Consider the following 67,533-nt stretch of genomic DNA (forward strand, 5'->3'; position numbering starts at 1 on the left):
ATAATCCAAGAAATCCTGTAAGAAAAACCTTTGTACTCAAGTTGAAGATTTCTTGTCCTCTCCAGTTCAAATTTGCGCTTCCATTCAGCAGCCTCGGCCTGTGCAGCAGCCTTACCCTCAGCTGCTTTTCTTAATGCTTTTGCAACAGCTGGAGACCAAAGAACATATATAATCAGCATAACTTAACTAACAAATATTCAATAGCAAAGCAAACACGTCTGTAAAACTACATAAATGTAAGGAAAAATATTGGGAACACCACACGATTCAGTCAATATAGATGAAATAGAACTGTGATAATTACTTCTCAGGGCCTCCGAAAACTCAACAAGGTGATCATCAGTCTCCATCAGTGGAGACCGTTGAAGAAGTTCCTGGACAGCCTTCTCAGAATTTAACAGAGAAGTTGAATTTAGAAAACCATTCTCTGCCATGGGGCTAGAAAAGTTTCCTTCTCCCTATATCAACAGCAGTTTAGTTGGCCATAAAACTAAATTAAATGAGAATCAGAATTTCAAGATTTAATATAAAACTTTGTTTCTTTTCAGGCAAAATTGTAAAGCAACATTCTAAAACAATATAAGTAAAGGAAAAGTACCCCCACTTTTCCAAAAAGACTTGGGAATCTCAGAAAGTAAAAAGAAAAAGAAAAACTAAACAGTCCTCTGTCAAAAGAAAAAAAAAAACTTTATCCTACAACAAAAAGCATCTTGTCCCACTTAATCCATCCATCAGTATCGTCATCAAATTCAACATCAGTCAGACCAAATCCCAATTCCTCCAAATCAGCAACGAGAACCCACCCAATTATTCCACATTTATCCAGAAACAACACGAAGATCGAAACTAAAATACAATATATATATATATATATCCCTTGCAACAAACAAACAGAGCATAAAAAAAACCCAGAAAACCCAATTAACAGGTCCAAAATCCCAAGAAAGATATGGGTTTGATTCACAAATCAAGATCACGACAAAGAAAACAGTAAATACAGAGAGAGAGAGAGAGAGAGAGAGAGAGGATTACAGAGGAATTAAACTTGCTGGGAGCCATGGGTGTTAAACAGAGAGGGAAAAGAAGCAGGAAGAAAAGAGAAAATCCCAACCCCTATCCCCTCGTTAAGCTCTCCTTCAACCCCAAACCGCGTGAAAATGGCCGCAGAAGCAGCAGCAGGAGGAGGAGCATTCGATTGAAATGTGAAATTTCAGTTGAATTTAGAGAACACCCACCTGATCCAGAAGAAAATTAAGGGAGATGGAAAGTAGTTTATAGAAGGTAGAGAGAGAGAGCAAGGTGGGTGGGGCCATGAAAGAACGCGTGGCAATTGAGGGACAGCATGAAGAAGAAGAAGAAGAAGAAAGGCGCTGTGTGAAACTGAAGTTTGTCCAACCAACCAACTTAAAAAGATGAAATTACTAAAATGTCTCTATGAATTAAGAAAATGACCTTTGACGACAACTAATATATATCAATATCTTTTTTTCTTTTGTTGATAACGAGGACAAACAAAGTCGAGAAATTTTGATATCTTTTCTTTTTTTAATTTTTTTGGAGCATTTGTGTGGGTAGGTGGATTTTGGAATGAAAGTTGGAATTCTTTTTCGGGAGCTTTTGAAGAACTTGACTTTCTTTTCCTTGTTATTACTCATATTTGTCCTTTCATTTATTTTTTTTTTTTCTCAAAGTTGCGATCTAACGTTGTAGATACACTTTCAAATTGATCAAGAAAATATATCAATTTTACAAGAATGAAAGTGTGACCTATAAATTACATCTTAAAATATTATTGTTGTATAATTAATTATTTTGAATATAATTATTATATTTACAATTATCCTCTTTTAAAAACAATTCTATATGAATTAGAGTCTTCCTCAATTCATTGTTTATTCAAAAGAAAAAAGTATTATACATTTTTCTAATAAAATTAATATATTTCGTGTGCAAAGTTTTAACTAAAATTTGTAATGGTTTTTTAAATTAAAATTTAAATAATACAATAACATCATCTACCCTTCAACTTAAATATTCCACCATAGCAAAGAAGTCTTAAAATATTAAAGCATTTTTATCTTAAAACATATTGTATTAAAATATCGAAAATTGTGAATAGAAATCATACACATATAGAGGAGAAAATTATATAAATAATATTGTTTATAAAGTTATTTACTAAAATAGGATCATTTATAAAGTATTTATCAAAATAAAGTTAATTTAATATTTTTTTCTCTCACATATATATTCACCATTCATTCTTTATTTTATTTTATTTTTACTTTTTTTAATTAAGTTATTTAATTTACTATTATTTTTTTACTTTCTTTAACTAAGTTATTTAATTTAAATCAATAAATATCTTCTTTTATTCTTTTACTTTTAATTTATCTTAATTAAATTTAGTCTTTTTAATTTAATTTTTTAATTAAATTAAAATGTGATATAGTTTTCTTAAATTTAGTTTAATTTTTTAATTTAATTAGGATGTAATTTAATTTTCTTCTTTGTAGTTTAATTTTTTAATTAAATTTTGTAATTTAAATCTATAAATATTTATTTTATTTTTTAATTTTTTTAATTTTTGATTTATCTTAATTAAATTATAGTGTTTTAGATTTATTTTAATTTAGTCTTTTTAGTTTAATTTGTTTAATTAACTTAAAATGTGATATAGTTTTCTTAAATCTAGTTTAATTTTTTAATTTAATTAGAATATGATTTAATTTTCTTTTTGTAGTTTAATTTTTAATTAAATTTTGTAATTTAAATCTATAAATATTTCTTTTATTTTTTTAATTTGTTAACTTTTTATTTATCTTAATTAAATTTGATTCATCTCACAATAATATTGATCATTCTTTTTTCTGGATCTTTTTACTTTCTTAATTAAATTCTTTTCTTTCGTCTAATTTTTTTTTTAATATAATCTTTCTAGTTTAGCTTTTTTTACTTAAATTAAAATATGATATAGTTTTCTTAAATTTAGTTTAATTTTTTAATTTAATTAGAATGTGATTTAATTTTCTTCTTTGTAGTTTAGCTTTTTTAATTTATTTAAATTGTGACTTAGTTAAAATGTGAGGAAGGAGTTTTAATTAAAGGTATGTTGTTTGTATTTTTAAATTGATGAGATTTCGTTCAATTTTTTTTTATTTTTCAATTTATGTTTATGTTATTAATTTTCTAATTTATGGATATTTATCGTTGTAGTCCATTAGTTTTGTATTAATTGAAGGCCATAAATTTGTAGTAAGTGCTTTTGATTGAAAAATAATTAAATATGAAACAAAATGTCTAATACAATAATTTAACAATTTTCATTCAAAGAAAAAAAAATCAATGTGTTCCACAACCTGGACGTCGACGATTTCTAGTTGGTTGTCGACTCTGAACTCTTTGTTGCTGTATTTCCTCCTGATTCTCTTGTTGTTGTTGCTCATCTGATTGCTCGAGTATCGCTGCAGGCACTTCGTAGTACAAATATTCATTATGTTCTCCACGACCACGCCCGTGACAATGCATGTATGAAGACGATGAATCGCTCCCTAAATCACAGTATTGTTGTCTAAAGTTTGATGATGACGAACCTGCCTTTGAATTATAATATCCTGTTCCAAAGTCTGACGATTGACCGACTCCTGAATCATAATATGTTGTTTCAAATGCTCGCATCATCATTACTGGACTAACGTAACCATGCTCGCTTTGTGTCTGTGTCACGGGAGGCACTTCTTCCACGTGTTGGTCAACTTCTTCCAATTGATCGGACTCTTGCACTAGAGAACGTCTCCTCTGAATTGGAGCATGTACAATAGGGACATCGTACATATAGTGAATGTTCTCTATGTATTGCTCGTTATCGTTGCATATATTTAGGACCTGTTGTGGATCATCTGCAACATTCTTAAGTCTATTATTATTTGATCTATGTAAAATATTAAAATGAATTAAAAAGCATTGAAAACAAATTTGCACTAAAAACAACTATACAATATTTAAATGTATATCAGATAACTCACAATAGCTCCTGGTTGGATAATATAGAGCCTGGTAATGTTTTTGTACCAATTGATGTATTCTTGAGTTACATCCATATCAAATTGCTCAACTGGAGGTCTTATAGCAGTAAACCTTCTGCGATTTAGCCATCGCATCATTAAATGAGCAACTCTATCTGACCAATCAACAGTCCTCAGGTCAATGTCGTGCAATAGTGGTTTAGTATTACAGCCATGTGGAACAGCTTGTTGAATACCAAACTGTCTAAGTACTCTATCAGGATGATGCCACTCACCAAACTTCTTAGAATAAAAATTAAAAGACATTTTTTTGGATGTTTTTCAAAGCAAGCTCCAAGTTCATAGAATTGTTCTTGACATAGTTGTTGCATATTGTTACACATCACCATGAACTTGTGTTAGGGACTAACTAATTAATAAGTAGCTCCAGTTTGCATCTCCAAACTAATTAACAAGTATCTCCCATAAATAAAAATTTAACATTTTGTAAATTTTCAATGACCTAAATGAAACAAAAGTCAAAATATAAAAAAATGAAAAATGAAAAATATCGACATAATATTTAAATCTCTATAAGGTGACTATGATATGAAAAATAACAAGCATAATATATTATAATACAAGCATAATATATCAATCATACTTAATGCTAATAAAATGCTAATAATATAAATTAAACCTAAACATAATATACATATCATAATATAATTGCTTAAGTTAATTAAAAAAACTTACAAATTTGAAGGACGGTTCTGCTATTTTCTTCCAATCGATTTTTTGTTGTTGACAATCCAAGACAACGGTACTTCACAAAAACATCATAATAATATGAGAATATGATATATTATTTCTTATATATATTATATCTATATTAAATGAATTTATTTATAAGAAAATATACCTTTAGTTATTTTTTTCCAACAACAACAAACTCTTTTTCAACAACCACAAAATCTGAGAATATAATACAATAATATAGTCAAAATTTATATAAATAAATTATAAAAAAATAAATTTTAAAAAAATAAATTTAGTTAACAAATAAATTTCACCCTCGATTTGTTGGGAGGAGAAGAATGAAATCCCAAAAATATAAATAATGATGAAAATAGTGGAGAATGAGAAGTAATTTGATGGATGAAAAATTTTGTGAGAGGCGGAAAAGAGCACCGAGAGAATGAATTGGAGAAGAAGATCTAGCCGAGGATAATAATTGAGAGAAGAAGAATGGATTGAAGATTGGTGAAGAAGAATGGAGAGGTATTTAAAATGGAGAAGAATTGGTCTTCTCCCCTCTTCATGCATGGGTCAATGACCCTTTGCATGTAGCTGCCTACTGCCATCATGCATGCCCTTTAAAATGCAACCCACTGCCCCATCATCTCTCTACTGCCCTAGGCCCCCATCAGGTCTCTACAATTTTCTCATGCACTGCTGAAGGGCGAGTCTTTCCCTTTATTGTTTTTTTTTAATTAGAGAGGATTTTGTTTTATATATAAAATTAGAGGACTCGCCCTCTTTGTTTATTTTTTATTATAAAATTAGAGGGCTAGTCTTCAAGACTTGCCCCCTTTGTTTTCGTTTTTTTTAATGAAGGTCGAGCGTTGAATACTCTACCTCCTCTCTCTCCTAAATTCCGCATTAAACACGTAATAAGTTTCCAACTAACCTTATTTTGGTAATAAGTTTCATAAATAGCATTATTTTTCTCAATTACCCCATATAGAGAGGTGCAAAGGTAAAAAAGCAAATTATCCCAGCTCCTTCTCCACTCTTCATTCCCCATCTAGTTAAGGACTCCTACTTTCTTCATAATAAGTCTCCATGGGTCTCGACTCTAGAGAAAAGAGACATGCTTTGTTCTTATCTAATGTAATTGGTGGACTTTGTTTCAGTGACATATGTGTACTCATAACACTAGTCTTGTGAAGCTCATGAGTCATGATGGTTAACAAATATCTTTAACTCTAATAGAAGTAGAGCTCAAGCATGACACCTTCTAGGATTAAGTCATGGGCAAGTCAACATCCATCCGCATGTAAGATGTGTAAGAATCTTGCCATTCTAAACTCTAATAAGGTTTAGAATTGTTGCTATAAACAATGGTGATACTTATGACGTTATTATTATTTAACTTAAGGGAGCTTTTGGTGTACAGGTTCGAAATTAAATGTAACGCTCCGAAAAATTTAATTTCTTTTTATTATTAATGTTAAGTGTGGTTATGGAAAATGCAAATTTTGAGGAACCTTGTCTCTTGATTTGTGATTAATTAAAGTTTGGAGTTTTTATTTTGGTTGGTTTTTAATTGTTTTAATTGGAAATAAATTGGTGAATTCTTGGTTGTTAATTAAATGATTGGTTGGTTAAGGGAGAGATGTGAGGACCTAATTGAGGAAAAGAAGGAAAGAAATTTTCAAAAGAAAAAGGAGGAAAAAAGGGAATTTTGGTGAGATTTAGGGAAAGAGAGAGAAGATAGAGCAAATGGGTTTAAAAATATGTTGGGAACCGTGTACCAAAAAGGGGAGAAAGTTATTTTTGGAAAAAAAAGAGAGAGAGCAACTAAAGTTTTTCTTGAAACCCTAGCCGCCGACCTTAGCCTCGCCGCGCCGCCGCCTTCGCAGCCAGTTTCAAGCCAAAGCGTTCGAAAGCCAGTCGAAACACCATCCGCAGCCATCGCTCGAAGCCGAACCACCAGCGTCACCCTTCGCGACCCACAGCCGAATCGTTCGCAGCCGCCAGCCGTCGTGTGAAGCTTCGTCCCGCTGTGTCGCCGAGCAGCAGCAGTCGACGGTTGTCAGCCGCACGCCTCCAGTCGTCGAAGCCGAACCAACGTTTCGACCGTCGCCCGAACCCGAAGCCGACCCGCGCCCGCTCGCTCGCTCGCACACCGCTCTGTGCCCGCGCACGCCCACCTCGAGTCGCAAACCGAGCCCGCGCGCGTCCATCCCACGCCGTGAAACGCGTCTGTCTGCACCGCGAGCCGAGCCGATCCCCAGCCTTCAAGTCGAGCCGGTTCCTGCTCCTCCAGCCGAGCCGCCAAGCCTAGTTTGGCTCTTTTTCACCTAATTTTGGTAAGTTGATTATTTGTTTTGGCTTACCCAGCAAAGACTCAATTTTTGCACCTAAATAATTTAATTTAGACTAAACTAAATTACTATCGCTTAAGGAACGTCTTGGACCGAGTGACCTAGGAGTGTTGGAAGTTTTCAGTAGGGGCTCAAGCATTTCAACCTCGACCGTGGGTAAGTCGCCTCCAGTAAGTCTTGGACCAAATATACCCTCTAGGGAAAATTACTAAATTGTGAACTTTTGACCCTTTAGGACTTGCGTCGCTTGGGGAAGCGTGGCGTTACTGTTAGGACAAGTCGAGCAACCCTCGAGGTAAGAGATTTCTACTACTAGCTCTATGTTTAGAACTATGAGATCACATACACCTTCAGTTGTGCATGTTAAGGACTAGACTGTATGACACGTGTAATTAATGAGAGCATGATGCGATTGATGATATGGTTACATGATGGCATGATATTGTGATGACGTGAGTTGTTATGACTGTACGTTGGTTGTTGAGGTGAAAAGTGAGATGATGATTAGTCTGTTATGATTACATGATGATGCTACGTGCATGTATGTTATGGTTAGGGTACTCGTTAGCTTAGCCTATTAGAGTCGTACCTGCATGGGTGTCCTTTGGGATCACCACCTGTCTAGGACTGTGTGGTCCGACGGTGCGCCAGTCTAGCATGGATATAGATATGACTCGAGTGACTCGACGGGGTCCTCGCATCCCGATTGTCTTAAGTGTTACCCCCGGGTTCATTACAGACCAGCATGTCCTAGGTGCTCCCCCGGGACACCGAAGACCAGATTTTCGTTCCTACGGGAGCGCATGTTGCACGTGTTCGGGAACGTGCCAGAGATAGGGTACCATTTACAGGACTCTAATAGGAAGCTAACAGGCACCTAGTGGACTAGTAGTGGGTCCCTTACTGAGTATTTTATACTCACTCTCTTCATGTCATGTTTTTCAGGTAGGGGCAAAGGCAAGCTGGCGAGCGACCAGAAGTGACCGTGGCGAGCCATAAGGATTTCTGCTTTCGCTTACACCTGTTTTTGACGTTCAATGCCTGAGTTTTATTTTTTCTTCACTATTTACTATTTCATTTCTTTAAAAGTAGATAGGGCCCGAGTAGGACTTTAGTATTTCATTTTATTTTTGCATATTACTTTGATTTGATTTTCATAAATAAATTTCTGAAATTTTATTCGTTTTTACTAAACTTTATGACTTAAACCATGTGTTTTACATTTAGTAATGCCTTCGACTCAGTATAAGGAGTTGGGTCGTTACAGTTGGTATCAGAGCCTAGTGTTTTAGGTTCTGTAGATTGACTTACGATTTAAGTCTTTGTTTTGTTTTGACCTTATTTTAACCCTATGGCTATACGGTCCTTCGTCACTCGCCAGGTATGTCTAAAGCCTTGCTAATGTTAAGATTATAATTTTGCCTGAATAGACTAGACCTAGAAATAGAAGTGTTAAGTTCTTGTGGTTAAAAGTTTTGTTGTTGAATTTTAGGGAGAATGCCGCCACGTAAAGGTGCACGCCGAGGGAGTGGTAGGGGAGGCAGAGGAGCCGGTCGTGGCCAGCCGGAGGAGCAACCTGCTGTGCCGGCGGTCGACCCTAACGCACCGGTCACCCAGACGGATCTCGCCACGATGGAGCAGCGTTATTAGGACATGCTGCAAGCTGCTCTGGCGCCTTTCCTCGCTGTCTAGTAGAACCAGGACGCCCCTGTTCAAGCCCAGACCGTCATTCCTCCAGCCCCTGTGGAAGCTCAACCCGTGCCAGTTCAACTGTCGGCTGAGGCTAAGCACTTGAGAGACTTTAGGAAGTATAATCCTAAGACCTTTGACGGATCCATGGACAACCCCACAAAGGCCCAAATGTGGTTGACGTCCATAGAGACTATCTTTCGGTACATGAAGTGCCCAGAAGACCAGAAGGTGCAGTGTGCAGTTTTCTTCCTGGAGGATAGGGGCACCGCCTGGTGGGAGACTGCTGAGAGGATGCTGGGGGGCGACGTCAGCAAGATAACCTGGGAGCAGTTCAAGGAGAACTTCTACGCTAAGTTCTTCTCTGCCAACGTGAAGCACGCCAAGCTTCAAGAATTCCTAAACTTGGAGCAAGGCGACATGACCGTGGAGCAGTACGACGTCGAGTTCGTCATACTATCCCGTTTTTCTCCTGATGTGGTAAGGGATGAGGCTGCCAAGACTGAGAAATTCGTTAGAGGTCTGAGACTAGACCTTCAGGGCATCGTTCGAGCCCTCCGACCAGCCACTCATGCTGATGCACTACGCATAGCACTGGATTTGAGCTTGCATGAGAGAGCTGATTCGTCTAAGGCTGCCGGCAGAGGGCCAGCCTTGGGACAGAAGAGAAAGGTGGAGACGCAGCCTGACGTAATTCCGCAGCGAACTCTGAGGTCAGGAGGTGTCTTTCAGAGACACCGACGGGAGCTTGCAGCAGCCGGGAGGAATCTTAGAGAGCTACCTTCTTGTACTACCTGTGGGAGAGTCCATGGAGGTCGCTGCTTGGCTGGGAGTGGAGTTTGCTTCAGGTGCAGACAGCCGGGGCACACTGCTGATGCGTGTCCTCAGAAATCCGTTGAGACGACACCGCACCAGCCTTCTGCTTCCCAGCAGGGGAGAGTTTTTGCCACTACCCGGCTTGAGGCCGAGCGAGCTGGTACAGTGGTGACAGGTACGCTCCCAATCTTGGGGCATTATGCTTTTGTACTGTTTGACTCTGGGTCGTCCCACTAGTTTATATCCTCTGTATTCGTTCAGCATGTAGGCTTAGAGGTAGAACCGTTGGGTAGCGTTTTGTCTGTTTCTACTCCATCTGGAGAGGTTCTGTTATCTAAAGAAAAAATAAAGGCATGTCGGGTAGAGATAGCGAATCATGTGTTAGATGTGACCCTACTAGTGTCAGACATGCAGGACTTTGATATGATTTTAGGCATGGATTGGCTGTCAGCTAACCATGCAAGCATAGACTGTTTTGGTAAGGAAGTCGTCTTTAACCCTCCCTCTGGGCCTAGTTTCAAATTTAGGGGGGCAGGCATTGTATATTTACCCAAGGTCATCTCAGCCATGAAGGCTAGTAAACTACTCAGCCAGGGTACTTGGGGCGTCTTGGCAAGCGTAGTAGACACCAGAGAGTCAGAAGTTTCCTTGTCCTCCGAACCAGTAGTAAGGGAGTACCCTGACGTTTTCCCCGACGAGCTCCCAGGACTTCTGCCTGCTAGGGGGATAGACTTCGCCATTGAGTTGGAGCTAGGCACTGCTCCTATCTTGAGGGCCCCTTACAGAATGGCTCCAGCCGAGTTAAAGGAGCTGAAGGTACAACTACAGGAGTTGCTGGACAAGGGTTTCATTTGACCCAGTGTGTCACCTTGGGGAGCCCCAGTGTTGTTTGTGAAGAAGAAGGATGGGTCGATGCACCTTTGCATTGACTACCGAGAGCTGAACAAGGTGACAGTTAAGAACCGCTACCCCTTGCCCAGGATTGATGACTTGTTCGACCAGTTGCAGGGAGCCACTGTCTTTTCCAAGATCGACCTGCGATCAGGCTACCACCAGTTGAAGATCAGGGACAATGACATTCCTAAGACGACCTTTCGTTCGAGATACGGACATTACGAGTTCATTGTGATGTCTTTTGGGTTGACTAATGCCCCTGCGGTGTTCATGGACTTGATGAACAGGGTGTTTAAGGACTTCCTAGACTCGTTCGTCATAGTTTTCATTGATGACATCTTGGTTTACTCCAAGACTGAGGCTGAACATGAGGAGCATTACGCCAAGTTTTGGAGACTCTTCGAGCCAATAGACTGTATGCCAAGTTCTCCAAGTGCGAGTTCTGGCTGAAGAAGGTATCTTTCCTTGGACATGTGGTGTCCAGCGAGGGATTTTCTGTGGATCCAACAAAGATCGAAGCGGTGACCAATTGGCCTCGACCGTCCACAGTTAGTGAGATTCGAAGTTTTCTGGGCTTGGCAGGTTACTACAGGATGTTCGTGGAAGACTTCTCACGTATAGCCAGCCCGTTGACCCAGTTGACCAAGAAGGGAACCCCTTTTGTCTGGAGCCCAGCATGCGAGAGTAGCTTCCAGGAGCTTAAGCAGAAGCTGGTGACTGCACCAGTCCTGACAGTGCCCGATGGGTCGGGAAGCTTTGTGATCTATAGTGATGCCTCCAAGAAGGGACTGGGTTGTGTTCTGATGCAGCAAGGTAAGGTAGTTGCTTATGCCTTCCGTCAGTTAAAGAGTCATGAGCAGAACTACCCTACCCACGACTTAGAGTTGGCAGCTGTAGTCTTTGCGCTGAAGATATGGAGGCACTATCTGTACGGTGAGAAGATACAGATTTACACTGACCATAAGAGCCTAAAGTACTTCTTCACCCAGAAGGAGTTGAACATGAGGTAGAGGAGGTGGTTCGAGTTGGTGAAAGACTATAACTGCGAGATTCTGTACCACCCAGGTAAAGCAAATGTAGTGGCTGACGCGTTGAGTAGGAAGGTTGCACATTCAGCAGAGCTGATCACCAAGTAAGCCCCCTTACTCAGAGATTTTGAGAGAGCCGAGATTGCAGTCTCAGTAGGAGAGGTTACCTCACAGTTGGCTCAGTTGTCAGTACAGCCAACCTTGAGGCAAAGGATTATCGTTGCTCAGCTGAATGATCCTTACTTGGTCAAGAAGCGTCGTTTGGTAGAGACAGGGCAAGGTGAGGACTTCTCCATATCCTCTGACGATGGCCTTATGTTTGAGGGACGCCTGTGTGTGCCGGAAGACAGCGCAGTCAAGATAGAGCTTTTGACTGAGGCTCACAGTTCTCCATTTACCATGCACCCTGGAAGTACGAAGATGTACCAGGACTTAAGGAGTGTCTATTGGTGGAGGAACATGAAGAGGGAAGTGGCAGTTTTTGTCAGTAGGTATTTGGTGTGCCAGCAGGTGAAGGCACCTAGACAGCGACCAGCCGGTTTGTTACAACCCTTGAGTGTACCAGGATGGAAATGGGAAAGCGTATCGATGGACTTCATTACGGGACTGCCCAAGACCCTAAAAGGCTATACAGTGATTTGGGTTGTTGTCGACAGACTCACGAAGTCGGCCCACTTCGTGCCAGGGAAGTCCACTTACACTGCTAGTATGTGGGGGCAGTTATATATGACAGAGATTGTGAGACTACATGGAGTACCCGTATCCATCATTTCAGACAGAGATACTCGTTTCACATCGAAGTTCTGGAAAGGACTTCAACTTGCATTAGGTACGAGGTTAGACTTCAGCACGGCATTCCACCCTCAGACTGATGGTCAGACAGAGAGATTGAACCAGATTTTGGAAGACATGCTGCGGGCCTGCGTGCTAGAGTTTTCAGAAAGTTGGGACTCCCATCTGCATCTGATGGAGTTCGCCTATAATAACAGCTACCAGGCTACTATCGGTATGGCACCGTTTAAGGCTCTGTATGGTAAGTGTTGTAGATCTCCCGTCTGCTGGGGCGAGGTTAGTGAGCAGAGGATGCTAGGCCCCGAGTTAGTTCAGACTACCAATGCAGCCATACAGAAGATCCGAGCACGTATGCTGACAGCACAGAGCAGACAGAAGAGTTATGCTGATGTACGGCGTAAGGATCTCGAGTTTGAGGTAGGGGACATGGTCTCTCTGAAGGTAGCACCCATGAAGGGTGTTCTAAGGTTCGAGAAGAAGGGGAAGCTGAGCCCATGCTTCGTAGGGCCGTTTGAGATACTGGAGCGGATTGGCCTTGTGGCTTATCGCTTGGCGCTGCCCCCATCTTTTTCTGCAGTGCATGATGTATTCCATGTCTCCATGCTGAGGAGGTATGTCGCAGACCCGACGCATGTAGTGAACTTCGAGCCACTGCAAATCAGTGAGAACTTGAGCTACGAGGAGCAGTCTGTCGAGATCTTGGCAAGGGAGGTCAAGAAGCTCACATGGGAGAGAGAAGAGGACATGAAGTTGAAGAGGCCACGTGGGAGAGAGAAGAGGACATGCGAACCCAGTACCCCGAGCTGTTCGAGGATTAGAACTTTCGAGGACGAAAGTTTTCCAAGGGGGAAGATTGTAACGCCCCGACAAATTTAATTTCTCTCTTATTATTAATGTTAAGTGTGGTTATGGAAAATGCAAATTTTGAGGAACCTTGTCTCTTGATTTGTGATTAATTAAAGTTTGGAGTTTTTATTTTGGTTGGTTTTTAATTGTTTTAATTGGAAATAAATTGGTGAAGTCTTGGTTGTTAATTAAATGATTGGTTAGTTAAGGGAGAGATGTGAGGACCTAATTGAGGAAAAGAAGGAAAGAAATTTTCAAAAAAAAAAAAAGAGGAAAAAAGGGAATTTTTGTGAGATTTAGGGAAAGAGAGAGAAGATAGAGCAAATGGGTTTAAAAATATGTTGGGAACCGTGTACCAAAAAGGGGAGAAAGTTATTTTTGGAAAAAAAAGAGAGAGAGCAACTAAAGTTTTTCTTGAAACCCTAGCGCCGAAACCCTAGCCGCCGACCTCAGCCTCGCCGCGTCGCCGTTTTCAAGCCAAAACCCCATATGCAGCCAGCCGTAGTTCAAGCCGAAACCCCATCCGCAGCCGTCACCCGAAGCCGAACCACCCGCATCACCCTTCGCGACCCGCAGCTGAATCCTTTGCAGGCGCCAGCCGTCGCGTGAAGCTTCGTCCTGCTGTGTCGCCGAGCAGCAACAGTCGATGGTCGTCAGCCGCATGCCTCCAGCCGTCGAAGCCGAACCCACGTTTCAGCCGTCGCCCGAACCCGAAGCCGACCCGCGCTTGCTTGCTCGCCCGTACACCGCTCCGCGCCTGCGCACGCTCGCCCCGAGTCGCAAGCCGAGCCTGCGCGCGCCTATCCCACGCCACGAGCCGCGCCTGTCTGCGCCACGAGCCGCGCCTTTCTGCGCCGCGAGCCGAGCCGATCCCCAGCCTTCAAGCCGAGTCGGTTCCTGCTCCTCCAGCCGAGCCGCTAAGCCTAGTTTGGCTCTTTTTCACCTAATTTTGGTAAATTGATTATTTGTTTTGGCTTACCCAGCAAAGACTCAATTTTTGCACCTAAATAATTTAATTTAGACTAAACTAAATTACTATCGCTTAAGGAACGTCTTGGACCGAGTGACCTAGGAGTGTTGGAAGTTTTCAGTAGGGGCTCAAGCATTTCAACCTCGACCGTGGGTAAGTCGCCTCCAGTAAGTCTTGGACCAAATATACCCTCTAGGGAAAATTACTAAATTGTGAACTTTTGACCCTTTAGGACTTGCACCGCTTGGGGAAGCGTGTCATTACTGTTAGGACTCGTCGAGCAACCCTCCAGGTAAGAGATTTCTACTACTAGCTCTATGTTTAGAACTATGAGATCACATACACCTTCAGTTGTGCATGTTAAGGACTAGACTGTATGACACGTGTAATTAATGAGAGCATGATGCGATTGATGATATGGTTACATGATGGCATGATATTGTGATGACGTGAGTTGTTATGACTGTACGTTGGTTGTTGAGGTGAAAAGTGAGATGATGATTAGTCTGTTATGATTACATGATGATGCTACGTGCATGTATGTTATGGTTAGGGTACTCGTTAGCTTAGCCTATTAGAGTCGTACCTGCATGGGTGTCCTTCGGGATCACCACCTGTTTAGGACTGTGTGGTCCGACGGGGCGCCAGTCTAGCATGGATATAGATATGACTCGAGTGACTCGACGGGGTCCTCGCATCCCGATTGTCTTAAGTGTTACCCCCGGGTTCACTACAGACCAGCATGTCCTAGGTGCTCCCCCGGGACACCGAAGACCAGATTTTCGTTCCTACGGGAGCGCACGTTGCACGTGTTCGGGAACGTGCCAGAGATTGGGTACCATTTACAAGACTCTAATAAGAAGCTAACAGGCACCTAGTGGGACTAGTAGTGGGTCCCTTACTGAGTATTTTATACTCACTCTCTTCATGTCATATTTTTCAGGTAGGGGCCGAGGTAGGGGCAAAGGCAAGCTGGCGAGCGACCAGAAGTGACCGTGGCGAGCCATAGGGATTTCTACTTCCGCTTACACCTGTTTTTGACGTTAAGTGCCTGAGTTTTATTTTTTCTTCACTATTTACTATTTCATTTCTTTAAAAGTGGATAGGGCCCAAGTAGGACTTTAGTATTTAATTTTATTTTTGCATATTACTTTGATTTGATTTTCATAAATAAATTTCTGAAATTTTATTCGTTTTTACTAAACTTTATGACTTAAACCATGTGTTTTACATTTAGTAATGCCTTCGACTCAGTATAAGGAGTTGGGTCGTTACATTAAATGCTTAAAAGTTGAATGCCTGTGGGCTTATTTAATGGGACTCTAAAGCCTCACTACTAGAAAGACGGTCTATGACGACAGTTAAAATCTATCATATTTAAAATTCTTGATGGTTATTTTCAGTCATTGTTCCACCTATCAAGGAAAGTCTATTATGACAATTTGGAAAAACTGTCACAATAAGTGTTTTCATGTCAGAAAATAAATGTCACATATCTTCTATTGTTGACAGATAATAAATGTTACTATTTATATTTTATGATAAAGAATAAATGTCACATATCTTCTATTATTAACAGATAATAAATGTCATTATTTATATTTTATGACAATAACTAATTGTCATCATTTCACATATATTAAAGTAATTATCCATCATTATTTTCATATTGACGATAGTTATAAAATGTCACGAACTCATATATGTTGACATTTTTTCCTTGTTAATAGTATGCCAATTATGACGATTATTAAATGTCAATAAAACACCTAGCATGATTATAATTGACTGTAAAAAATACCTTTTCCTCGACAGTTTCTTTAAAAATCAAATGTCATATACTTCTGTATTACTACATATTTTACTTGCCCTATTTTTCTTGACAGTCCTTGTTTTTCTTATCGTCCTGCCATTACACAGACCAGCTCAATCACAAAGTACTTCTAATACAACACACTCATATGAAAACAAATAGTCAACACTTTAATATATATACGTTTATCATTCACTTTATAACATTTGCACAAAAAGAATGACTAACAATCATTTTTGGTAAAGAGTTTACAAGAATCTACATGTAATAAAGTATGACAGGTACATAGTAATCTAAGTTTGAAATCGTACAAAGGGAATAGTAGAGTTGAACATAATGAGAGTGCTACCATGACCGGCTTCATTCCCTAAAGTAGAAGACATCCAACGTCCCTTCATACTGAAAACATTTAGGAGGATATATTGCTACTGTACCATGAACTCTTGCACGGGCTCATGAGGGAGAGCACTTTAAATATGCAAACATTTGGCATAGTATATATAAATCAAATATTAATTCAGGATCAAAGAGAGAAATCAAAGAAAAAAATAACCACAGTCTCTAAATTTCACTGTTTGAAGTAAGTAACTACTTAAAATCAATTAAACTCAAATATCAAAATATCAAAAAAATACAAATTTCAAAATGAAGCAAAAACATTAAGATTAAGATTTGATATTATGTTGATAGGCGATTGCTCCATCAAGGCATTAGAGAAAGCATACAAGCAAATTGGTAGGACACAAAGTACTTCTTCTCGGTCAATCCATAGTTACCAAATTAACTTCAAAAGTAGGTTTTACTGAAGCGATTTAGAATGAATAGCTTTTGAAGTGAAATTGAATCATCTCTGACACAAATAAAGTTAGGTGTTCGTTCCTAGCCTAGAAGAATAACCAAAGTCACTAAATTTCACTGTTTGAAGCAAGTAACTACTTAAAATCAATTAAACTCAAATATATCTTTTTTTCTTTGATAAAAAAAATTCAAATCTACCTTAGCAGGAGAAGTTCAGAAATTCTAGCAAAAACCAAAACAAATGTAACAATAACATTTTGTTAACTACATATGATATACCATGAAAATTATATGCATTAAAGGATAAAAAAACTAAAATCATGCCAAGGGAATGAATGTTCTCAAAATTAATGTAATAGCCAGACATCAAACTTTGAACTCAATTACCTTGGATGATCTTGGCTTCAAGTACAAACTTGGATTCCTCAATTTGAACAAAAATACACTAATGTCAAGTTAAAATGGGTTCACATAGCAACATTTTACCAAATAGTTACATTCCTAAAGTCACTAAAAAATAAATAAAAACACATATAAAATGTGTACTCAAGAACAAAAAAGAAATAAAAAATAGCCTTACATCAAAGATTTACACATAAACCACATGTATTCAAGATCACCTCCTTTCAAATTAAATCCAACAATATTTACTAAGAGTAAATATAAACCATGTATTCAATATATTTAAGAAGAATACAATGAAAAAAAATCATTTCTTCCATACATGCACTTGCTAAGAATAGGATCATTAGACCATTTCATCAAAGAATGTGACCATTCTAGTAAGAACACACTATTTTTATGTAATAGAACCAACATGAACAATTATATATTGAACTACTGTCCACATATACAATGGTTCATCATCTTGTTATTAACACAATTATTCTATATAACAACACGTCTAGGAAAACCATTGTAGAAAGGCATTCTAGAATAGTAGGTGTTTTGAAGGTATGTACGCGTTAAGGTTGGGCGACGCGATGAGGAGAGTTTGTATTGAAGCTTGGTAATGAGGAGGAATTAGGTGTTTTGGTGTAACAACACAAGAAAGGTAGACGAAAGAAGATAGGAAAATTCGGGAATATTTCCTAATATTATTAGTCAACCAATGACGTTTTGGGTTTAAGTTAAACATGGTTAAGAAAGATATTAAACTTACAAGTGTAAAGTACAAAGTAAAAGTTTGGCAAGCTTAAAGGAGTTTAAGAGTGACTAATCCAATTTAGGATTAGTATAAATAGGACTAAGGCTCTGAAGAAAGAAATATTTTGAAATTGCTAAGAGAATTACTTAAGTTGATCTGCTAAGAAATGACTAGGCGAGAAGACAAAGGATTTTTGGGAAATTAGGCATTTAGAAGAAGGAAACTTAGTTTTTGTGAATGACTTTTCTAAAAGGATGAACGGAGCTTTAAAACATGCTTTCTAAGTCTTGTTTTGTTATACAACTTAGAATGCATGTATAACTTCGTTAATCTTTATGAGAAAGCATGGATATTTGAAAGAAAGTTTATAAGTTATGTTTCTAAGTTAAAGTTTCCATGTTTTGTATGAATTTCATGTATGCGAGTAAACCATTAGCTTTATTCTTATCATTATGGGTGTAAGAATAACCTGAGCAATCCGACAACCCAGACTACCTAACCTATATTATATGGGTTGGGTTGGTTTAGTTAAAATGTGGATTAGGTTGGGTTGAAAATTTTCAAAATTTGTGGGTTGGGTTGGGGGTTGAAAAATTTGGGTCAACCCAACCCATCTCGAATTAATATATATATTATTTTTTCAATAAAATATAAAGAATTAGCTTTTCAAAATCAGAATCACGCGTGCACCACCCTAGTCTTCACCCTCGTCTTCTTCTTCGTCAGTTCGTCTACCTCGTCTTCTCCTTTGCCACTTCGTCTACCTCGCCTTCATCTGCTCACCCTCATCACGACTCAGCTAACTTCTTTTGTTCTTCGTCTCCCTCGTCTTCTCGTTTCCTTCTTCTTTTCCCATCTCCTTGTTCGTCAGCGACACTCTTCTCGTCCGTCCCTCTTCTTGTTTCGGCTCCGATTTCAACTACCATCGTAACAGGTTTGTGGTATTTGAACTTTGAAATTTAAATTACATATTTATAAAAACTCTTGGCTATTTACTGTACTTTGAAACTTTGATGATCTAGGTTTTTTACTTCTGTGCTGAAATTGGAACTATATCAGAAAAAAATTCGAACTACTTCTTAATGTTCATTTGTTAGTTCTAGTAGGAACACAAAAGGAGAAAAAAAATTTTCCTTACTCGTGGCATTTTCTTTATTAGTTTACCTAGTTCTAGTTTTTTTTTCCTTTTCTTTTTTTTTTGTGTTTGATCGTAGGGGTGTTCAAGAATATCTTGACCAAGCTCGTACCAACCCATGAACACTTTAATTAGTTGGTGCTTGTAACTTCTTGTTATGTCGTTGTTTTGGTAGAAGGGATCTTTTTAAAAATATAACTAACCTGCAAAATAGTTACACTGCATAGAACAATTTCAAAAATCGAAAAATCCTACAGGCCCATAATAGAAAATACCAAAATGCATCGTCAACAACGCGCGTAATATATTTGGTAAATGATCATTTAGATTTGGCTATTGTTTGGTACACGATCGTTTAGATTTGAATAGCTATAGCCAAATCTAAATGATTTTTTTCAAAAATTCTTTGTTACATGATCGTTTAAATTTAGTTACATAATCGATCGTTTAGATTTGGCTAAACAATTTTTTTTAAAATTCTTTTGGTACACGATCGTTTAGATTTGGATCCTTTTAAGATCCTTTATTATACGATCCTTTAAAACCCTAAACCCTTTATTATACGATCGTTTAGATTTGACTATTTTTTGTACACAATCGTTTAGGTTTGGCTACCTAAATCTAAACGACATTTTTTTTCAAGATCTTTAATATATAGTATACGATCTTAAACAACAAAATAACAATTTGAAAAAACTAAAAATAAATAGATATTTTATGTTTGATACACGATCTTGAACCAAATAACAGTTTAGAAAAAAGAAAGAAAGGAATAGAAGAAAGAAAATGAAAAGAAAAAAGTCAAGATGAGAAGAAAGAGAAGGAAGAGCAAACCTGTAATATTTATAAAAGAATGACCAATTTCATGGGTTTTTCTATTTTGTTATATGCACCGTAAATATTTTACCGATTTGTTATGTTTATGAAAATTTCATAAGGTAGAATTTGCTAAAGGTTTATTAAACTACCATGCAAGAATGAACCAAAATAATTAAGGTTGGTTTGGCAATGACAACCCTTTTCATTTTTTTTCTCTTTTTATCTTTTCTATTTTTAATTTTTTTTTTGAAAATTTCTGAAAACGCAACAATACCTTATTTGTGGTTCTTGAGAGTAATACTATGCTTTGATAATTGTTTTTTGTGTTTGTTTATTTTAATTAAAATAAACTGTATTATACCTAATATTATAAAATATATAAAATAGATTTAAAACAATATTGTTCACACGAGATTTCCGGAAAAATTTGATTCGTGGAAATCTTGTGTTGATGTTGTATCTACGTTGATTTAATGCGATGTGGTTCGATCTCTAGAATTTGATCCTCAGATTCTCTCTCGGCTAGATGTTTATGCTTGATTTAAGGAAGCGAAACATGTTATTGAAGTTGGAGTCTTGGAAGAAAGCTTATATCTTCAAAGAAGCTTCAATTTTTTAGAGTGTTCTTAAAGTTGAAGTCTTTGAAGAAAGCTTGTATCTTCAAATGAGCTTCAATCTTTGAGGGTGTTCTTGAAGTTGGAGACTTGGAAGAAAGCTTATATCTTCAAAGGAGCTTCAATCTTCGAAGGTGTTCTTGGAGTCTTGGAAGAAAGCTTATATCTTCAAAGGAGCTTCAGAGTTGAGGAGTCTTCTATTTGAGAATTCTCTCTAGACATTCTAAAGTCAAAAATTTGCCTCGAAGAGAACTCCTCTATTTATAGAGTTCCCTGGTGGGCTTTTATGGACTTGAGCCTAGTCTGGTCCATCGACCATACCCATGGGCTCAATCACATGGATTTGGGTCATATTTTATTTTGGCTTAAATTAAGTTTATTTTTTTGGCTCAATTGAATTTTAGGATAAGTAAATAATATTTAATTGAACCAAAATAATTAATTTGATCCAATTGCCATAATAAAGACACATGACATCAATAGAATTGTCCAATTTGTCTTTAAATTTAATTTGGGATACATGTCAATTTTTAGTTAATCTCAAATACAATTATTTTAGTAAATGATGTGGCAATTTGTGATTGGTTCCAAAATTTCTTATTCAACAAATATAAAATCAAGGGTGGATTTATTAAGGGCCAGAGCACTACCCTCACATTATTAGTTTTTGTATTTTAATATTAATTTCGAAGTGTCAGACTAAAAATAGTTTTTATAGCCTTGAGGTTGAGAGTTCAATTCCTAGCTTTTTGCAACTATTTTCACGAAATAGTTTTTATTCAAATGTCAATAATTTTCTTTTCTCAAATATCAAATTTCTTTCTAAAGATAAAACCCTAACTTATTTCCTAATCGTTATTTGTTATCTAACAAATATTTAGAAAAAGATATAACAAAGTCGTGGTGATCTAAATTTCCACTCTCTCAACGATATTCAATGAAAAAGGTATTATTCTTTTTCTTTTCTTTTTTTTTTATGCAATTTTAAATTCACATATTTACATTTTAAAAAATCATGTAGAAATTGCCGTTTTTCTTTATTGCTACAAATGTAGTGAATATTATTGAATCATCAGTGAAACGTCGAGATATTTTTTTTTTAACATGTTTTAGTGTGTTCATCATATAGTACTCGATGCCCCTATATAAAACTTCTAGATCCGCCACAATATAAAATCATTATATTATATACGTGTGCATCAATACTTGCAATGAACCTACATCGATTAATTCAATAATAAAATTTTCTACCTTTAAAAGTGCATCAATAATTTTTCTAATAAAAATGCATCTATAATTTAATCATTTAAATAAATAAAATTTAAATAAAAAGATAGAGAAATAACAAAGAGATAGAAGAAAAGAAACATTTGAAAAGTAATGGTAAACACGAATATCTTATTAATTAACTTAGTTATTTATTTAATAAAAAACAATATCTTACCAAAATTGATGAAAATTGAGAGATTTGAAAAGTAAATGTTAACTAAAAACTCATTAATATTATATTTAATTATTTTAATTTATTTAATTATTATACTTTATTTATTTTAATATTATATTTTTTTATATCCATATTTCTGTTGTAACAAAAATTAATGAAATTTAAGAAATGAAAGGGAAAGAGTCATGAGAGACATAAAAATGAAGAAAAAAATAGAATGAAATTGATAATGGAGTATTATAGAAAAAAATTAATTTTATAAAAAAGAAAAAGTTTAAATTCTATCTTGGCATCTAAACTTTACCTCTCGTTCTATTTTAGTCCTTAAATTAAAAAAAAAACGTGTATTTTAGTTCTTGAACTTTTAAAAAAGGCATATTTTAGTCTTTATTTATGTTTTCAAATAAGCTAACCACCACTGCTATAAATTTAGCTTTTCTTAAGGCATGCGAATTTTGAATTCTTGATGGTCATCACAAAAGACCATCAAGAAAAATATTTTTTTTGATCCAATGGTTATCTCGATCTTTAAGGAAAGATTTCTTATTTTGTGGACACATGCAAAAATGGTAAAATAGTGAGTTTTTTGGGTTGGGGTTTCGTTGACGGTCAAAAACCGTCAAAAATAGAATTGCTTGATAGACAATACATATCAAAAATACCATATTTTTTGCGAGGGAAATCAAGGAAGACCTCCCTTGATGGGAAATAAGCAATTTATTTTTTAAATTATTATGTTGATAGACAATGGTCATCAAGGAAAACATTCTTTCATGGGCAACACATCAAGGAAAATATAAAATTAATATTATATTTCTATTAATTGTTTCACTCCTTCTTGCTATATATATTTTGTTATTTTGTTATTTTATTAATATCATTTTTTATAAAAAGTTTTTGTTTGTGGAGATTTCCTTTTTAATGGAACATGAAAAATTTTGACCCACTTCATTTTTTTTTCTCAATTCTCTTGTGAGAAATTTTTTTGACATGAACCAATACCTCACATTTGAATATAAAATATAATAAATAATAATAATAACAATAACAACAATAATAAAACATAAAGAAAAGAAATAATGTAAGGTAAGCGACCATCCCTTATGTTTATCCTAGTGTTTTTTCAATTTTGTTTTTCAAAAAAAAGTTCAAGTTTGTTAGTGATACCTTGATATCTCTTCAAAGTTTGACATTATTTTAAGTTGTAACAATTTTAACAATGGTTGCAATAGAGTTGATTGCAACAATGACTTATAGTGTTTAAATGTATAGAATAAATTAATACAAATATCTCTATTTAGTAATATAATGTTCTGAAAAAATGTTATATCGTATATAGCACTTTTTAGTTGCAACAATTTCTTTTATACGTCAAGTATATTTTTATTTATACTTTATAACTTAATTTTTCTAGTAAAAAATTGATATTATATTATTAAAATAAAATCTTTAACTTTACCATTTTTTTAATTAAGAAACATTTACCACTTTAGTTTAAAAAGAGCGGTTATCTTCGAATTTTGAATTTTTTATATATATATTTTAACAAAATAGGTAAATTTGAATTTTCCACATATATATTTTAACAAAATAGGTAAATGATAAATGTTTCCTCCCTACTCCTTATTTTTAGAGCTATAGTTTAGTGCAACTCCCTATTTTTAGAGTTATAGGATGTATCTCTTCCTGTGTATAATTTTGTCTCTTCTTGCCACTGTTCACACGAGATTTCCGAAGAAATTTGATTCGTGGAGTTGAACTTGTGTTGATATTGTATTTATGTTGATTTGATGTGATGTGGTTCGATCTCTAGAATTTGATCCTCTGATTCTCTCTCGTCTGGATGCTTAGAAGCGAAGCACGTGATGTTTTTGAAGTTGGAGTCTTGGAAGAAAGCTTGTATCTTCGAAGAAGCTTCAATTTTCGAGGGTGTTCTTGAAGTTGAAGACTTGGAAGAAAGCTTGGATCTTCAAAGGAGCTTCAATCTTCGAAGGTGTTCTTGAAGTTGGAGACTTGGAAGAAAGCTTGGATCTTCAAAGGAGCTTCAATCTTCAAAGTAGCTTCAATCTTCGAAGGTGTTCTTGAAGTTGAAGACTTGGAAGAAAACTTGTATCTTCAAAGGAGCTTCAATCTTTGAGGGTGTTCTTGAAGTTGGAGTCTTGGAAGAAAGTTTGTATCTTCAAAGAACTTTGATCTTCGAGGTTGGTTGACCTTCAGGAGTTGAGGAGGCTTCTATCTCTTGGGAGAATCCTCTTTAGACCTTATGGAGTCAAAAAATTCCAACCACCACAAATGAAGAGAACTCCTCTATTTATAGAGTTCCCTGGTGGGCTTTTATGGACTTGAGCTTGTTCTGGTCCATGGACCATACCCATGGGCTCAATCACATGGATTTGGGTCATATTTTATTTTAGGCTAAATTAAGCTTATTTTTTGGCTCAATTGAATTTTAGCCTAACTAAATAATATTTAATTGAATCAAAATAATTAATTTGACCCAATTGTCATAATAAAGACACGCGACATCATTAAAATTGTCCAATTTGTCTTTAAATTTAATTTGGGACACATGCCAATTTTTAGTTAATCCCACATATAATTATTTTAGTAAATGATGTGGCAATTTGTGATTGGTTCCAAAATTTCTTATTCAACAGCCACTTTTTATCCTTTCAATATCTCTTAACACCAAAATAGTTTTAACTACAAGTTCTTGATACTTTTTATAAAGGTTTACCAAATTCTTGTTTATAACTTTTTATAATTGTTAATTTTATTTTCTTAACTCAATTTATGATTCTTAGTTTTTTTTAATTATTAGAGTTTCTAATTTTCTTTATTATTGTTGATAAGATGTATTTAGGTTGTGATGATCTACAACTGAAATTTATTTTCTTTTTTGATCTTTGTTAACTGGTCGCATTCCTACAATTTTTCTTATCAAGGTAATTACTCCTTCGGTTTTCACACCATATTTTTTTTTAAAGGAATTTTACATTTGAATAATGGATACTTGAACTTTTTTAGTTTTTTTAGTTTTTTTTTTGTTAATTTTTACTTCTTTTTAGAAAACAATTTTCACAGAGGACTCAAGGATAGGTGATTGAATTCTATTATTATGCTACATTCCTTTTGTCGCGACGTGATCGCAACGCGGAGCGGCCGACATTCCAGTCATTTTATCTTTAATATTTAAAAGGTTTGAAATCGCCACCAATCATATTAAGGTGTGATTGGTCACCAAAAAAATTGTTCTACGTAAATTCAGATTTAAGGTTCGGTTCGAGAGTCAGTTGTGTGTAGGGAAAGTATTAGCACCCTACAACCCTCATAAAAATGATTAACAAAATTTATCTTTTAAACTAAATTAAAGAGGTTCACAAAACAAAATTTTTTGTTTGATATTTTTTAAATGTCTCATGGTTATAAATTCATATCTAAGAAAAAAAACTAAGCATGAATTGATGATTATATGGGTGGCATGAGAGCCATTAGAAAAATAGAATTTAATTTTTATTTAAAAAGATTTTTTATTTACCTCAAGAATATTAAAATATCAAACTTTGATATTTTGATCTCCATCATAGATTTTTAATGGAAAATTTTATATATCTAAAGAGTTAATGAATTCAAAAGAAAACACTATTCAGTCCCATTCTAAAATATAAAATTGTTAGATATACTTTGTTTAAAAATAATTTACTAATTAATTTTTAAAAATTGAGAAATTTCATGCATTTATGGAATTTTAAACATAAAATTCATAAATGAACATTACTATTTTCCATAAATAATACAGTATAAGACAATTGACAAATATGGCAAATAATACAACCAACACTATATGTTGCCAAATAATACAAGTTGGAGATAATATCCACATATTCAAAAATAAAATATTGGAAATAATATACTACATTAGAAATATATACAGTTTGAGAAATGAGATAATATTCACATATTCAAAAATAAAATATTGTTTGGAAAGTAAAAATATACGGTGGTGAAATAAGTATTCTACCACTCAAAAAATCTAATCAATCAATATCAACATATTTAATAAACAGTAAAAACAACCAAATTAACCCTAAATTTAACAAATTTAAATCAAATGGCTTAAAGCATAGCTATAACAATTTCAAATGACCTAACCTAATAGAACTAAAGCACACAAGCAGATTTGATGTGATAGTATTCCAATGCCCATGGGCCTAATAAAATTAAAGACACTCTAAACCTAACAAAATTAAACACAGTAACAAATTTGATATAACAATATTCTATTGGTATTCAAATGGTTTAACCTAACAAAATTAGAGCAGAGCCATAATTTAATGAAAAATAGATTCAAAAATTAAAACCCCATAAACCTAAAAAATTTGATGCAACAATATTCAATTGGTTTAACCCAGCAAAATTAGAATACAAAACAGAGAAATAATTTGATGAAAAATAAATTCAATTGGTTTAAACCTAACAAAATGAAAACACCATAAACCTAAAAAATTTAAACACGGTCTAGGTAAAATTTGATGAAGGAATAGATTTAATTGGTCTAATCTAAAAAAACCCAACAAAATTAGAATATAAAACAGAGACATAATTTGATGAAAGATAAATTCAATTGGTCTAAACCTAACAAAATGAAAACACCATAAACCTAAAAAATTTAAACACGATCTAGGTAAAATTTGATGAAGGAATAGATTTAATTGGTCTGATCTAAAAAAAATAAATGCTCGATAAAATTAATTTAACCAATTAAAACAAAAAAAAATTTGAAGAATGGAAGAACAAAAGATGGAAAGAAAAAAGCTTACTTTTGGCAGAATAGTTTTTCGCTTTTCACTCACCTCCTTCCAAAACAAATAGTTTTTCGCTTTTCACCCTTTAACTAATCTCTCCTTCTTCCAAAAAAATCTCCCACTCCTTTTTTGGAAGAATCGTAGAGAGAGAGAATAGTGGAGAAGGAGGGAAAAAATCGTGGGACTTTTGGAGGAAGTGGTTGAGAGAAAACAGGCAAAAGATATGAAATTTAATTATTGTTTTCTTTTCCTTTTTTCTTTTTTTTTTTAAATAAATTTAAATTAAAATCAACTTCATTTAATAAAAATAAATAAATAAAATAAAGTAAATATATAAAATAAATGGCCAAAATATGGTATCTACACCTTTTATCTTCATTTTCCCTTTTTTTCTTTAGAATGTTGTATAAAATATAATATACACTTATCGTACATAATAGAGCAATATCTTCCTCTCTTTTAGTTTGAGTTTTAAGAGCCACAGAGGTAAATTGAGACTTGCTACTATCACACTCATGTATAACCTTTCCTACTCAATTAAATTGGCTATCAAATTTGATTAAAGAGATATTTTTAGTTTTTATATTTATGTTGTAATAATAACGAATTGTTTTATTCATTTGTTAATAGGGACAAAGAAACAATCATTAAGATATATGGCGTCAAGTTCGAATGAGTTACTTGAACCTGTTCCAAACTTAAAGACTTATTGATGTTTAAGTAATTTTGATTACAATTTTATTTTCATTTTCTTGGTGATGTTGGACAAATTTTGTACCAAGTTATTGATATTTTGATTTTATTTAATTAAATTAGATAAAATATATTGCAATAGTTTGGTAAGTTCATGTTGGCAAAATAATAAAGATAAAACATACCATTACAATGATTGCAATCATTAACTAAGATTTCTTTATTATTATTATTGGAAGTTTTTGTCTTTATGCAAAGGTTATTTTGGCAAGATTTATGGTAAGATTTGAGGTGGCGGCCCTCAAATGGTCATTCCACCACCTCCACCGCACAAACTTTCACAATCTGATGTTAGTGGGCCTCAAATGGTCATTTCACCCCTCCACCATACCATCGTCTTGATTCGGATGTTGGCGGCCCTCAAGTGGTCATTCCACCCCTTCCACCACACCATCATCTTGATTCGAACATTGGTGGTCTCTAAATGGTCATCCCACTACCTCCACAGCACAAATATCCACAATCTGATGTTGGCGGCCCTTAAATGGTTATTTCACCTCCTCCACCACACAAACTTCCACAATCTGATGTTGGTGGGCCTCAAATGGTCATACCACCCCCTCAACCAAACCATCATCTTGATTCTGACGTTGGTGGCCCTCAAATGGTCATCCCACCACCCCTACCGCACAAACTTCCACAATATGATGTTGGTGGGCCACCTCAAATGGTCATTCCACCCCCTCCACCACACCATCGTCTTGATTCTGACAGTGGCGACCCTCAAATGGTCATCCCACCACCTTCACCACACAAATTTCCACAATCCGATGTCAGTGGACCTCAAATGGTCATTCCACCTCCTCCACCACACCATCATCTTGATTTCGATGTCGGTGGCCCTCAAATGGTTATTCCTCCATCTCCATCTCCACCACATCACATTTGCCTTTAATCAAACATCATTGACAACCATCAAATGGTCATCTCACTACCTCCTTCCCCACATGTTTTATCCACAAATTAATGTTTAGTGATATCATAACGATAATACTCTATCACCTCTTAAAGCAACTTTTATTGCATGGATCACAACTTTAGATCTATGATTCATTTCTTGTCACTTTCGTTGAAATATTGAGCATAATAAGTTAATAATAAGAATAATTACCATTCTAAATATTGTCACCACGTGCGCGAGACGACATGGAGTGGCCAACATTCTCAAAATGGTTAGTTTAAAAAAATGTGTCGACACCAATCTTTTTTACAATGTGATTTGGCACCAAAATAAAGTAAATAATTTTTAAAATAAAATCATAAAAAATAGTATGTGAAAACCAGAGTTGTATTTGAGAGTCATTTGTGTATGAGAAAGGTATTAGCACCGCACAACATCCGTTTGGAAAACGATGACCAAATTTCAAATCTTGAATTGAAATATTATTCTTTAATTTATATTAAAAGTAATGTCTTATTTTACCCCTCATTACTCCAATATTTTAAGTAATGATCTCATAAAATAAGTAGAGAGCATTCCGTCAATTAGACTACATATTGAAGAAAAAATTTCTCACCTCAAGAAAGTGAGAAATTAGTACAATTTCTCAAAATCCGTCATAGTAATAATCTTCTAATAGATAGATTTTCTTTTAAACATTAATTAAAATCATTTTTTCTTGGGATTAAATCTTAGACTTCCAAAGTTGTGATTCTTCACCTCAAGAATTGTAGAAAATCATACTCCCAAATTTTCTAAATTTCGTCGTAGGATTTTGTTTAAGTAAAATGGTATAAGTTATTAGAAAAAAAATTGATTGGAAAACCATATGAAATCATGAATTAAATTTTGAATGTTTGAAAAGCATAAAAAAAATTACAACATTTGAGACAGACTACCATTTTTTTCTTCTCAAAATTAAGCATATAAATATATTTTTTACCTTTTATCTTTCTGATTTTGTTATATATTTTTATCAATATTTTAAAAAATCAAACCATAAATTTAGAAAAAAAAAAATAATTGATTTTAAAATTTTTGTTTTGTTTTTCAAACTTGGCTAAAAGAATTAAGAGAGTCCAATTATTATTAGAAATTGCAGAGACATAGATATAGCTTTAATAAGTAATAAAAAGATAAGAAATCGATTATGATAAGCAATCGATTATTAACTATAGTAGTTGCAAATATAACAATTAGACTCAAAATATTATCACATATAATACAATGCAAAAATAATTACAAATCTAACACTAGAATCAGCCTTTAAAATCTATCGGTAACCAACTATATCAACAATAATGTTTATTAGAGATAAATTTTGTTATAGTTATAATTACTAAAAAGTGTCGCTACACATTTAATTATCATGAGCTCTAAAATACAATGCCTGCGTTGCAATGACCTGAATACATTTGAAAGTTTAAAACGACACATACTAAATGGGATTGAAACCTAATGTTTATATGGCTAAATTTGAACCATAAGAACTATATTAAATATACTTTAACGTAACACATCATAGTCCACATGTTGAGATTTCAAAGGAATCTCCTTTTTCTACTCCTTCTAGAAACGTAACCACCCTAAACTCAATTACTCTACCAAAAGTATGGATGATACAACCTATTTATTTGGCTCACGTTAATAGGAGCTTAATTTAAGGATAATTGACATGACAAAGAAAAGGTTTGATCTCCCTTTCTCCTTTCTCCTTTTCCACCATTGTGATAATAAAAAATAGATAATATAAATTTATAAACATGACTATCTACAATGAACCACAATAAATTAAGATAAACTATTAATTGTGAGTATCTGTATCATGATAGATACAAATAGTAGACTAATTTTGATTTATTGTGATTATCACATATAGATTATGATATTCTGTCATATTTATAATATTTTTTTAGATTTTATTACTTAAAATAATCTTTCTAAATTTAATTGAACATTTTTTTAGAGGATAAAACTAGATATTATCTTTTTGTTAAACCATTTATCTAGTGAATGTGCTTTCCCATTTACTTTTATTTTTCTTTATTATTTGTTTTCTTAGAAATACAACACAAGATGGAGAAGATTAATGACATATTTGATATTGATTTTTAAAAATCTAAAATTATTCTTTTTTTCAAAATCATTGAAAAAATATTTTTAATTATTCAAAATCAATTCAAGTCAGAATGGTAAAATTCGAAAGTGTTCTCTCAAGTGCTTGAGAGAGAGAGAGAGAGTATGTTAAGTTTGACCAAAATGGACATGTTTTTCTTTTCTTGAAATATATTATATAAAGGTCGAATTGTTTGTAAAATTGACCAAACTTTATCTCAAGTTAGTTGGATAGGGATTTGGAATTGAATGATTCAACTATAGAGAAAGTATGGGAGTAGTTGAGCTTGATAAATATATTATTTTATTTACTATAATTTCAATAGTTGACCAAGAGCATTTGTTTTTTCATAGGCTACTTTTTGTTGATCTCAACAAACATTTGCTTACTATTTTACATTCAATTAAAGAGAATTAATCATGGATGGGAGTGGGTCTAGAATTAGAATTAAAATGAGAAATGATATTTCTTTTCATTTTCTTACATGATCTTGTTATTTGGATGCAAATAGTTGATCAATCCTAATTATGTTTCTCATTTTCGTCAAACAAGAAATCTGATTTTTTTAAAGGCATCGTGAAGAAACTTTGCTTTGTTCGATTATCTTCTAGGAGAAATTCGTTTAGTGAATGTAGGTAATTGAAATCTTTGAATGTGTAGAATTACAAAATGAGATATGGACTGATTTAGTGATATATGACAGTTGTTTTAACAGTTGAATATAAAATTCTAGACTATAGTAATATGTAAAGAATCAAACAACACAGCAACATTTAGTAACTCAGTTCGATAAAGGTATATCTACATCTGAGGGCAGTTTGTCCAGGATAGAAGATTGTATTCATCATAAATACACTAAGTGTTGAATATATAGTTATGATCGGAGTAACAACATTTTGACACTTTTGTTATTGTACTATACTAGAACTGTTTCAACAGAACTTAATTATCATATAACATACAGATCATAACCTAATCAAAGAATTTTAATTGCGTCACTAATTAAGGATGTATTCAACTTCAATTGACTGGAAGTTTTCTTCTATCAATTTTCTTCTTTTTCTCCTAAGAAGCCACAGTGAAGAACTTTCTATGCAAGATATATATTTTTTTTTTCACATGCCAACTTCCTTAGGACGTGACCAATATATAGGCTAAGATCTTAACTATTTTGAGTCATCTTTTAAGGAAAGAATCTTAACCAATATCTTAACCAATTTGTTAAGTAAAATAATATGCAAAAAAAAAAAAAAAAAGTGGGACCATTTTGTTAACACAAAAGTTTTGAGACCAAAATTGTGGATGGTACATTTTAGATTATCATATTCATTTGGAAGGAATAATTTATAAGCATTGCAAAAATAATTTTAAAAAATATGATCGTTTGCCAGCATTTTTTTACAATAAATATCTTGGAGTTTTTGGAACAAAGGGTTGATTATTATAATTATAGATTGATTATAGTTGAGTTATAATAGTTTTTGTTTAGGGTGTAGAATATTTTGAGTTTGTATTATAATAGCATGAGCTTGGGGTGTAAATTATTTTAGTTTGAGAATAAAATAGTAGACATTGTGACAAAGAATCAGAAAAATGATAAATGTAGAATAGTAAAAATTGTTGCAAATAATAAATATTGTAACAAATGAGAGTTATTATAGTCTTAAATAGCTCTTGCCTCAAAGAGACCTTAAGGTTGTGTATTAACCCTAAGATTGAATCAATCATACAATATATTGTGTTATCTTCCTTTGCAAAAATGAATATAATATTTAGAGATGGAGATAAAGTAAGAGAAACATAGTGATATAAAAATGAACTTTTATTTGAAAGAGATTGAGGGGTTGTTTGGGGATGGACTATCTAAGACTATAATAACTATCTCTTGCTACGGTAAATACCATGTAAAAGTCCTCAATTTGATATAGTATTTACTATTTGCTATAGTTTTTACTATTTTACATTGATCATTTTTTATTCTTGCTACAATTGTCTAAAAGGACATTGTTACCACCAATCCAATTGTAGAATAGTTGTAAAGACCCAACTTTTCTAAACTAAGTTGTGGTCGTTACTAAACAAAACCAAGTTTAAAAAGTAAAAAACAATGTCAAGCTTTTCAATTTTATTAAATAGTTGTAAAATCTAAAACAAACTAAGGAAAACAATAAATGTTTGCAAAAACAAAAGTAACCAAAAGCCATTAAAAGAAATCAATTGTTCGGTCCCTAAATAAAACAATAAAGATAAGATGTTCAAAATAAAACCATCTTAGACATGACATAGAAAACATACGGAAGTCATGAAGGATAGCAGAAGCAATATCTTAGCGATTTTCATATGGTCAGTTAGGAGTGTTCAAAAAATGGTTAAAAACCGAACCAAACCACAATTGAATCAAAACCAAACTAAAACCAAATGCATGTGGTTCGGTTCAGTTTCATTTAAATTGAAATCGCTTCTTATGCAGTTTGATTTGGTTTAAAAAATTAAACTGATTCTAAAACCATACCGAACCACTTTATTTAAAAAAATATTATATATACAAATAATTATATATATATATATATAACATAACTAAAAGTAGAAGCTTTCATCCTGATTGCACTCAGTGTATTGATGCATAAGCGGTTCGGTTTCAATCTAGTTTTATTTGTGTATAAGCGATTCGGTTTGACACAAGTGAGCGGTGCGATTTCTGATGAGATTTTTTTCATTTTGCGGTTCGGTGCGACTTCAACTTCAAATCAAATCAAACCGTGAACACTCTTATGGCCAATCACTGGGTATATTTTATATACTCACTCTTTCTACCTTTAACTTTTAAGGCAAAGGTAAGAGAAAAGGCAAACTTGTGAACCCATAACTATAGAGGTGAACCTGCAAGAAAACGTAATAATCACATAGAGTGAGCCCACAAGAACATATAATAGTCACATAAGGGTGGAGAACCTAAGGACACTTTACCCAAGGGTATATTATCCTAATAGCTAAAGCTAACAATCACCCTCAGTCCAAAACATGTGCATATAACAAACTCAATAAATAATCATCCTCATGATTTCACAGTAAATTAACCATGTAATTTGTAATTAACTATTCACCATACATACTGTCATAGTAACCATAGTCTATGAAAATGGCTACCTTATAAAATGGTAATCCATTACCTAAGTAACTAGCTACCCATCCCAAGTATCACAGTAACCCATACTAAGCCAATGGTTATCCAACACAATCATACAGTAACCCATAAACTATGCAATAACTCCCCATAACAATTATCACAATAACCCATAGGCTGTGCATTTCATCAATAAAAAGATTCATAGTAAACTATCACAGTCTAACCCACATCATGTCCTATCAGCAATTCATATTAGGCATGTAAACCGTCATCATACTTTTTGTCACACCCCATCCTGGAGCACCTCTCCACTAGGGTTGAGATGGTGGTGTGTTGCCGACCGACATCATTCTTCTTCTAACGATACCTATCCACTTTGTTTAACCTGTAACTCTTATTTATCTCTTCTTTAAGCTTAGACATAAAAGTGTAGAAAGAACATGTCTTAAACTTTGAAAATGTAAAATTTCATCAAAGGTCTTCAGGCACACCCAACCAATGTACAACCTATTAAAACAAGTTTTATATAGACATAAGTAAGTTCAAAGTCTTAACCACTCAAATACAAAACATGACTCAAAATGGCTTACTAATCTATTATAGACAAACCAATGAATCCTTTACTAGTTAATTACAATCTAGAATGTATCAATGGAATGAGCTGTGCAAAAATCTAATTAAACTTCTAGTAGAGTAGGTGGAAACCTATCAGGCACCGGAACCACGATCTCTATATATAAGGAAAATAAAACAATGAAGGGTAAGCTATAAAGCCTCGTGAGTGACAGTTTTTAAAACAAAACATGTATTAAAACCTTGAGTAAAAATTTTAAAAAAAAATTAGCAAAGCAATTTCTTTTCTTAAACTTAGCTTCAATTATTCTCTTTCTTTCTTGCTATACCTTAAATTTCATGTATCTATGGGACGAATCTCTAGGAATAAAAGCCTTATCCCTTGATACAATACCTACCAGACGAAACTTTATGCGCTAGTAGCATCTTATCTCGTTATAGCTATCATAAGATAGAATAATCTAGACATCCATGGAGGTTCTCATCTGTCTATCTCGTCTATGTGATAAAAACACTAGCCATTTGTAACGCCCCAAATTTAAGTTAATTTAGTTGTAACTATCTTAAGTTAAATTTTTGTTTTTGGGTGTTATTTGGTTAACTGGTTGAATTATTTGATGTATGAAAATTAGATTTTATTAAATATTAGGAAAATATCTAATTGTTTTTGTGTTTGAAGTTTATGATTTATTTGTTTGTATTTGAGAAAACTTGGTTAATTATATATTGGATTGTATAATTAATTAAATTTTGAAGTTAAAATAATTTTATTATGTGGATAATATAATTGGGTAAGGATATTTATTTTTGAAAGATAAGGGTGATTGGATTGGAGAGAGAGGGAAATTTGAATTTAAAGAGGAGATTTGGCGGGATTTAATGAAGAGGGAGAGTGTGAAGATTTTTTGGAAGAGAAAAAGGAAAAAGAAAAAAAATAAAAGGAGTTATTTTTATTAAATATGGCATTGGGATGTGTGGAACTATTCATCTTTCTCAGAAATCCTAAAGAAACTCTAATCTCAACCCCAAATCAACCGCCGCCGCCACGTCTCGTCTCGACCGCCGCCCGAGTCATGCGTGCGTGTGCGAGTCGCACCCCCAACCGACCGAGCCATCTTCGCACGCCTTAGCCGAGCCCCAGCATTCGAGCTGCGCACACAAGCCAACCTCAGCATCTGAGCAGCGCGTGGGCCGCCTTTGTTTCCAAGTCGTACCCGAGCTGTTTTCTATCTCCAAAAGAGTCGAGCCCCCTTTGACCAACCCATTTGAGCCACCTAGTCTATTTTTAGTCCTTTTCACTTATTTTTTTGGTAAGTTTGAGTTAGGTCTTGGTTAATGCCCAAGAAAGAATCAATTGAACCCTAAATAATTTAGTTACGGATTTAATTGAATTATTTTTTTTTCATGATAGATCAGTTGGGAGTTGTATGGTAGAATTTTCCCTAAACCAAGGATAAATTTTGGGTTCATCTTCAACTTTGGTAAGTGAAAATATTAGGAATTTGGTCCCTAGGCGACTGTTAATTAATTTATTAATTTTTAGTTATTGGGTTCACTTGTGTTAGGACTTGACTGTTGGGAAGCTTGACCGTGACAGTTAGGATAATTTTGGTTTGAGCTAATCTCCACGTAAAAGATTCTACTACTAGACCCTCGAAATGAATTTAAGAGACCGCATGTATTTTATGGTTATGCGTTAATGTTAGCTAAGATATGCATGATTAATGCTATTGATAATGACTGTCATGACGTTGGGTGATTGATGACAATGGTTGTGAATATGTTTATTACGGGTAGTATATTGATGATGACGACTGCGTTATGTCTTTGATGACAATGTTTGATTAAAATGACATGATCGATACTTATGTCATGCTTATGATAATGTATGTTATGTTATATGTTATGGTTAGGTTGTGCTGTTAGCTTTAGCTATTAGAGTCGTACCCACATGGGTGTCCTTTGGAATCACCACCTTTTATGACTGTGTAGTCCAACGGGATCACCAGTCCAGTATGACATAGACATAGACATGATTATGAGTGACTCGACGGGGTCACTCACAGCCCGATTGTCTCAGTATTTCCTTCGGGTATACTAAAAACCAGTTGTCCTAGGTGTTCCTTTGGGTTTACCAAAGACCAGATATGTTCCTACAGGATCACAGATTGCACGTGTTCAGGAACGTGCCAGTTTAGGGATATCACTTTACAGGACTCCAATAGAAAGTTAAGAGGCACCTAGCGGGACTAGTAGTGGGTCCCTTACTGAGTATATTTTTATACTCACTCTTTCTTATTTAATTTTTCAGGCAGAGGGAAGCTGGCGAATGACAAGAAGTGACTATGGCGAGCCATAGTGATCTTTTCGCTTCCGCCTTATTACATTGATCAGATGCACTTTTTACTTTATTTTATTTTATTGTATTTATTTTTCCATAAAACTAGATAGGGTCTGAGTTAGGATTTTATTTAATTTTATCTTTACCTACATTTGTTTATGATTTTTAATGAGTATTTGAGGTTTTGTTTTATTTTCTATTTTTAAATTTAAGAAATTTTATTTATCTTTTAATTAATAATGACTTCGACTTAGTATAAGGAGTTGGGTCGTTACAGCATCTACTAGATACCATCATCACACGACCTTTGTGCACAGAGCAAATCTCCCCTATTGGGTTGTTATCAAATCAGAACATCTCAGTATGGATTAAAACATATTCAGAAATCTCATGCTAAAACTTTAACACACTTAAGTTAGCATGCTTATATAAATCTCTTGCATTAAGCAAGTCTCAAATCTAACTTTGCTTAAATAACATATTTATTCAAATACTTTCAAAACTTAGCATTCAAGTACATTCTCATAAATCTCATGCCTAAAGAAACATTTCTAAAATTTGAATGTTTTAGAAATTCAGCTTAAGCATGCTTTCTCATAAACTCATTTCTAAACTTGAAACTCATGCTTTGTAAATAAATTATAAATCTAGTTTATTCAAATACTTAAACTTAAAGCATATTTAGAAATACAAATTCCTAAATCAAGCTTAGAAATTATTTTTAAATTTATTTTTGTCACTCACAACATTTTGTTAGATTCTCGATCTATAGATTTGTTCTATCTCTTCTTGCCTTGGTACAACAAGAAAACAAAGTTACTTTGGTTCCAACGAAAGGAAACTTCTTCAACTTCTTTACCTTTTTCTCTTTCTACTCAAAAGGACTATTTTCTTACTAACCTTTATCCCGTTTGGACCCTTTGGTGGCCTTAGCTTGGTCAAGGCCGATTCTGCAACTTGCCCTAGCTAAATATGAGCTCCCGAACAGATTTAGAGCCTAAAACAAAAGGTCCTAACTTAGCAAGCTTACTCTTAAGCTTCTTAAACAAGGAAGAGGAAGCTTGGTCAAATCTCGTCGAACACTCCAGTTCTTGATTAGCTTCTTGATAGAAAACCTACAACAAAGCTTAGCCAAACAATCATTTTTGCTCAGCTCCCTAAGTTCTCATGAAAACTCAACTTCTCTCAACCCTTCTCTATCTTGCTTTTAAAATGAAAATGATGAAAAATGAAAGAAATCCATAAGCTCTCAAGAAATCTATAAATCATGTTTAATCATCATGTAACTCAGTCAACAACCACAACATCTCATTATGCATTTTCAGCTACTATTGATGTGTAATCACAAAATACATGCAACTCTCAAAATTTAATTCGAAGGTACAGTAGTAGAATTTCTTACTGCAAAGTTAGCTAAAAAAATTCTTCCTTATCCATCACTATCAAAGCTTTCCAATAGACAAATCCTAAACAGTAAAGAAAAACTCAAATAGCTTAATTAATAAATATTAACAGTTGGCTACGGTCTCCAAAATTTCCCAATTAAACAACTTACCCAAAGTTGAGGTTGAAACCAATTCAATATTATTGGGAAAATTCCACATATTACTTTTCCAAAATATTAGCCAGATGAACCTTGAAAGAAACAAAAATCCAAATTTAAGAAAATAACCCAACTTAATTCAAAATTAATTTATTTTAGACCAAAAATTTAAACTCACCAAAAGTGGCTCAAAGGATTCCAAAGATTGGCTTTAGCTTAGGGAAAAAGGATGCGGCTTGGCTAACAAGAGAAAAACGACTTATGTGGCTCAAAACTAAAGAAACGACTCGAGCGGAGAAGATCGACTGATGGAGGAAAATAGACCAAAGCGCCCAGACTTTGACAGAGGTTGAGAAACAACCGTCTTCGTCTTAATGCTCGTCGACAGAGAAGCGAAAGAGACCAACGCAGCTCATGGCATTTGAAGGCAGAGCTTAAATGAAATGAAGGGCTTCGCAAAACAGAGATGCAACCAAACGACAACACTGATAGCTTGTAGAAATATAAGTTATTGTAGCCTCTTTTATAGAATAACGAGGCGAAAATGTAGAAGAAGTGTATCAAAATACCATAATTATGTTGAAAAAGCATAAGTATTTGGAAATACACTTTACCTAAGTATCTATGTTTGTTTTACCGCATTTCACTGTCTTAACATAGGAATAAACGCAAAAGAAGAGATTAGTGAATCGTAGAGGATATCGCGCAAGAGCAATGCGGAAAGAGTCTACCTGGGGAGAAAACATGCTAGGCGAGGAGCTTCATCATTACGCGAGGACGGTTCACTAGAAGACAAGAATGGTAGTTGGAGATGATGTGACTTGACAATGGCGACTTCGACGCTGATATGATCAGAAGAATAGAAGTTTTTTACCGAAAGTTTCCTATATAAAGGACCCTTCTCCATCAAGAAAATGTGAGGTCGGCTGTGTGAAAAAGGCATATGATTGTGTCTAACCGAGGTCTGAATGGACCCAAAGCACCCAAACGGGCCAAAACCTAGAGAATTACGAAAAGGAGTAGTCTTTCCTCCGTCTGTAAAAGTCGTCTTCTTCTTCTCTAACCAAGCTGTGAGTGAGAGCTTAGAGTTTGAAGGAAAGGAAGTTCATTTCCCACTTTCCCTAACTTGTAAACATTTTTCCACTCTTTTGTCTTTCCATTTTTGTATTCTTTGTAATATATGTTGTTCATATTGTACAATGGCAAAATGCCTACATCCTTTAATATATATTACATCTTTATATCTCTTCAATCCATTCATCTCTTTACTGTTCATCTATTAATGTGTTATTTGTAGTTTAGCCTTGTGATAAGTTCTTGATAAGTTGTTTCGCTTATACTCTTATCACGTTAGTTGAGCTATGTTAATCACTTGGCCAGTGTATATCGCCAACTACCTGAAAGGGCAAGTAGCAAGGATATGGGCTAATGCGCCCAAGGAGGAGCTTGGAGACAAACCCTACCTTTGCGAGATAACTTCCATCATTTGTGTCCCGAAAGGTGGACAAGTGTGGACAATAGGCGTCAAGAGGTTGTTGTCCTTAATCGCAAAGCTCTATACGTTTTATATGTAAATCCTTCTAGATATATCTCACCTAACTAAGTTGAGTCATTTGTACCCCGAAAGGAGGACAAGTGCCGCATTTAAAAACTCTATGAGGAGCTCGCCTTAATCATTGACTAGTTATGAGAGCCATATAGCATCAAGACTTTCATGGTCTAATCGCCTGGTCATGCATAGACATTCTTTCACCCATTGTTCATACAAGTTAGTCTGCATCTCCATTTCGCATCCATCTAATTCTCCTTAACAAAATCTCTAGAGTACGTACATAAGTAGTTTAGGTCCGCTTACATTCATTTGTTCATTATTCATCATTCATTATTCTTTTATACTGCCTAATTGATGAGTAAATTCTAAAACTAACTGTTGATATCAGTTTTCTGTATTCAACTTTGGATCATCCGGATAAACCTATTGTTTCGCTTATACTTGGGCAAGCAATAGAAAAATTTATACATAACAAGGACTTAACTTTAACATAATGAAGAGATTCATAAAGAGCATTTTGCATGCAATGATCTTGAATCATTGACACATTATGACACATGAAATACAGCTTACTTCACTAGCCCACAACAACAAACAATCAAGTTGTTGACAAACAAGAACCACACAAGCCAAGTCTAACAAGTCCAGACGCAACGCGACTTACGACGGTGGAGGTTGCAACAGTGAACGACGGTGCTTCGTAGCGGAGATGAGGCATGGCGGCTAGGTTTACATGAAGAAGAGGAAAGATTGAAGATGAAGTGCACGTAGAACGAGAGAGTTTAAATATATAATTATTAATAATAATAATAATAATAATAATAATAATGTTTCCTTTTTCCTTTTTCTTTTAAATTCTTTTCCAAAAGTCTAGTATTCTCTCTCTTCATTTAAATCTTCCATCCAATCATAATTTTCTCTTTCCCATAAAATAATTATCCTTTTACCAATAACTTTTTTCTTATTAGTTTTTTTATTTCTCAACAAATATCCTTTCTTCAAATAATTATCCTTCAACAATTAATTTATTTTTATCTTCTTTCTAAAATACTATATTTTTTTCTTAAATAATTATATCTTCACAAATATAATTATAAATGTGTGTGTGTCCATTAAATGAAAAATGTAAATTATAAATGAAAAATGAAGATAACACCTAATGAAATTAAACCTAATTAAACAAAACTTAAAATAATTAACTCCAAAATTATCTTAACTTTCGAGGTGTTACAGACTTTGATGTATTTAGACATAATGTGCTACTAATGGGTTGGCTTTCCACCCAACGAACCACTACTTAGTGTTCATTCACTTGAGCAATCAATATCTTTAATTTCAATCTAACCTAAATAAAGAGTTAAGTGAACTATCTTATAGTGCTAAAAGGAATAAGAACCCATGATTGTAAATGCTTACTATATTGTGTTATCATCTATCGATATAGCTGGTGTATATATAGTTGATTTAGTATCTATTCTAAAACAAGTTGCTTTAGTATCTTTAATTTTTATATGCACTTATAAGTTGTTATAGATTTGGAGAGATATGGATATCCAGATTGAGAATAAGTGAATCAAATAATAATTTTGGAGAAAAAAGGTGGGGGAAATTATCTTTTTACGGAGTTTGGTAGAATAGGTGTGTTCGGTCTCTAAAAATGTTACATTTTTAATCATCAAGTTTTTAAGCGGTCTCAAAATGTACCATTTTAGTCACTAGTGCTTTTAGGTTTATAAAGGGTCTCACATATAATTTATTATTATTATTTTAAATAATTATTAATTCAAAATGAATCAAATCTCCTCAAATAGGATTCATTGTCCTAAAGTTAGAAAGATCGAAGAAAGTGATAGAGCTCGAAGCACTAGAAATGAAGCATATGTCTTTAATTTTCAATCATCTAGTTTGAAACACTTTTAAGTTTTGATTTATGAATAAGCTCTAGCATTATGTCCGTAATTGCATGAGAAATCTGTTTATGAGAGACTTTGAATTGTTTGCTAGTTTGACAATCACTGCATACCAGTTCTTTACTAGTATAAAAGGATGGGAGATCATCGACTGCATTTCTTAAAAGAACTTTCTAAACAGATCATTTTAACCTAATGTATAGAGTAGTTTCATCTAACTTTGACGTATGTTAGTTTGACATATGACAAACATTATTAGAGTTATTAGAAGACCACAAATAAAACATTATTAGGCTTACACTACAAGAAATTGATCTTTTGTCGACGATAAAAATCGTCGACATATCTTAAAAAACGCGTCAACTTTTCTTTTGTCGATGATATTAAGTCGTCGGCACAAACCGTCAGTGTAGGTCCGTCGGAAGAGCTTCTACCGACGACGAAAAAGGGAGCATTGACGTATACCGAAACTACCAACAGAAGTGAACAAATAGAACTATGCCGACGCTAGAAATTAATCGCCAATGAGAGGTATTCACCGACAGCAAAAAAAAATCCGTGGGCATTTATTATGCCGACGGTGTGAGAATGTCGTTGGCATATCCTCGTATTGCCAACGGTAATTTTAAAATAGTGGTGTGGGCATTAGCCTGTTTTTTTAAATATATATTTTATATTTGTATTGTTTTCTCACCATTCTTTTTGTTTGTACCTAAACACAATTGAAAATAGAAATAGAAAATATTAAAATTCATTTGATGTTTCAATAAAAGTTATAATCGTTTCTTACAAAATAAACATAACCAGAACAGTAAATTTGTCCAAAATAACAAACTACAAAAACTTCTAATTTGCTTGCCATGAAGTGATCTCCATTGAAAGTTGATCCTGAAAAATAAATAAAAAGAAAACAATAGAAATATATTCAATAATCTAGTATATTTTTCACTTTACACACATATACAAAATATTTACATACTTTAATTTCTTGAAAAATAAACTTAAAATAACAACTTGCATACTTTTTTCTATAACCAAAACAATTACAACTTACATACTAAATAATCCAACTTTACATAACCAAAACAATAACAAAAATAATAATAACTTACATACTTTTCTCTATAACCAAAACAATTCAATGAGATTAATTTGTACCTGAAGGGCTTCTCAACTCTTTTCTCAGCATATTTTAGTTGTTGATCAGATAATGTAAGTAGAGAATATTGACAATTTCGATAGCTAAGCTACCCCAACCACATCCGATTCCCAATGCATGGTGGCTTTTGTTGATTCTTGCCTATGAATTAAGACATAAACAAAATTGAATGATTAATGAGAGAATGAAGAATAGTTTAATTTCTTAATCGCGGTTTGAATGGTAGTAGAGAGAACCATCTTTTTAATGAGCAATGACATTTTTTTCATCTGTGTAACCTTCAAATCTTCATTCTCACTTTGTACATTAACAAGACGATGATAACAGAATTAAATAAAACTAATTGTATATACTACTAACAATGAATCATATTAAAAAGTGGAAAGAAGATGGTTTTATAAACAAACCTTAAATATAGCACATGAGTATTGCATTGTATCATCCATAAAAAGAGAGAAAACTTCATTGCTTGGTAATGAACACAAAGGAGAACCAGATTTCTTTCCAACAAGCAAATTTTGACTTCTTTTTGTATATTAATAAATTTAAAATGACTAATAAAAAGATAAATTTTGGTTGTTTGAAGCTCATATAACATATTCAAGACATTCCAACAAACAAATAAATAAAAAGTTTTAATCTAGCTATCTTAAAAGGAAAAAAAAATAGAAGATGCAAAACGATGAATCGAAAACTATTGTATACCAGGTCATAAAGACGAGAGATGTTCTTACAAGCTTTGAGTAAGAGTGTTTCTCCTTGAATTATGTTGAAAAAAGTACTTTGCAGATGCAATACAAGAAGTAAATAGTGGAGGTGTCCTTCACACCTCAAAAATTTAAGTGAAAGCTTAGTTTGAAAAAATAAAAGAGAATGATAAGCCTATCTCTCCCATTGTATAACTTTTCTTCTTTAATTTTGCAATGGAAAAAATTGTTCCTCTCCTAGCAATAATAATTTGCAAAAAAAATCAACATGACAAAGTCTAGACAAATTGGTAAAATATTTTAGGGGCATTTGTACCCCAAACTATGGGGGAGTGGAGTGGGCTATATTAATCCACCCCACATTTGGGGTCCGGATTATAGAAAATTTAGGAGGTTTTTCATAATTCTTCATTTCTCTCTTTTTCACTATTTCATATTCCTTCCCAATCTTTTTCACTCCTTTCTCAATATTTAGAGGTCGACCTCACTCGTCATTATGCACTTTTTTTCATTTTCCCTCTTTTCTTTTATCTCTCTTCTTTAATTTATTTCTTTATAACACTCTTTCTTTTTCTATTTATTTTCCTTTGTCTTCTTTTCCATTCTTCCTCTTTTTTTTCCTTTTTCTTTTCTTTCTTAAATATATGTTTAAAGTTTATTGTAGATTTTTTTCATTTTCTATATATGCATTATAATTGTTTTTTTTCGTTGTTTACTCATATATTTAATAACTTTCCTCTTTACGTTCTTTTTTTATTTGTTTTAGCACAATAGTTTTAATAATATCAGTTTGTAATTATATATTTTCCATTATATGTGTACACCAAAAATAAATTAGTGAAAACTAACGATTCAATCTAAATTTATGAAATGAACATCGTAATTAAGAATATTAAATAAATTAATTTGAAGCAAAATTTTGTATTTCATGGAAAATATATATGCATGGAAAAAAAATTGAAGCCTAAATTATTGCTAGGAACGTCGTAATTAGAAACTTACTTGATTTGATGTACAATATATATGCATGAAAAAAAATCATGAAACATCACATGTAACGCCTCAGGCCCAGGATTCAGAATTCGAATCCCTGATATTCCCATGCATCTCTTGCGACCTGACAACATTATCCTTACATGTCTTACATGTGAATGAGGTCTTTTCGCATGTTTTGTCCTCACTCACATGCATCTTAAGAAAATTCTTAGGAGGGGACCCAACATAGAATTGCTCCAAGCTAAGCACGCTTAGCTTTGGAGTTTCTACGATCGAGCCATCGAAAAGGAAGGTGATCTTGTTGGTATAGATAGTAACTTTTAATTTTTTTAACTCTTTCTTAACCTTTACTTTTATGTTCTCAGGATCCTTCTCATTCAAATGTGATACCGGTTTATTAATGTCTTTCTCCTAAACTCGGAGTGTTACATCACGATTAATGCTAAACTTATTGAACGAATATCATAATCAAAATTATTTAACAAAATTAATTTATGAAAACTGTGTATTGAATCTACAATATATATTTTAGAAAAAAAGTTGCAAAAAACATAGGTTGTAAAAGTCTGTACCCCAAACACAGTTTATAATAACACAAATTATAACAGTTTACACCCCAAGTGGAAATTATCATAAGACAAACTATCATAGTCTGCACCCCAAATATAAACTATCAAAACAAAAAATAATAGTTTGTGCCTCAAAGGCAAACTACCATAACACATATTATAATAGTCTGCGCCCCAAACGCAGACTATCATAACACAAGCTATAATAGTTTGCGCTTCAAACACAAGCTATCATAATATTAGGACTATTATAATAGTAGGACTATCATAATACTGGACTATCATAGATCTCCTCGCCCCAAACGCCCCTTTTGAGTTGAAATATAATAAGCTTATCAAGAAAAGATTTAGAAGACCCTCATCTTTATCAACCAAAGAAAAGTTTCCATTGATTATGCATCTGCAAAGCCTATATCAGCTCGTGTTGTAATTTGCCAAAATGATTTCATAAGACTTTGAAACTAAAGACGAGTACTTCATGGAGAATAAGCTCCAATTAATTTGTTTGACAAACTCCAAACATGTTTAAAGAAATCAAATGAGTTTGATGATTACTCAAGATAGTTTTTGAAACACTTTCAAAGTTTAATTCTTTTTTAAAAGAAACTTTTTTCTCTAACCAATCCAAATAACTGTACGACAATAGACGTTACACACGAATTTTTCACTAGAGGATATTGGTAGGAGCACGAAAGTGAATAGGGCCATGAGAAGGCTTGGTATTGATACCCTTTCTCAAGAACCTCATGTACTTCATCTTATGGCGAACCAAACCTTCAGAGATGCAAATTTCTTCATGTCGGATGATAACCACCTTCTCACCATTAAGAAGCTCCTTGGCTATGATCGAGAAAGCCTTCCGAGCATGTGGTGTGTTGCATCAATGACGCCCCCGTTCGCACAGATTCAAAACTCGACACCATTTTTTGTTCGGTCGCTACTAGATATTTTCATTTAACCTGCGGGACCAAGGTCCCATCAATACCTACTCTGAACGAGGCAAGGAATCCCCAAATACACGGGGAATGGGGGAGGGAGTGGGAAATTTTTTCCTCGATGGCAACACGGGGCCTGGGACAAGGAATACATTCTCAAACCCCGGCCCGAACAAAAATATAATTAATTAAAAATAAATATATAATTAAATATAAATAAAATTATTTATTTATTGACTTATTTAATAATATGTAAAAGAGTAAAAAAGAAAAGCCTATTTTGATATTCTTCCTTTTCTGTATTCCTTTTCTTTATTTTTTTTTCCTAATTTTATTTCTATGTCATGAACTTTCTTAAAAAGTATGTGTATATGTTATGACTTGTGATTTGTAAATTTTTCCTTAAAGAATATGTTGTTATGTCTTAAAAGTATGATGTAATTGAAGACTTTGTTAGAATACTTATTGATTGATCTTTGATTTTTTGTATGAATTTTATGAATAGATTTCTAAATGTATTACATCATACTCTATCGAAAATGAGAATCATTGTATTACATCATATACAATGATTTTTTGTATGAAAATGAGAATTTGAAAATGAATTTTATGAATAGATTTCTAATAGTTGAATTTTTATTTTTATAAATAATGAGAATTTGACATTTTAATTGTTTTAGATAACAAAATTGATAACATTCTATCGAAAATAAATATGTAGTTTGAAAAATGAGATTAAACTAAAAAAATATTTTCTCGAAGAACTCAATCCCCACACAATCCCCGCAAAGAAATTGGTAGATGGGGAATGGGATAAGGAGGCGAGTACGGGAAATGGCATCCACGGCCCCGTGGGCATCTCCAGCTGCTACCCTCTCAGTTTGAAGCTAAGTTTTGGGAGAAGAAATGTCTAAATTAGCTACGAAATTTCAAAGCCCATTGTCTCATCTTGTGCTTTTAATGTAAATTTATTAAAATTCTGAGCTCGTCACAAATTTGCTTTTTATTCCAGCCGATTTTTGCAATATGTATGTCCAAATGCCACCCCTAATTTACCATTCCTACAAATTTCACTTTAATTTTTATATAACACATTACATCAGTTTTATTATTATTAAAAAATAAAAATAAAATTAAAAATAAACTCCCTAGATTAAGTCCTGGGTCCATTCATTTTCTTTTCTTGCTTTCTATGCTTCCTCAAATCCCACATTCCATACATACTCAATTTCAATTAAGCTGCTGTTTATAACTATTTTTTTACATTTGTTTAACACTTCAATGTATTTAACAAATAATTCCATAAATAAAAAAGATTGTTGTATGTTTTTATCATTTCTCAAAAAAAAATGTCATAAACAAACTGAAATATAAATAACAAATAAGTAATCAAAACATTTTTGCTTGGTTTAAAACAGGCATCGTGAATCTACTGGATATGCATAACAAAAATGTATCAAAAACTTGACTTGACTTAGGAAATCTAGAAGCATACAGAGATGTATCATGGTCTACTAAAAAAGAGATAAAAGTTTATAAAAATTAAAAGATGAAATCCCACTGCAACTCAATTCTCCAGTATCCCTGATTCTGAGATCAAAATCACAAATCAGTATTTGATAGGAGCAATAACTTCAAGTTGGGGGCCAAGCTTCTCCTCAGCAACCTTCTCGGCCTTAATCCTCAGCTTATTTAACTGCTTCTTTCTCTCATATGCAGCCTGGGATCTTTCCTTTCTCTTCCTCTCAAGTTCCTGCATTGGAACAAGACGTATGTATGTAAGAAAGAAAGGATAAACAGGTAGCAGGTCAATCCAAACATGAAGAGAAAGTGTTTTGATGGTATATTAGAACTAGAAGGTAGTATACAAGGCTTATTTATGGAGTAAGTTCATAACAGAAAGTAAGAACAATACGGCAGTATGATAATTACTCATAACAAATCAGAACTAACGCCACTAACAAAGGGAACAAGGTGAAAAGGCAGGCCAAGCCATGTGCATTGTTCATATTTCCTAAGATTTCCCACTTTGACATTTGCATGCATAAGTGATATATAATTCCATACACAAGTGCAGCAACATTTCAGTAAGGGAAAATACGAAAAGAAATATACAATTGAACCATTAATATTATTAACTTCAAACACAAAATTGGAGATCACCATACCAGTAAGAAACGCACATAAACAAAATGTTAAACATTCAAACTGGTGAGAACATGTAAACACCCAACAAGTATTATGAGCATTTGTTTAAACTGGACTGACAAAGGTTCATTCATAATTGAGTCAAAAGATACCAATTGCAGTTACACTCAACCAAACACCAATCCTTACATCACCTCCAAACAACAACATGAACTCAAAACAATACGATAAAAATTTTTGATATACAGTTAATTATTTCAAAGAAAATGAGATTCTCACCTTGATGGTATCATAGTGGTTCCATCCAACCTCCGAAGAGAGTCTGCCTAATAAGCAATACTTATGTCCAGCTTGAAGCCTCAAGACCCTGAATTTCCATAGCAACATAACGAATTCGTAAATACAAAGAACTCAAATCAGAAAATAAGAAACATTAAACAATTAAGCCCTCAAACAATGCTTACTTGAGGGCATCAGGGATGACCATCCTCTTCATCTTATCGTACGGAGGAGGAACACCCTCGTACGCCTTCAAACGGGCAAGCGCCGCCGCACCACGCTTAGTTTTATGGGGAATCATCCTACAAAGCCAAAAAAAAAAAAAAAAGGACACCCAAATTTCCAGGTTCACTCTCAATCACAGAGAAGAAAATACACAAATGGAGAAGAAAAGAAAGAGGACAATACCCACGAATGGTGCGCCAAAGGATCTTAGCGGGAGCACGGAAGTGAATGGGTCCATGAGAAGGCTTGGTGTTCATTCGCTTCCTCAAGAAACGCATGTACTTCATTTTTTGGCGGACCAATCCACCGGAGATGCAAATCTCCTCGCACCGGACGACCACAACTTTCTGACCATTGAGAAGCTCTTTGGCAATAATGGAAGAGAGCCTTCCCAACATGTGATGCCTGGCGTCAACGACGACGCGCTTAGCACAGATACCGGAACCGGACACCATCTTCTTAATGTTTGTCTGTGCAAAAGCCTCGAGCGGCTACCGTCGACGTCTTCTTCTTCTCTGAGGGAAATGGCTACCATCTAGGGTTTTTCAATTAATATGTGAGAGGTGCTTGAATCTTATTGGGCCTCTTTTCTTGGGTCTACTTTTTCATGGGCCTCTCTTGGGCCTACTGTTTTTAGTGAAATGTTTGTTAGTTTTCTTTTTCTTTTTTTGTTTTTGTTTTGTTTTTTTTTTTTTTTTTTTTGAAAATTTTCACTTTTTTGTAATGGGTTATAAGCGTTAACGTAATTTAAAAAAAGAAATAAGGAAAATAGGTTATTTAAAAATAAACTAGTCTTTCAACACGTGCAGAGCACCTGACTCTTTTAGCTTGTTAAATAAATGCAGAAACTTTAGAGTCAATAAAAAATTATCACATAATAACAAATTTAATTTCAAAAAGTACAAAAGATACATCATTTCGATAAAGATATATCAAAAGATACATTATTATTGTTATCATTAAAATTATTTGGTAATGAATTTGTTGAAGAAAGATTATTTGGATAAAAAGGTATTCTAAAATGAGAGTTGAAAATAAGAGGATTAAAAGTTATTTTATGTTAGCGTTTTAATGTTTAACGGATTCTATAAGATATAATGCATTAAAAAATAATTTAGCAATCAATGTTAAATTCTTGAATTATAACAAAAATTTGCTTGTTTAACAAGACATGCTACTTTCATTTTTAAAAATATACAATTTTTTTTTCAAGTTTATATCCTTTCTTATCGTTGTAGGAAGAATAATGTATTCATTAAAGAAAACGTGAAAACATTTATTAGAGGAAAGAGATTAGTATATGTACTTAGAGATAATTTTTCAAACTTAATGCACTTATCATACAAAATGAATTCGTTGTCAAGAAGAAAAAATAAAATTACATGACTTTTTATAGAAAAATTTCATTATCTAAACTTTCATATTTCTACCTTTACCCATCCTATTATCTTTAACTATAATTAATAATTAGATTCCAACAAAAGTTACGTAATTCAAACACAATAAAAGTATTAACTACACTTCACCATTCTATCAATAAAAAAACTCTAATTAAAAAGTAGAAATTAATTAAATGAAAAAAAAACAAGAACAAAGAATGTGTCCTTTTACAATGTTCAAGATTCCCTATGATTTTCTAAAAGAAAAAAGATTTCCATGGTTACATGATTCAAATATCGAAATACACAAACATATTTAGATCCCATTTTTACATTCTAACAAAAAAAAGAATCTGAAATTATATGATTTAAACATCCACGGAGGAATACATAGATAAATACAACAAAAATAAAAAAAAAAAAAAAAAAAATAGAAGAGAACATAAAAAATATATTGTTTGATTTCTACTTCATATTAGTTTTTTTGGTGTGAGAAAAGAATAAAATGCATAGACTCAAGATAGGAAATTGAAAGATTGTGAGATAGAAAAGGAGAAAGGATGCGAATAGCTGAAAGATAAAAGGTTAAGATGAAGATGAAAAGAATGGATGAAAAAAAGAGAAGTTAGTGAATTAATTAGAGAGAAAAGTGAGTTTTTTTCCTAGATGTGGGGAAGAGTGGTTTTCTTACATCTGAGGAGAAGCGAGGGAAGGAAAGAATAATAAATTCATTAATTAAACATAAAACTATAATATATAACATCATATCACTCAACCATTTTATTAATAAAACTAAAAGAGAATTAATTTAATTTAGTAATTAACATTAATTTTTATATTTAAATGACAAAATTGCCACCAAAATAGTAATGGAAACTAATGAATGGACAAAATTGAAACAAAAAATTTCTCCTCGTTCATTTCTAAGGCATACCACTATGAAAGGAAAGAACGCAAAATTTCCTCCTCCCTCCTCCTCCCTAACTCGACTACTTGATGTTGTGTGTTGGGACGCTGAGATAAAATTTGGTGTTCTTGAAGTCATCAAGAAGGGGATTGTAACCATCCTTCAATCTTGTCTTCGATGGCAATCCAAACTCTTCCATGAATGACGAAGTGTCAAGCTAGCACCATGATACAAACAGAAGTAACAAAAATAAGAATTTGACGGTAAAATCAAATCATCGTATACCTCGTTTGGTAACGATTTCATTTTTAGGTTTCTGCTTGTTAAGATATTCTCTTGATATAATCTTGATGCATACTGTATTTTTCATATTTCTTAAACAAACATTTAAATTCTTGAAAGAAAGAAGAAACACATGTAAAAATAGTTTTTCTTTTTCTTCTTCTAGTTTTCAAGGATTGGTAGAACGTGGATAGCAAAGCTAAAAAACCTACAAGTGAAAGTTGTGTTTAGCACAAGCATAATTCTAGGACTCATTGGTTATCAAACAAGGCCTGGTATTTCCACTAAAATTAAAAGAAATCAATAACAAAAACAAGATTTCAGCTTTGTTTAGCATCAAAGGTATTTATCTCTAATCGGCAAATTCTCAAGCATCAAGTGGCATATTTCTCGAGAGCCAAAATTTGTAGATGTTTTGAGGAATAATATATCAGCGCGTAGAACTTACAATTATTGTTCGCCTCTTTTTCCCTGACTTTGGCTTTTTATCTTCATGCAATTTCAGCCATCCAGAACAATAATGGTCAATCTGTTCCAATAATAGAAAGTCTGTGGGGAAAAAGATGTCAGCATCACCCTGCGATCAACCAAAATCATTTGAGTTCTTTTAAGCTTTCACTGTGGAAATGGCAACACTCGCTAGCAAAAAAAGAAGGCAATTGCTGGTGGCTTTAAGTTATCCAATAAGAGATTCTAATGATGGGAAAGATAAAAATAGAATCCAATTTCAAGTTTCTGGACCTTCAGGCTTGCATACCTTTGCATCTAAATAGCTTTCATAATCTAAGCTGCTTCCATCCGCCTGCGCACAATAAAACATAAACAATTGAAACTACAATCATTTTATGTTTTCATTTTCAGAAAAAAAACAAAACAAAACAAAAAGAAAAAAGAACAAAAATCGTTTTATGTAGTCGTGTATATTGCTCAATCAACATGGAGGCAGTTTTCTTAATGGTATAAATAAAGAGCATTTCGCAACTCTAAGATACTAAGCGAGTCCTGGAAGAATTACGGTTTTCTAAGGATAACCAGTAGCCATAGTTCATGGGCTGTTGAGCAGGTAACATGAAAGAGAGCAGATGGGAAAAGGGTGGCAAGTACCATCGATGAGGGTGATAAGAGCTTCGCCTCAATAGGCCCACAAATATTCTGGGTTGTTTCTGGGGGGGTGTTCGAGAGAGATGAGGATGACGCCACCGAAGAAAGGGAAAGGAAAAAAGACTCTGCCAATGTGTTACGATACCAAGAGAAGATTCAAACTCAGAGAAATTTATTGATTTGTATTTTAGATAATTGATTAACAGAATACAAGATGCCCATTTATAGATAGGTAAAGAATGAAAGAAAGATAATAAGGAGATAGATATGGTATCAGTTACAAAAAAAAGCTACTATAAAATAATATAGTCAAATCTAATATCATCCAGCAGATGTCGTGCAGCAGGAAGCTCAATCCTCGTCAACTAGAAGAAAGAACATACCTTGGTTGAAACTAACGGTGCTCTTTCACCAGCTATCCTCACATCGGGTAAGTAACTAAAGTCCGAGGCAATTAAAGACATCTTTGGTAGCACATGATGCAACACTTCGAGTAGACTCTGAGCAACGAGTACACAACACGAGTTAGTGAAATCTTGCGGGAGGGAGGGAAAAGGACTATTAAAGAGGTTCCTCACCAGGCAACCAGTTGGTAGCCAAGATCTTCTGGGTTTTGGAAAAGCTTTAGACCAAATGCCTTTTGCCTTTGATAATACACTGTTTTTGGTATGATCGTTTTCTTTGAAATTCACAATCTCTACACAACGCTTAATAAGAGGGTCTTGAATTGGCTTATACAATTCCACAAGTGATTCCCTGCAGCAATAGAGAAGTAGGATCAGCAATGACTAGAAAAAATTATCATGGGTAATAATAAGCCAAACAGCTTGTCGAAGACAATTTTAGTTCTCATCCATCACCCAAAACTCAAGAAAATCACATCAACAAGAACTAGAGAAGCTTCTTATATGCACTGTTCTTTCTTTTACTTTATTCCAAGTGCACCCGCGCACTCGGACCGGGGGGGGGGGGGGGGGGGGGGGGGGGGGTTGGGGGGGGAAGGGGTATGAAAGAAAGCATTAACTCTAAAACCTCCTTAGAAGATTTAAGGATGCCTTGAAAAGTCCTAGCATTTCTCTCCTCCCAAATCTTCCACAAAATAGCCCAGATGATACTAACCGTTCTTTGTCATTCTGGAAAGGATAATCGGTCAGTATAAATGATATGATCCATTCAAGGGAGTCACTGGGGGGCAACCAGGAAAAATTGAAAAACTTTAGTGACTTCCTACCAAAAATTAGCCACAAAAGGGGGCAAGAGATGAACAAGTGGCTGTGAGACTCGAACACTGTGCCTGTTGATGACTACAATTTGAAAAAGAGAGCCAGGAAGCTGCTTCAACCATGGCCAAAGCTGTTTTAACGATGCAGATGGGAAGAAAATGGCTATGGACCAGGCAATTAAAGTTAAAGTTGTTTATGGAACATCTTTGTTTCTATGACCTTGCTCGTACAAGACTTGTTGCATAGGTTGCAACTATGTCCTGGAATTCTAAAACCACCTTTGTTTCGTGAAGAATTTAAACCAATTCACATAAAAATGAAATAAGTGAACCCCTCGTCTTGCAAGAGATCTCTTTTGGGCAGATATGAATGATGATGCATACCTATCAAGTTGCTTTTCTACCCACACTTCCATCCACGAGGAAACCTGATTTTCTGAGTAAATAAGATCATGAGGAAGATTGTCTAGTACCTGTGCGAAATCAAAATTTTACTGGGTTAATGAAACATAAAAATCGACTCTGAGTCAAAAGTTGTCTCACATGAAGATGAAAAATACTTGCTCAACAAAGTCTTCGGTGACAATTTGTTACTAGATTATGGCTCATGTTTGATTAGGTGATGAACAATGAGCAATGATAGAGAAAACACAACCATGATGCACTATTTCATTATCAAAAAAAACATCTTGATTCCCATGTCTATATACATGCACATGCAATCATACGTCATTTAATTTTCAATTTACCACTATACTTGCTGACAGTTAAATATACAATTTAGCACTGTATTTTAGATATGTTTGGTTTAACTTTTCAAGTGCTTAATTTTTGAAACACTTTCAAAGTTTATTTTAAACTGTTTTTATAAAATGAGTTCTAAAAAAATTACGTTTCTGAAAAACATTTCTCACACTAGTCAATACAAACAAATCCCGTAAGTTTATCTTTATCTTTAACTCTTCTCCGTAAGTTTGTAATCAAGCATGGTTTCAGTTTCTCATGCACGATCTCCTCCTCTACAAGTGTAAGTGCCAGATTGACTAGTGCTAATTTTGGGGCCAAAAGGCAAATATATCAATCAAACATTTATTCCCTGAAATACAGACAAACATGGAAAAATAATCTATGAATTCTTTCGTGTTCACAACCTCGAAAGTATGTGAACTTTATGAAGATATACGAGATAAGGATGCGATATACCTCAAGCATAATTACCCAACATGGCTGCTCCTCCACATCTCCTGTTATACAAGGGGATGGATAATATTACAATTATATTGTAGAATCATAAAAACAAAATAATGTTTATGACTATCCACTTTACATTGGCATCTGCTAGATAAAAGGAAGAACAGCAAATAACACAGTTTAAACTTTACACTCATATCTACTATGGAATATCTTCTCCTCTCTCAGCTCCACACATGGGGGACTCTCCAACAAAAAAAAAATAACTGCCTAGTCCTTTCACCCATATATTCATCTATTCAACACTTCAAACTTAATGCTTAACCCCACACCCACCAACACACCACATAAGCACTAGTTTAGAGAAAAGAATGAAAACGTACCCCATCCTCTCAAGTCAACAGCATCACGACACTCTACTTTGAATTTTGATTGGTGACTACGAACCTCTCCAACAGTTTGTCTTTGTATCTCTGCTAATGACGGACTTATTTCCACTGAGCTACAGTCATATATATGTAATTTTCACATGAAACATGAGGACGGAATATTGAAACAAGAGGAGATGGGAAATTGTGAATTTTTCAATAATTTCTGAGATAAAAATCAACGTGTAGGTTTATATTATTTGACGAGTGCCAGTGAAATTATTGTTCATAATTCAAGAATAGAAAACCTTAAATACTAATCTTACATATTTTTATGATACAAACAGAACATAAAATTCTTTTCCTTTTCCTTGTGATGTATCTTATGATATCCGAATAATTGATTCACTAGCCAAAGTATTCATTAAGGCTGTTATATACTATGGTTAAAAAAAATCAACGCTGTGGAACGTCAATGTATACATATATATTCTAACAATTTAAGGTTAATGCATTGTTTCCTACCCCCCCCCCCCCCAAAAAAAAAAAAAAAACCACCACCACGACCAAACAAGACAAACAATTTATGGTCAATAAAGTATGTTCTTTGTTCTTTCTAAAAATTGCATTATAAAATATATGATCCTATACATATTGCGGAGGATTTTTATGGGAAAAATACAAAGTCTATAAGATTCCCTCTTTAAAAACTAACCCCCTTTCAGGCTTTCACAGAAAGAAAATTGTTGAAAGTTGTTCCTTCCCCCTTGGTTATATGGAGAGCACAAGGTAGATGTGCTATGCATAAAGTAATTCAGCCTAAAAGCTAGAAAGATATCCCAGCTTGGTGCAGGCAGCATAAGATTTTTATCATTTCATGGTAGAGAAAAAATGCAGCAAAACCACATACGTATAAGTCATATTCTTGTAAACTCTTGTAGGTGCATTCAACATTATGTAATCCATTATCCCCTTTGCACACGTTCCTGATCCTCCACCAATTTCATATATCTGTGGATGCACAAAAAACACACATGCACACAATCAAGCAGGCATAACATAATTAAAGATTAAAAATATAAAACATAACTAGTTCAACTTATTGAAGGCTCCTATTTTAAAAGAAGGTTATAACTAATTAATTGTTTGACTGCCCGCAATACCGTCTATGGAATATATGGACTGAAGAAACAGAATAAACCTATGAAGAAAAATATAGAGATACTTTCCAACCTCCTGATTTTGTTGATATTGGCGCTTCTTTATTTGTATTGTTGCCAATAAGGGGAAAGAAGGGGGAGATTTTTGTAAACATAAGGACTACACTATGTGAGGTCTTATGTACTTGCCCTCTACACTATGTCTGTCATTAATACAAAGTTTTTGCTTCCAACCCGGAAAAATTATAGCAAGGGAACATCCATATACATCAAGGAAAAATTCTGAATTCTTAATTCAAAATCCAAAATCAGTAACAAATTAGCAGTAATGGCTTATAAGTCATAACCATATATCTTATGCAATACTCACATAAAAAAAGTTCATAATTCTCAGAAACATTAGTGATGGTTCCTATTAAATAAAGAAACTTCATGTTTGGAGCTCTCATATTAAAAATCAATAAATCTCAACTTTTAGCTACTGTCGAATTACAGCAATAATTCGATTTCCCAGAGAACAGAAATCATTGAGTTTTTTTGGGTGGGACAGATCACCTCAACGCTAGAACAAAAGTATTAGTTATTTAGCACACAAGACAATTGAAGATGGAAAAACAAGATATTTGGATCGCATGCCTCCCCTAAGTGAGAAAAATACTGCAAAAAGATCCTGAGTGGATATAAAATTACTGTTATAGAACAAGAGAGTCAGAAATCTTACTTTTAGTGGAACGGAAAGGTTAGCAGTTCGCATGATTGCTTCAGCAATCCCATGGGCATACCAAGGCTACAAGGAAACAAAATTGCAAAATCAAAGACAATGAAAGCTGGCAGAGAAAATTGACCAATGAAATATTGAATTTATCAAGGAAATGACTTCTCATAAAGATAAAAGTAAATAAACAAATAAAAGGTTGAGAAAGGAAAATTTGATTCTACTCTCACCAAGGTCAAACAAAAAATTAACAAGGAAGAATCTTGAATATATTTTTTTCATGCTAGTTTAAACTCGTTTCTCAAAAAGACTGAGGGGAGGGAAGAATACTTCTTAGAACTCAAGGACACAGCAATTCTTCATGTAGAACTAACAAACCCAGTTTAAGTAAGGTCATATGAAGGAAAGTATACTCAATATGATCGTGGAAGTTGTCGATTTCATCAAAATAATAACAATACTCAATATCGAACCCATTAATACCATGGAAAACAAATATCTTATTCTCCACCAACATGAGCATAGTTTGACGGTTAAGGCCTCTCTTCTCCCCTCTAAGAGTTCATAGGTTCAACTCAACCATCCTTTACGAAGAATTTAAGGATTTAAATCATGAATTGAGAGCAATAAGTAATATCTCACGATATAATTTGATGGACACATTTCACGATATAATTTACTTATTTTAAAAAAAATATCCACTCTCACATTCATACCCTTCACCTTCAAAGTGCACATATACCACTTATGACTAACCATGCCTACTCTTTCACAGGAAACATGGTATAGAAAAAGTTTCCTGTCCCTTTTTTAAGCTTCGAAATACAGAAGGCAAAGAATCTTTAGCCAAAATGGATAAACTCCACAAGAGTTAGAATATAAACAAAGAAACTCTCCAATAACTTGGACAAAAGAAAAATGAAAATCTACAAGAAGATTTACTTAGGCTAGGAACGATATTCTTAAACCCTCCACAAAAATATGATAATTCGTTTCTCAAGCATAACAACCAAACAACAAAGTTTATGATTGCACACATGAATCTGTGCATGTGCGTGCATATGAGCGTGAGAGAGGTAGAGGAACCAATTGCCTTAAAAATCTCCACCGGAGTAAACCACGAAACGTCACTCTGCTTGTAAATTTTATCCAAGTATCTCATATAAGCTTTCCTGCCTAAATCAAGCACACAATTCAGTACATCAGGCAAACATCACAACAACGAAATCAATATTCTAATACGCTTCTTAAGAAATTAGCATCACAGTGAGTTAAGAGTATAATACAAAGCATTTAAAAGATTTCTACATATCAGAAATCTTGGAAAAGAACAATGTCAACATAAATTAGACAAAACAATAGAAATGGAAGTCTTGGAGAAGGTTACCTTCCAAAACATAAAATCAAATATATCATAGCCAAATAAACCCAGTACATCATTATTTAGATAAGTATTACTAAAATAAATTTCAATGCTAAAAAAGACGATCATTAAAAATTTGGGGTTTTCTGACACCTTTCTTTGCACTACTATCTAGCTGTTATTGGTTGCCATAGAGTGTGGCGAGGTGTGGATAGGGATCCAAGTCAGGTTTGAAAGGTTTCACATTTCTCTTTGGGCTATTTAGAATATTTTTTGTAATTATTCCCTAGGCAATATCTTACTTAGTTTGAACCCTTTCTCCAATGGCATTCTCTTGTGGGATTGCTTTTCATTCTTTCCTCTTTTCAATAAACAAAGAAATGTCATTGTTTGCCATTTCTGTACAAAAATATACATGCGTGATAACACAACTTTTAAACAATGTCATACCTTCAAGCTGATTGAACTTTATGCTGTGTTCAAGAACTCCAACTGAACGTGACCGTTGAGCGAAGTATCCATGATTTTGATCATATAACGTGGAATGTATGAAATCCCGAACCTGATAATAATTCATTCATAAATGAAATGCGGGGCACTAGACAAGAGTCGATCCTTAAAGAGAGAGAACCGAGTAATACTTACAAGAACCGGATCGTCACCTACGATGTGAGTAGAAAAAAGTGATCCAGATAGAAAAGACCAAGGTTGTTGACATGAAACCACTGCAACGAAAAAAATGAAGTATGAGAGAGAATTTTGCAAAATACATGGAAAGAGAAAAGAGAGCATACCTCTTGTGCAATGGAAGAACAACGAGAAATTTCTGGAAAGGAGCGCTAGTGACGCCATTCGCCGATGGATGGCCCAAACCTTGGGAAGAAATTCGCCCTAATAATTGAAAATAAGGTCTTTCTCATGTCAAATTTCTAATGCAATATAGTTTCAGGTCATATCATAAAATAATATATATTTAGATTTTACATAGAAAGCTTGAAAATAAAGATTAGGATCAATTAGTTATCTTCAAATGTCAAGATGCCACAACTATTTCCAAAACACTTCCTAAAGTTAACTCCACCTATTTACATTCCAAGGACTCCAATTCTCACTTCCATTATTAACTGGTATCATTTCCTCGTACTTTAATTTAGGCTAAAATTCCACTTTTAAACCATAACTTCAAACTTAAACTCTCAACACCATAAGCACCCAACTTTAAGTCAATCTTAGTGGATCTTTTAATTCCATACACTCTTATCTCAACTATTGATGATTTTTGGGATTTAGATCCATTATATTAACATGAGTCAAACAACCTTAAACACTTTCTAGATCACCTAAACCACTTTGTGTTTCGAACCTTATAAAGGTAACACCCAAACAAACTTCAAAGTTAATGGAAAACCCATTTTCAACCTCTAACATTCAACTCTAGGACCGAGTAGCATGGAAAATTTTAAAAACTTAATGGGCATTCTAAAGTTAACGAGAATAAGCATTGAACTTACTGAATAACACCTAAATAATCTTAAACTTTGCTGGAAATTTCTTCAAAATCCTTCCAATTTACAACCTTTCGTCCAAAACATTATGGGTAACATTAATTTCATGATAAAACCAAATGGGTAATCAAGAACTTCAAGACAACTCACTAAATTTACCTCCCTTATCAAAAGCTTGTCGAAATCGTCTCGACAGCACATTAACAGCCTTTCTAAACTCGAATCTAGCACATAAGACTATGGGTGATTAAATATTAACACCGAAACTCAATGGGTACTCAAGACCCACTCAAAGAAGGCTTAAAATCTTACCTAATTTGTGCCAAACTCTCGATTTCGAGCTTCCAACTGGCTGGACAGCGACTCAATCTTTTCCAAAGTTCAAATCTAACATTAAGGTGTGTTTGGGAGAAGGGTTGATTTAGAGAAGAGTTAATGTTATGATAAAACTAGTGTTATGTTAAACCTAGTTTTATCATAACCCTTGTTTGGGGGAAGATTTAGAAACGTAGTTTTATGATAAGAGGTGTTTGGGGAAAGAGTTGTGTGGGAAGGGTTATGATAGTGTTATGAATAAGATGTGTTTGAGGGAGGGGTTATGGGGATTTTATGATAAGATGTGTTTGGGGGAAGGGTTAGGTGGGTAGGTTTATGTGGAATTTATGAAAAAATTTATTTGGGGAAAGTGTTATATGGGTTGGGTTAATAATTTTTTTATGTAAGTATAATATTTTTAAAATTAGATTGTAAATATGATAAAAAAATTATTGCATAATTTTTTATGAAAGCGTCGAACCCGTCTTATTGCAAATAATTTATTCTATGTGTAATGTTATTAAATTAGTAAAGACAGTTGTCCAATTTCGAATTAATTTATGAACATATTGTGAAAATTTTATTAAAAATCATTATTTAGAAATACAAATTAATTGTTTGCTATTTGTAATTAGCGATAGCGACGTCCCCCTATTTTGAACATATATAATTACGTGGTATAACGCCTGCGTGAAATTTTGAAAGTTTATCCAATTGCAAATTTAATTAAAACCTTATCTACAGACGATTATGAATTGTTTGTTACGAATTTGCAATTTTATTTTATTAACTTTGTAACATAGTTTGACCTCTCATTTATATGTTTGAATTGATGGTGGTAAGGAGTGATGTAAATTGGTATTTATTATGAAAAGTATAATTTTACATTAGCTAATTTGAAAAATACATAGATTACTATGTTATATGTTAAACATTTCCGTTATACTAATTTACTTACATTATATAGTACTTAATTGCATGATATGAAGATAGACGAAAGTTGAAAAACATATTAATATTGCATATGTAAAAACTAAGTAAAGAAGATATTTAAACTACATAATGTATACACATTAGAAACCAAATGTAGTTTAACAAAACGTTCATAATACATTCATACAAAACCCATAAAAATAAATTATAAAAAAATATTGAAGTTCGTAACAATAGAAAATAAATTACGATCCTTAGTGTAAGTGACCATAATATATGAAACAAAACAATTGAATGCCTACAAATGGCAATTACAATAGTACCTCTTAGAAGAGTATACTTGTAAATGGTGAGATCATGCATAAGATAAACATCATTGTTAACATTTGTACATAAGACAGAATATAGAAGAAAAAATATTTGAAAGAATATTACGTATACATACCTTCAATGATTACCAATACGACCTGAAATCAACATTGAATGACTAAAGGCATTAATACTCAACATGGAAAGTTTAAGAAAATGTTTTTTAAATTGGTAGCCTCAGAGTTTTGAAATCCATTCAACATAATGAATGAAATTTCATAGTAGTAGAAACATCAAAAGTGAATGGAAAAAAGACAAAGAAGGATATAACGTAAACATCAATACAACAGACGAAACAAGTTGTAACGCCCCAAATATTCAAGGTAATTTTATCATTTTATGTTAATTTTCGGGAATTTAAAATTGTTGGTTTTAAAGAGGGAAGAAAAAGAAATCGAAGTGTGAATTCCTTTTTATATTATAATATGGTGTAAATTAATATAATAATAATATAATATAAATTATATAATAATAATTATTAATTATATTATTATTATTATTATTTATTATTATTATTATTATTTAATATATATATATATAATAATGTTTTTTTAAAAAAAACCCTAACCCGCGCGCGCCTCCTTCTCCCCCCCGACTCCTCCTTCTTCTTTATCTTCAGTCCCTTCACGAAGTCGCCGCCGCCGCCATCTCTCCATCCATTTTTTCTTCAGCACTCGCCGCCTCCGTCCCCGTCTCTAACTTCGTCCCTCATTCAGTCGTTGTCGAGTGAAGCAAAGAGCCGTACCCGAGCTGCGACTCCAAGCCGACCCGAGCCACGAATCCAAACCAAGCTGAGTCGCGTGTTGAGCCAAGCCGCGAGCTAAGCCAAGCCGAGCCGAGCAATGATCCAAGCCGAGCCGAGCTGCGATCCAAGCCAAGTCGAGCCACAAACTAACCAATCCAAGCTGCAAGCCGAGCCGAGCCGATCACCTCCAAGCCAAGCCGAGCTCCCTGTTCACCAAACCACCTGAGCCTTCTTTCCTCCACCTCGGGTCATGGTGAGCCTTCGGTAAGGATTATTTGAGTAAGTTTCCTAATGTTGCTATAACCAATTCGAGTTTAGATTTTGGAATAAGACATGGTCTTACCTTTCGTTCCTTGAAGGTATTACGGAGTTGACGCTCAAATTCTTGGGTTCCGCGGCAGGCTTAATTGGAGATAGCTCTCCTTTACTCGGGTAAGTCAATGGATGTTGCTTAGGACCATTTAAAAATGACTTTTACTAGTGTCATCGTTTAAACCCTTGTGATTTCGTTTAGGTGGATTCGTTGAGCGTGGATTCGATCAAGGGGCATAGCCAAGTTCAGGTATGGGATTTCTTACTATTGGACCTCGGATCGAGGCTGGAAATATAGTAATCCACAGGAGATTATACGTTAGTAACTGTACTGAATGAATTGACGCATGTTTGACTAATACATATCTCTTATATGCTCTTGTCTGATTAAAGGTAGCGTGACCGCTAGTTGTAGCTTGTGTGCCATCGTGTGAAATGAGTTGTTTACAGATAGACACCGATGCTTGGATGTTCTGTGTATTGTAGTTATGTTAATGGGCTACATTGTGAACTGGAATTGTATGTCAGTGGACTTTAAAGTCTTAATGTTAGGTATGTGGTGGTCTATTGTCCGGATATTGGTTATGGAGTTATGTCGTGGAAGAACTAAGAGTTCGATTATGATTTGACTAGTTGACTGGATCTAAAGAATGTCACAATAATGTGTGAATTGGATATGTATATAGCAACTGATGATATAGTTGTTTAAACCTATACTGTCTGATTGACGAAGCCTATGACGAAATTGTTAGTATGAACGTTGTCGGAGTGTGACTGTTGTAGACAGTTTAGTATGGACTGAGGGGTAATGGTTAGCTTCATCTATGGGGTATACCTTACTGATATGTGTATCCTTCGGGATCACTAGACTGATACGTGCATCCTTCGGGATCACTAGACTAATACGTGCATCCTTCGGGATCACTAGACTGATACGTGCATCCTTCAGGATCACGAGACTGATGTGTGCGTTCTACGGAACCACTAAACTGTTTTTGTAGGGTACCCCTAAATAGGAAGTTAACTGTTATTCCCTAACGGGCCCAGTAGTGGGTCCCTTACTGGGTATATCTTATACTCACCATTTTTCCTCTTTAACTTTTCAGGTAAGGGTACAACGAGGGGCAGACCGACAAGGGGCAAGAAGGATGCGTGAAGGCCATATGGACGCGTCTTGTTTTCTTTATGCTTCCGCTGATGTATTTTTGCTACTCGTTATTTTCATTGTCAGATCGAGTCACGGTTAGAATATTTGGTTTGTGATTTTGTGTTTGATGATTTGAGCACTGTATTTTGGAACTCTCGTGAATGTGATTAAAATAGGGCCCGAAACTGCTTTTGTAATATTTTAAAATGTTTTTAATGAATCGTAACCGGTCCTTTATGAGTTTGTGTGTTTCATGGTCGAGTCTTAGTACTGAGTAGTGACCTCAGTTTAGTCCGGAAAGTTGGGTCGTTACACAAGTACATACAAAAGAGTGCCTAATTGAGGAAGTATGAAAAGGCATAAACAAGGCATAAACATAGGTCGCCAAACAGTGCAGAAACATACATTTTTCCAAAGAGTACAATACAGATTAAAGGACATGATATTCATGACAATTTGGAGGCCACTATATTGAATACAATTGGGACAAAAATAGACAATAGATATATGTGAAAAAAAATTGCATAAACCAGATTTCATATGAACCAAATCAATGAATGAAATTGAGCAAAAAAAATTTCAGAAATCTATCATCGGTTGACTACTCATCATCGGCTGTGTTTCAAAAAGAATAATGAAACAGAAGTATACCTCCCTACCATGCTCGGTACGACCAATTGCCCGGCGAAGATAAAGCATCAAATATGTTCTACATCAGTCCAGGGCAAGGTCGAACGACAAATTGAACACCGAGCGGCAAGGAAGGATTGCTTCAAGGGTAACACGCACATGCGTGTTCACACAGAACATACAAAGAAATTCGAAAATGGTTTCGGTTTGGAGGCAGCGCCGGTGGAGGGCTGCCTTTAACAAACCTCAATCCGTTTTCGAAAGTGAGAGAGACGGATGAGAGAGATCAAGATCGAAAACTTCCATTCCGTGTATGAAACCATTTTCGAAAATAATGGGGATAAGCAGATTTTTGGGATAAAAGAACAAAAAATAAACAAAAAATACAGAAGCTTTCAAAAACGTAATACAGACAATAATGGAAGGCGCAAGTGAACCGAAGCCGAAAAGAAGAAAAAAATTTCACCAACGGAGCCACAATGACGGAGGCGTAAACACGGAGGCCTCAATTGAACGTAATACACGGTTGAAAGAAGGCGGTAACATGGGTTGAAGGAGGCGGCAACACGGGTTCAACGAGGCGCAACACATATTGGAAAGGAAATTCGGTAGGGGGTTTTAAAGAACTTTTTTTTATGAAACTAGGGTTTCCATAAACCATGGGCCAAACGAGGGTTAGGGTTGGGCTAACCCAAGCCCACTGTGCTAACCCTAACCCCAAACAGCCCCTAAAATGTAATAGATATTGGTAAACTCAAGTCTAAACTTAACGGTTATTTCAAATATTTATAGGAACTCAATTGAAACAATGAAATTTTACCCTAAAACTCAAGAATCAAACTTTCAGCGACAACGCATCGATAAGACAACAGAGATTCGACCACTAGCACACCGGAGGCTCAATCAATATAGGGACAGACAAGACAACTAGCTCAACACAGTACTCAGGGGTAGCGTGCAAGACAAACAAAATCTGACAGCCAGGAGTTGGTGAACGTCTTCCAATCGGCAGACTGTAGCTGATTAGAGAAGGAACAAAGTACCACACAGATCGGCAAGCAACTTCGATCCCATGCGGCGAGAGTTGGTGGCGGTGCGTTTGGCTGGTCGACGTTCAGTCGCAGTAGCCGTCGGCGTATAGCGGTGGAGAGATTGAGAGTGATGGCGGCATGAGGGGGAGGTCGACAATGAGAACTTTTGTCGGGACGGGCACATGTTCCACGAAGAATTTTATTTTAGTTTTATATAAGAATACTATTTTAAAAATCTTTAATTTTGTTTTATGTGTCAATCTCAACAGAGATTGATTATAAGATTCTAACTAAATTTTTAAAAAACTATTAGAATAAAATTTTTCGATCTCTCTCAATCGAGTGCGTCATCAAGATAGTGCACTTTTTATTAAAAGTTTGAAAATAAAGGGATATAGCAAATGATCGAAATACCCCTAGAATACCAAGCGTTTGATATTTTCACAAAACGTGCTAATCAAAAATTTCTCATTTCATTAGAGAACTAAGCAAGAACACTCCAAAAATTTTTCGAATTTCCCTAATTCTTACTTCCCCAAATTAGAGAAGCCATCCTCGAATTCAAATTCGTCAAGGTGGGTTACTTTGTTTTTAGTTTATGTTTTTAGTTTTATAGTTTGAAATTTAGGATGGATGGGAAACTCGGTAGTTTTGGTGTTCTGATATAGTTATTGTTGAGTTCATATGAGTTGATGTTATTGTTTATCGTGAACTCATTCGAAGAATCGAAGAATCTCAGCTTTTTCATGAATCTTGGTATGTGAAAATGATGAATCTCGTCTGAGATATATGAATTTGCCCCAAGATTCGTTGAAGAAGTTCCGAGATCAGAGGAGTTTCACATGCATTTTGTAGGGTAATCTCGAGGTCAATTTCACCCGAGATTGGATCGAGATTACTACACAAAATACATGCAAAACCCTAATCTTGTGGCATCGCTATGCAATTTTGCCCAGTTCTATTAGTTATTCATGTAATCTCGATTATTAATGTCTCGAGAATGCCATAAGATTAACCCACATAATACTTACTTTGTTAATTTAAAATAAAAAGAAGAAGAATAAGAAAAAAAAAGAAATGACCTTTATGCTCTCATTTCAAAACCAAACTTCAACTTTGGCCATTTTCTTAGTTTTTCCATCACTTGTTAAATTTTCTAATCATCACCAAAATAAAATTGATTCTAAAATTTTCTCATCAAAATGATTCAATCCATAAAGAATTTAAACTTGTTTTTCACAACTTAGGAAATATTAATGTAACGCCCCGAAAATCCGAGGTAAAATTTTCTCGTTTATGTAAATTTTTCGGAAATCTAAAATGTTGGTGTAAGTTGATATAATAATAATATAATACTAATTATATTATTATTATTAATATTTATTTTATTTATTATAATATTAATATTATAATTGTTATTATTATTTAATATTATAGTAATATAATTATTTTAAAACAAAAACATTATCTTTATCTAATATTAATTTATTTTATTATTTAATATTAATATTTTTATATATTATTATTATTACTTTATATTATTATTATTATTATTATTATTATTTTATAATTATTAAAAATGTGCATATATATATATATAATAAAAAAAAAAAACTTTTTAAGAAAACCCTAAAGAGGCACGCGAACGCACAGCCCCCCCCCCCATCCATCTTTTCTTCTTCCTCCTTCCTTCACCCGACGCCGCCACCCACCGACTCCATCTCCTTCTTCTTCATTTCTGCATCACCGTCGGCTTCTTCGTCTCCAGCTCGGTTGTTCTTCACCGCCCACGCGTCTCCGTCTTCTGCCCGCGAACGGCCAGCCGTCGACAGATCCCTTAAATCGGACATCCGATTGTTCGCAAGCCCGTCATCTCTAATACTCTCTCCGTCTCGTGTACCCGGTGGCCGCCGGCCGCTTCTACCCTCAGTCGGGCGGGCCGCACCTTCTTTTCCGTCGCGGTGCCGCCGTCAGTCATCCGCGAAACGCAACCATCGCGCCCGTAGCTTTGTGCCGTACCCGACCCGAGACCCAATTCCAGCCGCGGGCGCCAGCAATCCCAACCGCGTGAGCCGAGCCGAGTGAGCCGCGTGAGTCGAGCCGAGTGAGCCGAGTGAGCCGAGCCGAATAAGCCGGGCGAGCTGAGCCGCGAGCCGAGCCGAGCCGAGCCGAGAACCAAGCCGAGCCGAGCCGAGTTGAGCCGAGCTGTGAGCCGAGGTCAAGCCGAGCCGAGCCGAGAGTGAGCCGAGCCGTGAGCCGAG

At 34.3% G+C, this 67,533-nt stretch overlaps 5 protein-coding genes across 6 annotated transcripts in view; 1 reads left to right on the top strand and 4 right to left on the bottom strand.

The window, feature by feature from the left end:
* Positions 1-1,481, bottom strand: part of LOC103492023 (NAD(H) kinase 1) — a 6,582-nt gene extending 5,101 nt beyond the window's left edge. Inside the window, exons 1-3 of the mRNA XM_008452190.3 lie at positions 1,033-1,481; positions 305-458; positions 29-148 (exon numbers count right to left, since the gene is read on the bottom strand). Coding sequence (XP_008450412.1) covers positions 29-148; positions 305-458; positions 1,033-1,059 — 301 coding nt within the window. The 5' untranslated portion in view covers positions 1,060-1,481. The remainder of the gene's footprint in view (positions 1-28; positions 149-304; positions 459-1,032) is intronic.
* Positions 1,482-3,259: 1,778 nt separating this feature from the next.
* On the bottom strand, positions 3,260-4,180 carry LOC127148153 (uncharacterized). Its single transcript, XM_051081164.1, has 2 exons — positions 4,026-4,180; positions 3,260-3,899 (listed from the first exon to the last, which is right to left on the bottom strand). The coding sequence occupies exon 2, from the start codon at positions 3,832-3,834 to the stop codon at positions 3,343-3,345; it is 492 nt and encodes a 163-aa protein (XP_050937121.1). The 5' UTR covers positions 3,835-3,899; positions 4,026-4,180; the 3' UTR covers positions 3,260-3,342.
* Positions 4,181-27,961: 23,781 nt separating this feature from the next.
* LOC127148171 (protein TRACHEARY ELEMENT DIFFERENTIATION-RELATED 7A-like) lies at positions 27,962-28,372 on the top strand. The gene has a single exon (XM_051081194.1). It carries the CDS (start codon positions 27,962-27,964, stop codon positions 28,370-28,372), a length of 411 nt encoding a protein of 136 aa, XP_050937151.1.
* Positions 28,373-47,252: 18,880 nt separating this feature from the next.
* Positions 47,253-49,138, bottom strand: LOC103492022 (60S ribosomal protein L13a-4). The gene is made up of 4 exons (XM_008452189.3): positions 48,781-49,138; positions 48,558-48,674; positions 48,373-48,460; positions 47,253-47,698 (listed from the first exon to the last, which is right to left on the bottom strand). Exons 1-4 carry the CDS (start codon positions 49,050-49,052, stop codon positions 47,555-47,557), a joined length of 621 nt encoding a protein of 206 aa, XP_008450411.1. The 5' UTR covers positions 49,053-49,138; the 3' UTR covers positions 47,253-47,554.
* A 1,595-nt stretch (positions 49,139-50,733) lies between these two features.
* LOC103492021 (uncharacterized) lies at positions 50,734-59,264 on the bottom strand. 2 transcript variants are annotated; one of them, XM_017045420.2, is made up of 14 exons: positions 59,080-59,249; positions 58,931-59,010; positions 58,736-58,847; positions 58,016-58,098; positions 56,929-56,994; positions 55,958-56,058; positions 55,063-55,181; positions 54,692-54,732; positions 53,873-53,961; positions 52,845-53,022; positions 52,650-52,766; positions 51,923-51,967; positions 51,614-51,742; positions 50,734-51,100 (listed from the first exon to the last, which is right to left on the bottom strand). In XM_017045420.2, exons 1-14 carry the CDS (start codon positions 59,135-59,137, stop codon positions 50,966-50,968), a joined length of 1,353 nt encoding a protein of 450 aa, XP_016900909.2. In that variant the 5' UTR covers positions 59,138-59,249; the 3' UTR covers positions 50,734-50,965. The 2 variants fall into 2 exon arrangements, with proteins under 2 accessions (XP_016900909.2, XP_050936656.1); XM_051080699.1 differs by lacking the exon at positions 50,734-51,100 and adding an exon at positions 52,270-52,391 and having other exon boundaries at positions 59,080-59,264.
* Positions 59,265-67,533: the final 8,269 nt, after the last annotated feature.

This window comes from Cucumis melo, chromosome 2 (assembly GCF_025177605.1).
Source record: "Cucumis melo cultivar AY chromosome 2, USDA_Cmelo_AY_1.0, whole genome shotgun sequence".
Lineage (NCBI taxonomy): Eukaryota > Viridiplantae > Streptophyta > Magnoliopsida > Cucurbitales > Cucurbitaceae > Cucumis > Cucumis melo.

Bases quoted from the DNA above. Each gene is read 5' to 3' on its own strand.
- LOC127148171 (XM_051081194.1), top strand. From the start codon at position 27,962: ATGGTTATTTCACCTCCTCCACCACACAAACTTCCACAATCTGATGTT.
- LOC127148153 (XM_051081164.1), bottom strand. From the start codon at position 3,834: ATGTACGATGTCCCTATTGTACATGCTCCAATTCAGAGGAGACGTTCT.
- LOC103492021 (XM_017045420.2), bottom strand. From the start codon at position 59,137: ATGGCGTCACTAGCGCTCCTTTCCAGAAATTTCTCGTTGTTCTTCCAT. The intron at 58,099-58,735 runs GTATGACATTGT...TGCTTGATTTAG, and splicing joins AAAGTTCAATCAGCTTGAAG to GCAGGAAAGCTTATATGAGA. The intron at 51,101-51,613 runs GTAAGTTCTACG...TCATGGTGCTAG, and splicing joins AAAAGAGGCGAACAATAATT to CTTGACACTTCGTCATTCAT.
- LOC103492022 (XM_008452189.3), bottom strand. From the start codon at position 49,052: ATGGTGTCCGGTTCCGGTATCTGTGCTAAGCGCGTCGTCGTTGACGCC. The intron at 48,675-48,780 runs GTATTGTCCTCT...TTGGCTTTGTAG, and splicing joins CTTTGGCGCACCATTCGTGG to GATGATTCCCCATAAAACTA. The intron at 48,461-48,557 runs GTAAGCATTGTT...ATGGAAATTCAG, and splicing joins GTCATCCCTGATGCCCTCAA to GGTCTTGAGGCTTCAAGCTG.